Here is a 70,618-nt window from a genome sequence, read left to right as displayed (position 1 = left end):
CTGGCTGCGAGGGGAGGGGGGCAGTGGGGCACTGCACCAACCTTGCCCCATGGTGACACAGCACAGGTTGCTTCTGCTGCTGCCCCCAGTGCAAGGAAGTGCTGACAACGGACCGACGGCAAGAAAACCTCCAGCAAGGCCTTGGCAGTCAGCAAAGTCCTGGCTCAGTGACAAAGGAGAAGTTTCTTCTTGCCAGGCGTGGGCAGCTGGTGCATCCTGCACAGCCAGGGAATGTCCCCCAGAGCCCCCAGCTGATGCCACATGCGGGTCTGTGTCTCTCCGCATTGCCCAGGGAGAGCTCGCAGGCACTTGCACACGCCCTGGATCACCTCTGGCACCTCCAGTGTCACCCAGTGTTTCCACAGCAGCAGCTGACTCCCACCTTCCACCACCTTGGACTGGAATGGGAGGGGGGACAAGGAGCTCGCACACTTCTGTGCACCTCTTTTGGGCACACAACAGCTTAGGCAGGATGAATCCCACAATCGTCCTGTGGGTTGGTGGGGTGCGTGGGATGGAGGTGTCTGTCCTGCCAGCTGGAGGGCTTCTCCCCAAAGAGATCAGCCTTCCCTCCACAGCAGACTGGCAGCGCTTCCCTGGGTTTCTCCAGCTGCCTGTGCTGTTCTCAGCCCTGCTCTGCCCTGGCAGCCGGGACCAAGCCATGGGGCAGCTCTCCAGGCTTGGGAGAAGCTGCTGCACCCTCAGTTGCTGCTGCCGTCTGTGGTGCCGGAAGCCCGGAGTGACACTGCCAGATGCTGCCTCCTGGTGTGCATGGGAGATGCTGTCTGCGGTTTGGCAAAGCTGGTGGGCAGCAAGAGGGGCTGACGCCAGGGATAGCCCTGGGGGTGCGGAAGTTGTGCTACGGGCGAGCGTCCCTTGGCACCGCTGCTGCCTGGGAGCTGCTGAGGTCTGGAGCTCTGAGATCTGCAGTTCCCGAGTCAAAAGCAAGGCAGCAGCTGTGGAGGAGTGCAAGCATGTTGTGGTCTCGTGGGAGAACGGCAGGGTCCTGGTCAGGAACAGGGCCTGAAATTATTTACATCCAAGTCATGTTGTAGCACTTTTCTGAGAGCTTCCTCTTTTCGTGCCATTGCTGTGGAGGGAAGGGAAAGGATGGGCATGAATGGGCACAGCCTCCTCTAGACAAGGGCAACACCTCCTTCCCTGGGGAGTAATTTCAGGTGACGTGCATTTCTTCTTTCCAAAAGAGAGGTGTGGGCATAGGGCAGCAAGACCCCCTTGGAGGATCGGCCCAGTGCAGGGAGCAGGGGCAGGGCTTCTGTCCCATCAGCATGACCAGGACACAAAAGGTATCTCCAGCAGTCACCATGTCCTTTGCTTTCTCCCTCCTGGGTTCTGGAGAGCCAGCAGAGCTCCCCCAAGCCCTCCCTGCAGACCCCCTTCCCCCTCAGCAATCTGGGTGATGTGTAGCACAAAGGTCTTGTGGCTGTGGGCAAGGGTGGGAGCTGCTGGCACCTGGCTCCGGCTCTGAGGAAGAGGCCCAGGGCTCACGGGAAGCTGCTGGTAGCAGTGCAGCCCCAGGCTGGCGCTCCCCCGGGGAGGTGTGCTGGTGGGAAGGGCCTGGCCAAGAGGGAGCGAGGCAAGAAGCAGTGTTGCCGAGCTGACTCCAGGATGGCTCCACATTGTCTCTTGTCATGCCTCCATGGATGCACTCACTGGTGCTCTACAGGCTGGCTAAGGGCCTGGGGGGTGGACTGAAAGCCGACGGAGTTGCTGGGCTCCGAGGGTTGTGCTCAGTGGCACAAAGTCTGAGTGGAGGCCAGTCACTCGTGGTGTGCAAGGATGATAAGAGCCCTGTGGGGAAGCGATGGAGGCGGGTGGGGACAGGTGCAGAATGCTGGAAGATGTAGCGGTGCCGGACATATGCCAGCACTGTTGGCCATGCCTGGCTGGGAACGGGGTTCCAGGGATGTTGGTGTGGCCACTCCCGACTGTATGCTGTGTGCCAGGCTCTCAGGCTACAGTGCAGGCACAACAGCTGCTTGCTACCGCATCCAGCTGAGTTTGGAGTATCTGCCAAAGGGAGACTCCGCCAGCTCTCTGGGCACTGCAGAGCCAGCACTGGCCCCACTGCTCCAGGTGGGACCTCACCAGCACTGAGCAGAGGGGAAGGATCACCTGCCTCCACCTGCTGGCAGTGCTCTTCCTGATGCAGCCCAGGATACCATGGCTGCTCTTTGCCACCAGAGCACATTGCTGGTTCATGGTCAGCTTGGTGCCCACCACAACCCCCAGGTCCTTCTCTGAAAAGCTCCTTTCCTGCACAGACAAGTATCAGCACCCCTCCTTGTGTTGTCCCAAAATGTGGGTTCTATTACCCGGTGTGCAAGCAACCAATAGACACACAGGGTCGAGATATTTATTTCTGCGCAGAGATAGGTGCTAGGTGGTAAATCCACAAAGCTAGCATACCTTCTCCCCCTCTCATTCTTGATTTATACACACTTTTCAGGGAGTATTTTATACAAATCTTTCTAATGGTTACAATTTAATTACCTCAGGTAATGGCTCTGCGCTTGCGCTTTCACATTCTTGTTAATTAGCATAGGAAACGAAGAAGAGGCAGTAACATCATTATCATGTCATTTCCATCTCATTATTCATTTAGGGGTGTGAAATTTAATATGTTAATAAGCCTTAATGAACCTAAGGTCACTTCTGGGTTATTCTGCTGGTTTTGTCTTACCTACCCGTCGCAATCTTCAAAGCGCTGTGGTTTCATCAAGGTTGTTTAGCCGGAGCTGGTTATCCTTTGCAGTACTGTTTTTCTCTCCCCCTTCTCCTTGAGTCTTGTTAACTATTTGCAAGGTTTTTCTCACAGTACTTCTCTAACAATTCCCCCCTTTGAGACTTGTCAATATCACTTATCTAGCAAGTCTCATTTAAATAGCTTCAATTATTCTTACATGGATGTTAAGTTAATTCTAAGTATTTCCCATGGCATGGGTAATCCGGGAGATTTGAGGAACAGAGAAGCAAGCAGTAATCTGAGTCCCTTTTTCTGAAGGCCCATATAAGCTACCAAATCAGGTTAGTTGTACCAATGAGCATGCATAAGAAAATTAATAGTGTCCTCATTTTCCATCTTAACTCTATAGCAAACTAATTAAATTAAATCAAAAATCAAAATCAATATTCTTATAAATCAGCTTTATCTATAATTAACAATACTATCAGAATGCAAAATAACACCTAATAACACTAAGAGCACTCTATTTCCATATAAAAGAGTTCAATTTTCCAAGTGCAATTCATCACTTCTGTAACTTCTGTATTCTTATCTTGAGAGATATCTTGTGGGTGTGGCAGTCCACGAGTCATTCAAAGGTGCCTTCTTTATTTGGGAATAGTGGGTCCAGGAACTTATTCCCTCCACCTTTACTGCAGTGTGAGTTGTCAGAAGCACCAGGTAAGGTCCTTTCCACTTTTCTCTTAGTGGTTCTTCTTTCCACGTCCGAACATAAACCAGATCCCCAGGCTTGAGGTCATGCACAGGGGAATCCAATGGAAGGGGGGTACGTTGATTAAGGTACCTATGTAAAGATGTTAGTACCCGAGACAAAGACAATAAAAACTCTCTCAACGTTTCTTCCCCTCTTACATGCATTTGATCTCTTCGTCCCCCTATTTCATTAATTGGGTAAGGTTTCCCGTAAAGTATTTCAAAAGGGCTTACTCCCTCTTTTATTCTTGGGGTTATTCTTATTCTCATCAAGTCCATTCTATATACATATATATATACATCTATATACATCTACCCATTTAGGATGGGTTTCCTGACACAGTTTTGAAATATGTCTTTTAAGTGTTTGGGTCATTCTTTCTACCTTACTGCTAGACTGGGGTCTCCATGGAGTGTGTAATTCCCATTTCATCTTTAAAAAACTGGATGTTCCTTGAACCACCTCTGAAATCAAATGAGGTCCATTATCTGAGGATATACCTTCAGGAATCCCAAATCAAGGAATTATCTCTTTTAGTAAAATTTTAATTACTTCTTTTGCACGATTGGTGGAGCATGGGAAGGCTTCCGGCCAACCAGAAAATGTATCTACCAAAAAAAGTAAATATTTAAACCAACCACATTTAGGCAATTCAGAGAAATCTATCTGCCAGTGTTCCCCTGGGATTAATCCTCTTCTTCTCCCATAGGTGGTTTCTTCTGAATTTTGGGGTTATTTGCACAACAGGTGGGGCATCTCCTTACAATAAGGTCAGCATTTGATAGCATCTTTGATCCCACAGCATATCTTTTTACGCTGCTTATCATAGCATCTGCTCCCATGTGAGTTTCTTCATGCAGTCCCTTGAGGAGCACTTCCATCATTTTGGCTATGGTTAAAACTTGTCCATTTGGGGTGACCCATCCCCCTTCAGCATTTTTTGCACATTTTAGCCTTTCTGCCAATTGATTTTCTTTGTCTGAATATTCAGGAGGTCTCATTTGTATTTTTCTACTGGGTATTAAAGCCCCAATCACCTGTCCTGCTAGTGCTGCCTTTTTGGCTGCCGTATCTGCTCTCCTGTTTCCTTGTGCCACTTCGCTATTTCCCTTCTGGTGGGCTTTGCAATGCATTATAGCTACTTCTTTGGGTTCCATTATTCCTTGTAACAATCTTAATATCTCTTGTCCATACTTGATATTACTTCCTTGAGAATTTAAGAGCCCTTGTTCTTTCCAAATTGCTCCATGAGCAAAAAAAGTCCCAAAAAATTTAACAGACTCACTGTCACCTCTAAACATATTTGCTCTGAATCCGCTCCAATCAAGATGTCATCCACATACTGTAAAAAAGAGTGACATTTTTGTTACCTTCCTGCCATTGGGCTAGTTCTTTGGCCAAGATCTCACCAAACAGGGTAGGACTGTTCTTGAATCCTTGAGGAAGAACCGTCCAGCATAACTGCTCCTTCCTCCTCGTAGTGGGACTTTCCCATTCAAAGGCGAAAATTGTCTGGCTTTGTTCTATAGGAATACAGAAAAAAGCATCTTTGAAATCTAGCACTGTAAAACAATTGTTAGTCTCAGGCACCGAGGCTAAAAGAGTATATGGGTTTGGCACGGTTGGATCGATATCTTTTGTTATTTGGTTTACTGCCCTTAGTCCTGGACCAGTCGATATTCTTGGGAGTACAGTTTCCTTACCAGCAGGATAGGTGTATTGAATTCAGACTGACACTCTCTAGGCAAGCCATACTGCAAGAAGGCATTAATTAGGGGTTCCAATCCTCTACGTGCTTCCAGCTTGATAGGGTACTGATGCACCCTAACTGGCTTCGCTCCTGGTTGTAGCTGTGTTTTGACCAGAGTCACGTTTTTTGCTTTACCTGGCTTTGTTGAGGCCCAAACCAAGGGAATCACCACATCCAATACACTTGAAGGGATACTTGCACTGTTATCGTCTGGAGCTGATCCCATCAAAAGGCAGATTTGTGCTCTCCATGCCGATTCTGGAGGGCTGTGGAGCTGCACGGAACTCTCAGAAAAGGTCACCTGTGCATTCAGTTTGCATAGTAAATCCCGTCCTAATAAAGGGAGGGGACACTCTGGCATATAGAGAAACTCATGAGTCAATTTAGTACCTCCAGTCGTACACTCCATTGGTTGCAAAAATGGCCTCAAAGCTTTCCTTCCCATAGCCCCAACGATAGTGGTAGCAGTCTTACCTAAGGGTCCTTTACAACTAGTTATCACTGAATGAGTGGCTCCACTATCTAATAAAAAATCTATAGTTTCATTCCCCAGCTTTACTGGAACCAGGGGATCAGCTGAGGAAATTCTAATTTTCTCCCCCGGTCCCCTTCATTCCATATTTGACTCCTCTAACATAATTAGGTCGGTGTTTGCTGGGCTCTGTAGCTTTGTTATCCTTCTTCGATTTGGACCTTCATCTTTCCAGTGCCCTGCCTGTCTACAAACTGCACATTGATTTGGACCCAAAGCGGGTCTAGGGAGGCCTCCTCCTGGCCTCCCTCCCCTTCCACTTCTTCCTCCTCTGTTACCTCTTCTGCTTCCCCTGCCCCTGCCTTGGAATTCATTCCTCTGGACAGCTGCCAGGATAGCAGCCTGTAGTTTCATTCGATTTTGTGTTTCTCTTTTTCTCTTTTCATCTCGATTATTATATACCTTATACGCTATTTCTATCAGCTGTGAAATAGACGTTCCCCCAGCTCCATCTACCTTCTGCAGCTTCTTTCTAATATCCTGAGCTGACTGGCCAATGAATAGCGTATTAAACAGTCTCTGCTTCGTTTCCTCATTTGGATCCAGGTCTGTCCATTTTCTGACTGTTTTGCATAATCTTTCGTAAAAGGCCGAGGGATTTTCTTCAGGCCCTTGCTTTACTTCATACAACTTTGACACATTCTTTGGTTTCGGAACCCCGTACCGAACCCCGTATAAAATTAGCTGTTGATACTGCCTCAATAGCTCCCTACCCCCGCTCCTATTTGGATCCCACTCTGGATCCTTTCTGGTGGGTAAATAGCCCTCAGGATCCCCCTTTCTGTCCCTTCTCTCACCCTCTTCTTTTGCCTTATCAATTACCAGCCTCTTTTCTTCTCCTGTCAGGAAAGTATTCAGCAGCACCTGCACATCTCCCCAGTTAGGATTATGAGTTATCATAATAGTCTCCAAAAGTTGATGCAGCTTCTCAGGATTTTCCCTATATGATCCAACAGACTGCTTCCAGTTTAGTAAATCCGAGGTTGTAAAAGGAACATGTACAAATACTGGCAGCCCTTCTGATCCCACTGCTTGTCTCAAAGGAGCCTATATAACAGGTTGTTTCCGTGTCCTAGTTCGGCCAGAAACAGGGCTGGACTCTTTGCTTTCTAGCGGGGGGGGGGGGGGGGGGGGGAATGCTTCGACTGAGGTGGAATCGTTTCCACAAGAAGGGGGGCACTGTCAGTAGTTGTACATCCTCCTGCTCCTCTCCATTCAGAATTTGTCTTTTAGCACAATACCCACCCTCTTCCTTCTTTTCTACTGCAACCATTACAGATTCCTCTTCACTTATAAGTTCACATTCCCTTGGAATTTCTGGTTCCCTATATAGTGACACAAAAGCCTCCACATAGGGTATCTCATCCCACTTCCCCTTCCGGCAACAAAACAGCAGTAACTGTAACTGTAATATAGTATTATGGTTCAAGGTCCCATTTTTTGGCCATTGCTCATCACATTCCAGCTTATACATTGGCCACCATTGATTACAACATCTTTTCATTCTTTTTTTTTGTCAGCCGATCTCCTCCAAAAATATTCCAGTGTTTCAAAATACAACCCAAAGGGCTAAAGGGAGGAATAATGGATTGGCTTGATCCTATGTTATCCTATCCTATCCAACCTTATTACCTAGAAATACATTTTTTCCCGTACCTTTGTGCACACTCGGCTCTGATCCCTCTGGTCAATTTAAGGCAACCCTTGCCAAGCATCTACGTGCAACTTTATTCCTTTATGCACACTCAGCTCTGACCCCCTCTGGTCAATTTAAAGCAACCTTTGCCGAGCGTCTACGTGCGACATAATCCAACATAACCTTCTGTGGAAGTAAGTAAATTTTATACTCACCAATCCAAAGATTCACTCCCCTTTCGCCCTGGCACAAATATATCTGGTTGGCGTTGCACCTTTGAGTTTATTGTCATCCCAACTTTGGAGGGTGGTCGGAGGACTCTCCGATCAACAGGTCGGTGCACGCTGGAGCTCAATCGGATCCAGTCCGCTGTCAGGAACGGCAAGATGATCCGAGCAAGGCCTTCTGGCAAGTCCCATCTGAATCGCCAAACCGTTGTCCCAAAATCTGGGTTCTGTTACCCGGTGTGCAAGCAACCAATAGACACACAGGGTCGAGATATTTGTTTATTTCATTTCTGTGCAGAGATGGGTGCTAGGTGGTAAATCCACAAAGGTAGCACACCTTCTCCCCCTCTCATTCTTGATTTATACACACTTTTCAGGGAGTATTTTATACAAATCTTTCTATTGGTTACAGTTTCATTACCTCAGGTAATTGCTCTGCGATTGTCATTTCCATCTCATTATTCATTTAGGGGTGTGAAGTTCAATATGTTAATAAGCCTTAAGGAACCTAAGGTCACTTCTCGGTTATTCTGCTGGTTTTGTCTTACCTACCCCTCGCAATCTTCAAAGAGCTGTGGTTTCATCAAGGTTATTTAGCCGGAGCTGGTTATCCTTTGCAGTACTATTTTTCTCTCTCCCTTGTCCTTGAGTCTTGTTAACTATTTGGAAGGGTTTTCCCACAGTATTTCTCTAACAACGGAGCACTGGAACAGGTTGCCCAGAGAGGTTGTGGAGTCTCCTTCTCTGGAGATATTCAAGGCCTGCCTGGAAGCAACCCACTCTAACATGCTCTAGGTGACCCTGCTGCATGGGGAGGTTGGACTAGATGATCTCCAGAGGTCCCTTCCAACCTTACTGATTCTATGATTCTATGAGTGAGGTGAGACTCTTGTGGGCATGGCTTTGTGTCACCTAGGCATGTGCGAGGCAGCCCTTTCACTGGTGATGTTGTCTGTATCAATGCTGGGAGGTTATGAGCACATGCTCCAAGGATGTGAGTTGTCTTCGGTGTGCCAGGAAGTGTGCAGCAGTTTTTCGTAAGACTCTCCCATGAGGCTTCATGTGTGTGTCCTTCTGATTTGCAGGTTTGCAGATGAGCAGTGCCTGAACAAAGCCAAGCAAGAGGCTGCCAGCCAATCCGTTGAGCCCGCCCAGAAAGAGAAGGCAAGAGAAGGCAGCTCTGGGGAGCAGAGGGGCCGAAGTGGTAAGGTAACAGCTGTCATGCTTTTGAGAATGTGGCCCTGGGAAAGCAGTGGGACAAGGCAATCCCCTTGTGCAATGTGTCGATTTAGGAAAGGGATGGGGGGTGGGGAGCAAAATGGGGAATCGGAAAGGTCCAAGGGCCTCCTTGGAAGTGTGCGCTCAGGTTACAGTCACCCAGGAATGGACAGGGTTGCCTGTCCTTCCTGTGGGATCCATCCCAGAGAGGCGGTTGAGAAGACCTTCCTTGTCTTGTACTTCCAGAAGGTCTTGCTGGTGAGTGGGTCCTCTGCTGAGGCTCTCTTGTCCACTCCAAACAAATGACAGGGAGGTAACAGGAGAGAAGAGAACGAAGGTGTGTGCTGGAGTGTATGGAGTGAGATGAGACTCTTGGGAAGTGGCTTTGGGTGCACCCTGTGTTCTTGCATGTGTGTGAGGGAGCTGTTTCCTTTTGCCCTGTTGCCTGTAGTAGTGCTGAGAGGTTGTGATCAGGTGGCCAAGGACTCAAGGTCTCCTGGCTGGATTGGCAGCATGTGTCAGTTTTTGGAGAGACTCCTGTGGGAGGTTTCATTTCTGAGTCTTGGTTTTCAGGATCGCAGATGAACAGTGCGTGGGCAAGGCTGAGGCACAATGAGCTGCCAAATCGGTAGAGCTGATGCAGAGAAAGAAAGGAGAAGAAGGCAGAGTGCTGGACACAGTGAGGACTGTGCGAGGGCCAAAGAGCAGACGGAAAAGGGGACTCCAAGGTTGGAGGAGTCTATGCTCAGTCTGCAGTAGCCAATGCGTGAGCAGACCAGTACATGCTTCTTGTGGCAACCGTCCCAGCGATGCAGGTGTGCAGAGCTTCCGTGTTTTGTACTTCCAGAGGGGGTTACTGGCAAGCGCCTCCTTTCCCGAGGACATGTTCAGGCAAAGCTAATCTGTGAGATGGAGTTGATGGGAGAGGAGAGGAGAAAGGCCCAGGCTGGAGTGCCTGGAATGAAGGGAGACTCCTGGAGAACTGGCTTTGGGTAACTCTGTGCTCCAGGATGACTGTGAGGCAGCCATTTCCTTTGGCAGAGTTGTGTGTCCTTCTTGAGGGATCCATCCTCGGGAGGCAATTGTGAAGAGCTTCCTGAGAGATTATGCTCATGTGCCCCCTGGGTGTAAGTCTTCTGACTCGGTGGGAAGTGTGTAGCAGCTTGTGGTGAGTGTGCCACCTGACGTCTCCTTCTGGTTGTCAGGCTTTTAAATGAGCAAGACCTGGGCAAAGCCGCAAAGGAGGGTGTCCCCAAATCAGAAGAGCTTGCACAGCAAAAGAAGGGAGAAGGCAGCTCTGAGGGGCTGAGGGATGTAAGAGAGGATGTATAAGGTGACTCTGCCTTTGAGACTTTTGAAGTAGGGAGAAAGTATGACAAGAAGTGCCACGGGAGGAAGGTGGTGTGGGAGAAGGGGAGGGTTGGACAAGCTCCGTGAGCGATGTATTTGCATTGAGCATGGTTTTGTAAGTCTAGGCTTTAATCTGAAGGATTAGGATTGACTCCCAAGCACACTAGTGTAAAAAATGAAGAAAGGAAGAAGTCTCTTGGCTCCATTGGCAGAGGCATGGAGCCATTGATGTGGACTTGTTTGGAAAAAGCAGGCCTTGGAGTTGAATGTTGTGCAATTGACTGTCCAATCAGGTGATGCCTCCTGGTCTGCTGAGCGGTGTTTCCTCTGATCTCCGGTCCTTCTGAAATGCTTCCTCCCTGTTTGCCTTGCAGCATGGTTGCTCCTTGAGGCAGAAGAGCATCAGAAAAAAATGGTGGCTTCTGCCCAGAGAAGCTCAAAACAAAGAGAAGAAAGATTTAAGAGCTGTCGGCAAAAACTACAGCTTCCTCTCCCTGCCTCGAGCAGAGAAGCAGAAGAAAGTGACCCAGGGACTGGAGATGCCACAACAAGAGTTAAGTTTATGCCATCTCCTGCCAAGGCCCAGGGGAGTGTAGAAGCATGGAGCACTGTGCTGCAGGGTCACGGATTCTGAGCCCTGGGGTGGATGCAGCACCCACTGCTTTCCCCTGTTTTGGGGGTGCCCTGGGTCAGCCCCCAATGCCCTGTGTCTCCGGGCAGCCCCAGGGAGGGCCTGATGCTGGTGCTGCATTGGAGGGGGTGGAGATCTGCAGTGGCAGCATCTGTGCAGGATCTGGGAGCAGGCAGGGACAGGAAGGGACGCAGCCAGCGTGCGAGAGGGAATCTGTCCTTTGCATTGCAGCATCCTGCCAAGATGAGGAAGCTGGCATCTGCAAAGGCTGGAGGCATCTGAAGCCTGCCTGGCAGAATGGAGGAGGTTGGAGGCCAATGGAGAGTGGAGAATGGGCCAGAGCCTTTGCTCTGGTAGAGGTCTCCAAATTTGAGTGGCGTTTCCTCTCTGGTGAGCCGCAGGGCCAGAGCGGGGCTGGGCTGCTTCCAGCAGCTGGGCAGGGTTGGGCAGCGGCAGCCCCACAGCATGGCCCAGCCCCTAGGCCCAAGATACCTTGGGGGTTGCACAGAGTCCCATCCACACTGGACCTGCCCTGCTCTTGGGGACCCTGTTGCACCCTGGGGTGCTGGTATTTCCTGCTGTGACATTGCCCTGGGCGTGACTTGCAGCACACAGCCAGAGGCATGGATGGAGCCCCCAGACTGTTAGAGCTTGGCGGGCACCTGTCCCTGTGCAAGCTGGGGCTGGGTAGAGCCCTGCTCCACGATCCACCACAGGACACACAAAGCCTACATCTCTCATGATGTGGCTGTTTTGTAAGTGACACCCACCGCACAGCCCCAAAAGCCCTCACAAGTGAAGAAACACACAGCTTGCACCTCTTTGGCAGCTGCAGCCTGCTGTTTTGGAAAGAGCAAGCAAATATGGACTTCCAGAGATGTTTAACACGTCAGAGAAGGCTCTAGGACTGCGTTTGCTCATGAGATAGTGGGTGACCTAAACAGAGCAGCCTGCAGTGATTCACCCCCACCAACGGTGGCACCAGGAAAAAGGGTCCCCTAGCTCAGCGTGTTGTCCAAAATCTGGGTTCTGTTACCCGGTGTGCAAGCAACCAATAGACACACAGGGTCGAAATATTTATTTATTTCATTTCTGTGCAGAGATGAGTGCTAGGTAGTAAATCCACAAAGCTAGCATACCTTCTCCCCCTCTCAATCTTGATTTATACACACTTTTCAGGGAGTATTTTATACAAATCTTTCTATTGGTTATAGTTTCATTACATCAGGTAATTGCTCTGCGCTTGCGCTTTTACATTCTTGTTAATTAGCATAGGAAGCAAAGAAGAGGCAGTAACATCATTATCATGTCATTTCCATCTCATTATTCATTTAGGGGTGTGAAGTTCAATATGTTAATAAGCCTTAAGGAACCTAAGGTCACTTCTGGGTTATTCTGCTGTTTTTGTCTTACCTACCTGTCGCAATCTTCAAAGCGCTGTGGTTTCATCAAGGTTATTTAGCCGGAGCTGGTTATCCTTTGCAGTACTGTTTTTCTCTCCCGCTTCTCCTTGAGTCTTGTTAACTCTTTGCAAGGTTTTTTCTCACAGTATTTCTCTAACAAGCAGACAGGAACAAGGTTTTGTTTTGCTCATGGATATGTGGTGTGAAATGACAGCTGCTTTGCAGCCACCTGAAAGCAAACAAACCTTTGCGCTGTGTAGGGCAGTCCAAACTTCCAGAGCAAGTTGTGGGCTGCAGTGAACTGTGAGCAAGTGGGAAGGAAGTGTTTTCCTTCAAGTAGCGTGCAGCTACGGAAGGTCTAAGTAGCTCCTGTTGCTTCCAAGCGTTACAGGAGGCTCTAGTTCTGAAAATGAACTGCATTTGGGACTTGGGCTAAGGCCAGTGGGGCTGTGACAGGGCAGAGCCCCAGGCCACTGGGAGCCCAAGGCCCCTGGAGCCAAAGGGAGCTGGGGACAAAACCCTCTGGGGCTGTAGTAGTAAATACATATCCTGCGTGACAAAGGAGTCGATGTGCTTTGGCATATAGTCGGGTGTTCCCAGGGAGGGGAGGGAGGGTGCAGAAGACTTTAGGGATCCCTGGGCATTTGGTGCTGTCCCAGGGTGTCCCAGAAGACATGGCAGGAGAGGGACCCCAGGGGACATGGGGCTCCCAGAGGTGTCCCGGGGGGGATATAAGGTTCCCATGGTGTCCTGGAGGAGATGGGAGAGAAGGGAGGTGTAGGAGTTTCCCGCGGTGCCCTGAGAGACACAGGGAGTCCCAGAGGACTCCTGTGAGGGAGTCCCAGGTCTGGGGAAAGGGATCAGAGGTGTTCCAAGAGATGCGGGGGAGGGGTTGCGGGAGTGGGAGGAGGAGACATGAGGATTAGGGAGGATTATGGAGGCATGAGGGTTCCAAGTTGGTGACAGGGAATTCGAGGACCTGGAGAGTGTGCTAAGGGCTGTAAGGGGGTGCAGGGGACATGTGGGCAGCAGAGGTGCCCCAGAGAATATTGTGGGAGTCCCAGGGCTGTCCCAGAGCACATGGGAGTGGGTCCTGGAGAGGACGGCAGCGTCCAAGGCCTTTATTGCCATGGCTGTAGGGGCACTCAAGGCTTTCCCTGCCCAGAAGGAGGCCTGGGGTGTCTCAGGTGGGATCCTCAGCCCTGTGGCTTCTCCAGGGAGCCCAGGGAAGCCTCAAGCCGGTCTTGACCATGCTGAATGCCTGTATGCATCTCCTGGCACAGCCCCTGAACCACCTGGGCCAACTCAGCCACCGCTGCCTCCTGCAGTTGGGAGCCTGGGGAAAAGGGGACACAGGGTACACCATGAGAGCAGGGAGGAGATGGACAAGGGAAAGGCAGAGACAAGGTTCAGGGCCTGGCACCAGGGAGACAGGGGCCATAAGGCCCTGACTGGGGCCAAGGAGGGCATATGAGGGAACAGAGCTCAGGGCCTGGAGCTGGAGACATACAGGGGATACAGGGCAACAGAAGTCAGGGGTTCGGGCTTGTCTTCAGGGCTGGGGAGATATGGGCACACAGGGAGATGCAAGAGGTAGAGCAGAGGCCTGGCACAGGGGACAGGGGGGACACAGTACACAAAGGGAGGGGTCAGGGCCTGGCGCAAGGGAAAAAGTGGAGCCTGGGGATTTCCAGGGGCCACCCACAGTCCCAGTCCCCTGATCCGAGGTTGACCGCAGCCCTCCTATAGGATGTGAGGCTGCCCTCCAGAGCCCTTGCAACATCTCATGATACCAAGGGCCCCCTTTGATCCCACCAGACCACAAAGCATTCCTTATGACCCTCCCCACAATGCCAAGGTTCCCCTTGGACAGCATTAGACCCCTGTGTGCCCAAATGAACCCTGGGTGCCTCCCATCAGCCTCCCCATCACCTTCCAGCCCTCCAAGATCCCAGGATGCCCCCAGGACCCCATAGGCCCCCCATGACTCCATGTTCCCTCTAGCCCCCTGAGACACCAGGCCATCCCCCATGACCCTGAGCCAGGGAGAGTCCACCTGTGTTGGGCTTCCCAGGGGGGTTCCCCTCCTTCCTCCTGGGTGAAGGCAGGCTCAGGGCCTCCCAGGTAGACCAGGGTCAGCTCAAGGCAGGCCTGCTGACAAGGACATAAGCCAATGGGACAGGGGCATGCTAAAATTCGCATCACACATCTCACCGCACACCTACCTCTGACAGTGCCAAGGTCACCTGGGGTGTGAGGACGTACACATAGAGCTTTGCATGTTGAAGGACCATGTTGAGGATGTAGGCTGGCAGAGGGGCCGCCTGCCTTGGCCCAAACATGTCCACACTGGCTGGGGTGCACTGCAGGGGTGGCATCAGAGGCAGGGGAAAGCGAAGGATGGGCGGGGGCTGGGCAGGCAGCAGGCAGTGTGCAAGGGGAGGGGAGCATACAAGGAGCCTGCGGGCATAGGGCAGAAGGAGAGCAGCATGCCGGTAGCGTGGAGGAAAGAGTCCAAGGAGCGTGTGGGCAGTGTTTGGGTTCTGGTAAGTCTGTCGCAGGCAGGCAGGGAGTGTGCGGGAGCATAGAGCTGCATGGGGATAGTCCCAGGGCCATGTAGGCAGCGATAAAGCATGCAGGGATTGTTGAGGCACTAAGCATGTGGGCAGCGTGCAAAGAGCACATGGGCCCCTCTAAGTGTGCAGGGAGCATGGGAGGACCATGTAGGTGACAGTAAACCTCCAACAGGCATGCAAGGACTCACATGCATGGTGTGGCACAGCAGCAGCTGACTGAAGCAGCTGTAGCACTCATCCTGGTCAGGCAGAGGGGTCTCTGAGGTCCCTGGAGGACCAACAGTGAGCACTACTCTGTGCCAGCATTTCTCCTGCCCTTCTCCAGCCCTGCACTCACCTGCGTGTGTGGCAATGGTGTGATATACAACGCACAGCAAGGCCGAGAGCGGCCCTGAGGTGAGGCCCAGCTCTTGGCTCAACTCTCGGGCCAGCTCCAGAGCCCCCTCATAAGCATCCAGGGAGACAAGGACAGGGGGCCCTGGCAGAACCTCTGCCAGCACCCTGTAGGAAGAGGGACACCCTGGGAGGACATGACAGGGACACTGGGGCACAGGGACAGCCTGGGAGACATGATGGGGACACCCTGGGGAGACCCAAGAGAGAAACTAAGAGGAAGGATACCCTTGGGGGACACAACGAGGACGCTAGGTGGAGGGGAAGAAGGGCTCTGTGGGGACACCTTGGGAGAAGATGACAAGGACACTATGGGGATGGGACATGAGGAGGATATGGACACCCAGAGTGCTGCTGAGGCAAGAATGGGGTCACTGTTGGGAAATACGGGGGTGTCCTGGGAGGGGATTTAGGCACCCAGCAGTGCTCCTAGGGTGTCCTGGGAGGGACAGGGATGCTGGGGGTGACGGAGGGAATGGGAGTACAACGTGAAGGAGAGGGACCCGAGGGAAGTGCTGGGGGTGGGGGGAGCATGACCATCGAAGAAGACCTCCAAGGCATCCCAGGGACATGCCAAGGGGTTGTGCGGTGGTGTTGAAAGGGTCCTGAGGGGGTGCCAGGGATGTCCTACAGATTTATGGGAGTCCTAGAGGTCCCGGGAACTGTTCCTGAGAAGTCCCAGGGTGTCCCAGGTTCCCAAAGGTTGCCACGCCCCTAGTGCTCCATGTGTCCACAAGGGTTCTCTCAAGAGGTCTCAGAGTCCCCAGGGTGTCCCAGGCATTTCAGCCCCCCCGCCCCCGGGGTGCCTCAGTGTTGTCTCACTCTCACCCACCAGTCCTGGGAGGTTGGGGCTGCCTGGAGCCTCCAAATCCAGGTCCATCCTGAGGGGCCAGGATGAAGCAGAAGGATAGGTGAGGGGACAGAGGGGACCACTGGGATTGGGGGAATCTAGGAGAGGTCAGGGACCAGTTGTGGATGGGAAGCACCTGGTGAGACAGCTGGGGACAGGAGGATCTGGGCAGTGCTGGGAGGGGCAGTAGGGGAGAGGAAAGATGCAGGGGCCAAGGAGCAATACTTGAAGGTAGAGTAAAGGGGAGATCTGGGAGGCATTTGGGGACAAGAGGGGAAAGGGGAGCCTGTCGTGACCCAGGCAGGACATTTCAGAAAGAGCTTGGGGCCATACTCACCACACACAAGTCTCAGCAACCAGCAGCACCACTGCCTGTGCCCAAGCCTGGGAAGAGGGATGTGCCCAACCCCACACCCTGCTGGGGCTGCACCAGTGGAGCAGGAACATGAATGGGATGTTGCCACCTGCAGGGTCACATCCATCACTGTCACAACCCCCAGGGTAGCCCTGTCCCTAACCTCCCCAGCAGTGCCATCACTGTCCCCATCCTCGGCAACAGGGACTGGGTGCTCGCAACCCCACAGCAGGGCCACTGGCACTCCCAGCTCTGGCACAAGGGCATCATCACCACAGCCTCAGCAGGGCCACGTCTCTGCCCAACCCTGAGGAGAAGGACAAGGTGTTCCGAAGCCCTGCTGGGACCTTGCATGGCCTGTCCCTCCTGGGGCTGGGGATGCTAATGACATCCCTGCTGCTCATAACCTCATCAGCACTGGTGACAGAGGCAGGAATTACACTGTCAGTGGCAAAGGTGTCATTGCTAGTGATGACTTTGCCCTGGTTTGTGCTGGCATTTAGAGTGACATTCTTGTGCATGGTGGCATTTATTTACACCCGTGACATGACTGCTGCCTGTTTTACGGGTGCTGACGTCAGTGCATGTGACATGGTCAAAGCGTTGTTGCTGGTTACGCCACCCTTGTCCATAAGATCACCGAAACCCACGCTGTCACTAACACAAGGTCAACAACAGTGCATCGCTGTTGCGCAGGCTCCCTGGGCCCCGCTGTGGACAAGGAGCCCGGCTAGCCCCCCAGCACTTGTTGCTTTCAGGGTCGGATCCTGTTTCTTCAGTCTCCGGCTGTCTGGAGCTGCAGGGAGAGGAGAAGGAAGCACAGAGGTGCATCCAAGGCCTTCTCACAGGCAAAGGAAAGGTAACTGCAGGCGTTGCAGCCTGCCTGGGGCTCTCGTTGTCTGCTCTGGGTTGCAGGGCTCTCTGAGGGCTGCTGGCTGTGCAGAGCTGCGCCCTGCCCATGCCCCACAGGCAGCTGCATCCCCGTGATGCCTCGGTCGTGCTGGCCGTGCTTCGTCCCTGTCCTCACGTGTTGGTCTCTCTCCTCCCTGCCTGGCAGGGTGAGGTGCAAAAACTGAGGTTTCTGCCTTCCATCTGAATGCTCTGCTGAGTTGCGCACACCAAGACAGTGGCATGGTCCCTGGCTCTTTTCTGCAGCACCCGGGAGCTGGCAGAGGAGATCAAGGTAAGGGGCAGGCAGCAGGGCTGGGGAAGGTGGTAGGGCCAGGCAGGCAGTGGCAGCGTTCTGAGGAGAGCCCTTGGCTGCTGGGTGCCAGGAGGGATGGGATAGGCCCTAGTGACCCTAGACCTCTGTGCCACAGGGCTGTGGGGTCCGTGGGAAGTGCTTGGGGCTGAGCGCTAGATAGGGGTCTCACCAGAGCCAAGCTGATTGTGGAGGGGGAAGGAAAGCAGAGGCTCCTGTAGGCCTGCTTCTGCAGTGACTTCTTCCTTCACGAGAGCACATGCAGAGCCTGGATGCGTCCCTCTACTTGGAGGTATGTGCTGGGGGAGCCCTGGGGAGGGAGGCACTCCATCCCAGTGGGCTTGCTGCTGGGCCACCCTGTGCTGAGAGATGCCTGTAACAGCCCAAGTAGGACAGGATCTCAGCTGTGTTTCCCCACCCTTCTCCTTTCTTCTTCCCTTTCCCCTGTGCTGGGCCACAGGCAGTGCCTATAGGCTGTTCTGTGTGCAGGAAGCAGCTCTCCTGCCCTGAGGCCTCTGCCAGGGCACTGCAGGGTGGTGGGTGTGGTGCGACAGCAGCAGCAGTTCCATCCAGTCTGCTGTGAGGGAGGGGTCTCCTAAAGGAGTACCGCCACCCTCTGCCTCCTTGCAGACCCTGGGTGCCATGGACCACATGCTGCAGGTGTTGGTGCTCACTTCTACCACCTCCAGGCTCCTGGAGCTGCAGAGCCTCCTGCAGGTCTTGTAGTGTCAAAGAGTGGGGTTCCTGGGGGCTGCTCCTGGCTGTGCAGCAAAGCAACCCAATCCATGGGACAAGGTCAGCTGCAAGGGAAGGCCGGCCCAGCAGCTTTGTTGCTCGGGCCCCAAACCCTGTCCCCTAGCCAGGAGGGACAGCGGGCTCTGTTCTGGAATGGGTGCAGGGAGGGGCAGAGGCTGCAGTGCGGCCGGCTCCCTGCCTGCACACAGCTGGTCAGTGTGGGGCATTTTTGGCCACGGCTGGGAGGGACTCTAGGGGCAGGAGGCCCACCACAGCCGTTGCTCATGCTCCGAGGAAGCTCTGCTGGACTGCAAAGCCAGCCAGGCCCCTAGCAGAGCTGCCTCTCCTGGAGCAGGCATCAGAGCGCAGGGCAGAGGAGCAGCTTTTTTCCTCCCAGGTGCTGCTGGCCTTCACAGAGTCCCAGAGAAGGGCTGTGTGCAAGCAGGCTGTGGGCAGGATTGCAAGGCTCAGTGATTTCCTGAGTAGCTACTCGTCGCTGGAGGTAAGGTACCCATGGGGCACGCCAGATCCAGGCAGCCCATGACCCCTTCCCCAAGTGCCAGAGCTCCCTGCAGCTCCGGGCTCTCTTGGGAGGAAGGCGGGGCAGCGGTGAGGGGGCTCAGCAAGGGCTATGCCCCTCTTTCCATGGGCTTCCCTCTGCAGGCCCTTTTCCTTTTGGGAGCCAGTTGGGCCCCCAGGCCTTTGCTGGCAGCACTGCCCAGGCATCATGACACGAGCCCAGGTGCTCTGGGAGGCAGGCCCTGCAGGGCCCTGCAGAGCACTGCCTCTGCTGTGATCCAGCCCGGCGAGGACTGTGGAGCTGAGGGCTTTGGCCTCAACTGGCGGCCCTCTGCCTTGCTACCCCAGGGACTGCCTCCCTCCCTCAGGTCTGTTCCACTTCTGGAGAAGTCAGTGCCAGCCCTGCCCACAGCAGAAGGACACCTTTGCAAATCCTGGCTTGTCTGGTGGGGCATCTCATCCTGTGCTGTGCTGACTGGGACCAAGGCAGCAGCCGTGGCACTGTGGAGGCTCTTTGTTGCCTCTACCACTTCCTGCTGCAGCAAAGGAGTAAGAGCAGCTGCATGGGGCTGGGTCCTTCCACACAGAGGCATCCAGGCAGCCTCCTTGCTCTGCCCTCAACTCTTCTGTCCTCTTTGCTCTGTGGGAGCAATACCCCTTGAAGAACCTGGAAAAGCTTCAGCAGCCTCTACTCGATGCTAGGGCTCTGGTCTGCTTCTGAGCAGAAATCCAAGCAAAGGCCTCTGTCTTTCTGTATTCCTACAAGTGATTTGCCCTTCTGCCCCTTGGAAAAGGCCCAGAGGCTCCCTGGGAATCCTGCTGCCCACAGCTGACTGCCAGGCCCTCTTCCTCTGTCAGCCACAGGGTTTTATTCCCAAAGCCCTTTGCCTGCCCCCTCCAGCTCTCTCGCGCTCTTGCTAACTGCTCTGGGGTTGCCCTCGTGTGCAGGCAGGGAGCTGTTGAAGGACAGTCCAGAGAGTCGGCAGCTCCAGAGGGCCTGGGAAGCGAGGCACACCTTGTGGTGCAGCAGCATCACAGAGACCACCAAGGTCAGGAGTGCCTCCCTGGCTGGTAATGTTGTCCGGAGGACCAGCAAAGGACATGAGTGAACAAAGGGATCCACCGCCTGTGGGGTGAGGGATGCTGTGGTCATCAGATAGAGGGCTCTCATTAACCCTGAACAAGGACTCACTGAGGGTTTGCTGCATGGCACAACAGTGGCTCCGGCCTGACCAGGCTCCTGCAAGCTCTGCTTCCCTGCAATGCTGCCATCTTGACCCCAGCCATCCTCCCTGGCTCCACAGCACCACTCCAAGCCCTTCTGCAAGCGCTGCTTCTCTCCTCTTCTTGTTCCTGTAGATGTTTGTAAGATACCTGCAGCCCTGCGAGCAGCAGATGTTGTCCTCACAGCCATCGTGGGCATGAGAAGCTCCATCGCCTGTGACCCAGAAGCAGCTGCCCACGTGCTGGACGTGCTCGTGACAGAGCACGTAAGCAGCCTGCAGCTGGCACAGTTGCGGCTTGAGGCCTCTGAGGGGCTTTTCCCTGGAGGTGCTGGGCTCCTGGGCACCGACAGCCCTTCAGGCCAGGAGGGAGCCGTGAGGAGGGAAGCAGGTCTCAGGGCAGCGGGAGCCGTGGTAGCTGTCGGGTAGCAGCCCACCCTCAGCTGTCTGCCCTGCAGGTGCCTCTCACCTCCCTGGCCACTCACAGGTGGTGACCGCCATGTCAGGGTGGCCCACATCCATGGCTGAGGCAGCTGCCCATGCTGCCCTGGTCCTGCATCTCCCTGCCTCGCTCAGCAGGCAGGGAAGTTGGAGCAAGGGCAGGGGCTGTAGCAGGCTGTGGTGCCTGTAGAGGAGCTGAGCCCAAAGAGGCTGTGGGACTTGGCTGTGGCCAGGCTTGCAGTCTGGGCGCTCCTTGTCCCTCTCCAGAGGGCCAAGACAGCCCCCAATCCTCACCACTCCAACACACCCTGCGAGCTCAGGAAGTGTGTCAGGCAGGTGTCGGCAGCGAGAGTTCTCTGTGGGTGTTTTCTGCAAGAAACCAGGGCCCTGCACAAGATCCTCTGGCAACCTACGTGCCCGCAAGAGGTGAAGGCATTTTTCCCACAGCTCTTCCTGGTGCTGCTCTTCCAGATTGCCTTCGCTGCAGAGTTCATGCCCCAGGGTATTGGTATTTTCTGGACTGAATGCCAGCAGGATCAGTCCAGCTGTGGCAGCCCCGCCAGGTGCTTCAAGCCAGTCCTTCCAGTCCTCCCATGTACCTGAAGCCAAGGCCAGGCTGCAGCTCTGACCTGTGCTCTGCATGCAGGTCCACTGCACAGGCCATGCAAGAGCTGCTGCACTGTGCAGGCTGTGAGAGTCAAGTGCTAGGTTTTGAGAGAAAGGGTATCTGGGATCTGCTGCTCAGCGCATAGACTTACCACAGGGGAGAGGGGTTGCTGGCTAGGTGAGACCACTCTTTGCCTGGCTTTTGCTCGGCATCTCTTCCCTGGGGACGGAGCACCCCACACAATGCTCTTCCTGGTGGGTCAGAGAGGTTCCACCATTCTGCAAGAAAGAGGCTGCAGCCTCAGCACTTGTGACAGGGCACTGCACCAGGAAACTCCACTGGGAGATGCCTGCTCCCCAGCAGCCACGTGGCCATGTGTAGCAGAGCATCATTCACAGGCATGGTCCACTCCCAAAGCCCTGGAGTGCCAGCCCCCACGCCTGCGCTGAGCCTCCAGGGAGCCCTGGGGCTCTGTCGACTCGCAGCCCCTCCGAGGGCAGACCACCAGGACAGGTACAAGATGCACAGAGGAACTTGGGATGCAAGTTGGAGATGCATCCAAAAAGGGCAGAAGACTGAAAATGGTGGATAGTCCTGACTGCAGGGTTACAAGGGTGTTTTTGCAGTCATCCAAGTAAATTAAGCAACCGATAATGCTGTCTTTCTCTTGGTGAAGTGGGATGGGGAAAGAGCAGCCCTCCACCAGCAAACGCCACTGGCTGCTGGAGCTCCATGCCAGCGTTAGCTTGGCCTGCTTTGCCCTGGCCTGTTGGCTCATGGCTAGCCTGGGCAGAGCAAAGCCAGCAGAGGTTTGCATGCTGAGCTGCGAAGCAACAGTGCTTCCTTGCACGCACCAGGCAGATGAGGAAGAGCCCGAGTCCCCTGCGTTCCTGGCTCTTCCACCAGCTTGCGGCGCTGCTCAGCAGGGAGGAGCTGTTTTGGGGAGATCCCAGCATTTTCTTTCTTCACTGAGGTGGGCTTGATAGCAAGCAGTGTCCCTGCACGGTGCCCTTAAACACTCTTCTCTCTTGTGCCTGTGGCTGTGGGGTGGGCTGCTGGGTCAGCGGGTGCACTCCTCTAAGTAGCCTTGGCCCATTTCTGCCAGGGTTTGTGTCCCAACCAGTGGTGTCTTGAGCCAGCTCTCCTGCTCTCGCCATGCACTTGTTCCTACACGGGAGGAGAACCAGAGCTTGCAGCTGGTTCAGAGGCCAGGAGGAGCAGGAGAGCAATGTGTGCAGTGTGCCGTGAGGCAGAGGCCTGAGGCCTGGGAGCAGGGCTCGGTGTCTCTCCACAGTCAGGGCTGCCTCCCGACGGGGCTGTGCCTGGGCCTGGTGCCCTTGCACTGTGCTGTCAGAGGGATCCAGCCCTGCACAGTGCAGAGAGTCCTGCAGGCTCTGCTGGGCTCTCCCTGCTGGGTGCGGTTCAACTCCTGGTGCACCCTGACCTTATTGGAGCAGAGGACCATGCCCTGAAGCTCTTGCCAAGACACATCAGCATTCAGTCCCTGGAGATGCACAGGCTGGTTCTCAGAGGCCGCCTCACACTCTCAGAGAGACCTGAGACAGTGAGCAGGGATCAGGCAGGCAAGGTGGTGTGGGCAGCCTGGAACTGGCCAGGAGGCTTGGACATGCAGGGAATCCGGTGGGAGCTGCTGCCAGCTCCCCCTGCTGCCGCCTTCCTCTGACCCGAGTCCTTTGTGCCAGGCTCTTGGCTGTGCCGCACAGGGAGAAGGGCACTTAGGTGTGCCTGGAAGAGTTCCCACTGCCAGCGAGTGCTGTCTCTGCCAGGCAGAGCTCCCAGCCCAGCACTAGCAAGTCAGCTCCAAACAGCCTCCGTTGTGGGAGCGCTGCGCCCACAGGGAGGAATGGTCCTGCTGCGAGAGGGATGATGAGCCACATCCCAAGTGCAGGCTAGTGCTGCCAGGTGCTTGTGGGTGCCAAGGCAGCAATGCTTGGCCACCAAGGGGCTGCAGCGTGCTCAGGGCCGCCTTGGAGAGCTTTGCCTTGTGCAAGCCGTGGGTGCCACAGAGCCCTGGCCCTGCACCCTGAGCCACCCAGAGGAAAGGAACCTGCCTGAGCAGGGGTTACTTGTGGCCCTGGGAGCTTTCCCCACTGAGATGGCTGCAGTAACTATTGGGCCAGCTAGTTAGAAGCCATGGGAAGGCTGTTATTTCATCAGAGCCTTTTGCCAGGGGGCCTTGTGTATGCTTGAGCACAAGGAAGTCGTGTCTTTCTTGCAGGCAGGGAAAATGCAGAGGCTGCTGCCAGACATCATGCAGTGGTTGCAGGATGCTGCCAAGGACATTAGTGTGAAAACTTTGGTGGTGCTGAGAAACGTCCTGTGCTCCATGGATGAGCAGAAGGCCAAGCACACGGCTGTGCAGATGACTGAGGAGCTGCTGCCACATTTTGATGACATAAGGCGAGAGGGAGGGCCGAGGACCCTTCTGGTGTGCCCATGGGTCTTTGTGCATGGGCGCGGGTGTCCTTTGTCCTTCTTCATGGAAATCCAGATGTCCCCTCTGGAGGGAGAGGGAGGTAGAGCCCAGGAAGCCTGTCCTGCTGCTGCCAGAGAGCCCTCCATCTCCAGTGACCTCTCCCGCCAAGGTTGGGGGCGGTGGTGCCGGCAGATCATGAGGCCTTGCAGTGGAAACTGCCTGCTCATGCCCTGTCCCTGGAGCCAATACTGAGGTCTCCCCTCCCCTCCTTCCTCCTGCAGGAGGCCAGCTGTGTGCGAGACCTCTCCGTCCTCCTTTTTTAAAGACCTCTTGGAGATTGTGGCAGGGAAGAGCAACCGGTGGATGATGCAGCAAGTGCAGAGGAGCCTGCTCCAGCTCTTCTTCCGCATGTGTGACTTGATGCGGAGCGTGGCCCAGGTGTGGATTTCAGATGTGACCAATGGTTTGTGGAGAGCAATGGTGACAGTCGTTGGGTGGGCCTGAGCACCAGGGCAAGGGTGGCTCACAGTCATCCTGCCTGTGGCGACATCTCCCGGTCTCTGCTGCTCTGCAGGCCTCTCGGTAATCCCGGCTCGGAGCAGCGCAGCTGCTGCACTGGGAGCAGTTCAGGGACCTCACCACAACCATGCAGCTGTGGAGGACTGGCGAGTGCCTGGTAAGAAACCTGCAAAGCCCCAGGGGCCAAGCTGCACAAGGCTTTCTCCCTGTGCCCAGGGCATGCATCTCTGCCCTTCACCTGCGGCTGCAGCCCAGAGCCCAAAGCCCAAGCCTGGAGCCGCTCACACACATGCTCGCTCTCCTCCAGCTCCAGCCCCGCTGCCTTTTCTGCCCCTGGCATGTGGAAGGGACTTTTGGCCCAGTGGGGCCTCGTAAGCAGCTTGGAACGGGAGGGTCTCATCATGCCCCAGCCATGCTGTGCCCTCTGCTCCCTCCAAAATGTGGCACTCTACTGCTCCTGACTGGCAGTCAAGAGCATCCTGGCATGGGAAGGAAGGGGAGGGCGGCCCTGGGAGGGGGAAAAGGCCCGGCTCACTGGGAAGGGAAGGCTCCATCCCAAGCCTGGGCCCTTGTGCTCTCTCCAGCTGCAGTGGGACAGGAGGCAAGTGGAGCAATACCTGTGCCAGAGCCTATCCTACTTTGAGGACCCTCAGCCCTCTGTGCAAGAGACAGCCGTGAGGTTCATTGGTGAGCTGCAGCCCCCCAAGGGCCCTCTCAGTTCCAGCACAATCAGATCCCAGCCCTTGCTGCTGCGCCCACAAGAACAAGACCAGCCACTGCCCAAGCAGCCACTGCCCTGGGCAGGGCCTGGGCTTCCAGGGGCTCCTTGTCTCCCTGCCCCATCCCTGCACACGCAGGCAAGCTAACGGGAGGCTCAAGTAGCCCTTCACGCACTCCAGGGCTGTTGCAGCCCAAGGACTGTGCTGGCCTTGGCCATGCCTGTGGCAGGAGGGTGCCTGGCCAGGCCAGGAAGGCGAGGCAGGAGGTGTGCTGCTGGCAGTATGCTGGGCCACCTGAGGGGTGAAAAGCGGTATGTGCTTAGGGCTTGCCAGGAGACATATGAAGACCTGGAGGAAGGAGAAGCTGCAGAATGGTGAGCGTGTGCAGTGCTGCATCAGCTGGGGCTGGCAGGGAGGAGGAAGGAGCCTGGGCAGAGAGCTCCAAATCCTCTTGTGCCACAAACCAGGAAAGCTCGGTCTCCCCAGGGGGAGGCAGAGGGGAGGCAATGGGGCATTTAGGGCATTCCAGACCAGCCATCTCCAGCTGATCCATGTGTCCCAGCTGCTTCCTGTTCCCTATGGGAAGAGCTGGCTGGCGCTGACCCTGTCAGCAATGATCCTGATGCCCTTGTGCTGCCCGCTGGGGCACGCTGGCTCCTGCCTGGCATCTCCCCCTGCCTGCAGGACAGCAACACTCCACAGGCACATCCTACCCATTACTGAAATCCCCGGGCACTCTTTGCTGTGCTTTCCACAAAGAAGCAGCCCTATTTATTCACCACATGGATGTGTCATTTCTTAAGGGAGACAAAAGCAAGGGGGACATGTATTTGGAGAAACTTAGGAATCCTGTGTCACTGAGCAATATATGCCATAGTCCTGCTGCTTTTCTGCAGAGGGAAAGAGTACGGTTTGGGGGCCCAGTCCTACAACGAGTTGTGCACCAGTTGGGGGGCCCAGTCCTACAACCAGAGGACAGTTCGTCCTCTTGGGCCCCTGAGGCTGGGTGCTACAGTGTAGGGCTGGCTGCTCCTGCAGCTTGTCCACCTCCAGGGCCTCCTTCTCCTCAGCGGAGTCTACCTCCATGGACTGTGGGGCAGATACAGCCATCCCAGATGGCTCTGCACACCTTCCTCTTGGTCCACAGTGCTGCCTTCCCCCTCTCCCACAGCTGCTCTGCCTGGATCATGGCTGGAGCCCCTGTTGTGGGCAGGAGCAGGCAGCTTGATCCCACACTCTCACCCACTGCTGGCCACATTAACAGCTCTGGAACAGCAGTGCTGAGGTCACTGCCTACACGGGAGGGCCATGGAGATGGCATGCCTGGCTCGGTCCTCCCCAACAGTGGCCCTGCCTGGCTGTGCCCTGCGGAGGGATTCTGGCGCCTGGAGGGTGACCAATGGGGAGGGAGCTGCACGGCTCGGGGGTGCTCTCCTTGGCACCCTTCCTGTGGGACATCGTGCTTGCTCAAGGGAACAGCCATTCCAGAAGTAACAGGAGAATGGGAGGATGGGAAAGCTGAGTGACTGCCTTGAAGGAGTTAGTAAGAGAAACAGCAAAGACAGTTTGTTTGGAGAGGTGGAAGAGCTGCCTGGCAGGGCCTGGCTTTCCTCAACACGAGCTGGTAGGAGAAGGGCAAGGAAAGCCTCCAAGCAGTGGTGGGAAGTCGTACCCCAAGTTCTCCCAAACCAGAAAAGGCCGTCTCTGGGAAGAGGGGAGTTTTGTAACACACTGGGACGATCCCATGCCATGGAAGAGCCAGGGCAGTTTGGCAGTCTGTTCCATCTCAGGATGGGAACCAGTCCCAGAACACCTTCCTGGGCCCCAACACGGACATGCTGATTGCTGACTGCTGACAACCTCTGTGTTAAATATGCTCTGAGTGTGTGCTGAGGAGGAGGGAGACTGTGTGCCACGACCTCCCCCTGCTTGGAGTGGAGATGTTGGGGAAAATGTCACCTGCAGCTTCCTGCAAAACTGCGGGGAAGGGAGCTCGCAAAGGGACCCAGTGGCAAAAGGGGCATCCAAAAATCTTGGGGGATTGGGGTGAGGCTGGAGGGCTGCAGTGTGTAAGTGCCCCACAGGTGGGGGCATGCAGCCCCCAGTGTGTAACTGCCCTCCCCACACACAGCGGGAGCAGGGGCGATGGGAGAACTTCCTTTTCCCAGGGACAGAACAGCTGACCTCACAGCCAAGCCAACTTGCCCTCATTTTCCAGAGTTTTGAACTCTGGCAAAAGCCCAGCCTCAAAGGTCGGTAACCTGGACTGTTTAGCCGGCCCAACTGCCAGCCCAGTATGCCAGAACTGCTCTTGTGCTGCTCGGACCGCCAGAGAGAGGCATGCGGAAGGCTGACAATATCTACTAGGGCGTGGGTATGCAAGAGATGATCCCCATTTCTGACTTTCTACCTTCAAGAGGCAGGCTCTGGATCTGCAGCCCTGGGAGAGTGAAAGCAGCACACTATCATAAAGGGTAAACACGGCCTGTAAATAATCTTCCTTGTGATTGACCCAAACAGCAGCTAATAAACAAGTTTCACAGACAAAGTCGATAGGCCTGCAAAGGGCTGGGGGCTGTGAATTCTTTGACTTCCTCAAGCATTAACCACTTTACTGACACCTGCCCCTGTTGCAGACCTTCAGTCTCACATTGCCGTAAGGGCCAGAGTATGGCAGAAGGGCCATAGATGCCCTTCTCACGTCCCCTGGGAACCCAGGAGCCACCCTTGCGTTCGTCACGCTGTCCCCTCATCTGCTCTTGCCTCTGGCCTTCAGCATCACTTACAGCCATTCGTCCAAGGACTTCTTCCTTTTCTTCTGCCTTTTCCTTTAATACATTCAGAGTCATTACTCAGGCCTCTGCTTGCGGTATGCCTCGTTCCATCCTTTCACGCAACAATTTGCCACAACATAAGGTGACTGCACCAGCGCATACACAATTCCCCCATCAATTATCCTAATAAAACAGCCTTGAACGTCCCTTTAAGCAGATTTCCTGACCATCCTGTCCATTACAGCACAGATACCAAACAAGGTATAAGCAAGGCTATGAGGAATTTGTTACACTAACTCCTTCTTGGGTGAGATTTCCATAGAGGTTTGCAGCTGAAGCATCAAAGTTACAATAGGGTATGAGACTTGCCAAAGAGGGTCTGAGAATTTAGAACTCTTAAAATGTAGGCTTCCACCAAATGAGTTCCAGGATATACACGGCGCAAAACGTTACAAAAAGGGTTCTGCTCTGGAAAATTTCTAAGCACCAACAGTTTTCCAGTTTGTGCCATGGACTAGTAGTCTTCATCCTTCACGCTCTGGTGACATAACAGTTCTTTCACAGGTTAGCCCCGGCCTGGTAATACACACCTAGGTGTAGAGCCCCTCAGGAAAGTGATTATTTTAGAAACAAAGAAAGTAGCAGGAAGTTCAGGTGGTAACAACTGGGTCAGCAAAGGCCCCTTGTGGGGCCGTAGATGATGCTTCTGTTGGCGCTTGGAGGAAGGAAGTTCACCTGGGCCAGGCAGCTCTCCTGTGGCAGCAGGAGTTGTCTGCGCTAGTATGCCTGTGCTGTGATCTTTTTCCAGCGGGAAGTGCGGACCCAGCAGGACAGCCCTTACACTCGACCACAGTGTTGGGAAGCAACAGCACAGGATGAGGTCCTCTCCAGCACAGCTGGAGTGCGTTTCACTGCTGTCCCTTCATGCAGACCCAGTCTCCTGGTTCCAAGCAGTGACAGACCTTAGAGGTGGGCTCAGGTGAGCCTTCCCTTCCCGGTGTGAGGAAAAGACCTGGCATAGCTCATTAATGCCTGACACCGATTCAGAAGAGTGTCAGCTGCCAACGGAAAGGCTGCCAGTGCGGCAATTAAGGGTGTTGGGCAAGGCAGATGCATGGGGCTTCCCATCTAGGTCTCCGGATGTGACAACCCATGTTTCCTGGTCATCAGATTTCTTAGAGGTTTTTACACGAGAGGTAACACATCCGGCCAGTTCAGGCCTCTCCTTCTGGCCAATTTGGTGATCAAATCAGAGGTTTTCCTTTCTACAGCCCCACTGGAATGGCACGATAGGCACAGTGCAACTTGTGTTCTATTTGAAGCATTGCACAAATTTTCTGTGTCACTTTTGCTAAAAATGGTCCCACTACTGCCATCTAATTCTAGGAGATTATCAAACCAAGGGATTTGTTCTAGGATCAGGCAGCTCATACAGCACCCAGGCCATGCCTGGCAGCAGGAGCTCATGCCAAGGCTGGCATAGTGTCTCTGCCCCTGGGAGGGCTGGGTGCACCGCTCTGGCCGCCCTGGCCCTGGGGCCATGGGGCTGTGCTGCTGCCCCTCCCGCCTCCCCTGACACCCTCCAGCACACAGTCGGAGCTGGCCAGACCCACCACCACCTGCCCGGCAGAATCAGTCTTGTCCCACTGCTCCTGACTCCTGAAAGCAGCAGCCCGTCAGGTCAAGCAGGCCAGACCAAAGGCAAGGCTGCTCAAGGTAACTACGCCAGTCACAAAATCCTTATAGTCGGCCCTGCACACCCCACAGCATGGGCCGCGTGCCAGCCCCAAGCAATCCCACCAATACCCAGCCCCCAGGAGAATCAAACAGGCAGCTGAGCTCAACTGCACTGGCAGAGCACACATTTATTCACGGGTTTCTCCGACTTTGCCTCTCTGGGGGGACTGTGTTGCAGATGGGTGCAGGAGGGGAGTCTTCTCTCCAGCTGCTGCCAAGACCTCCCCCAGACCTGTCTTGCTTTGTGCTAACCTTGGACAGCTGGCGAGTGGCTTGGATGAGCAGCTTGGCTTCTGCCACGAGCCAGATAAGCTCCCTCTCTGGCTCTCAACCGGAAGGCATCGCCTTGGCCTTGCCATCAAGGAGTTGCGTCTCCACTGCGCACCAGGGCATCGAGCGTTGGCTCCTGCTAGCATCTCCTGAGCTCTGTGAAAAAGCCAGAAGCACTCAAAATCTGCCCTTCTTCATACTTTCAGGATTAGCCTCCAAGTCTTACACTGTCTTAGCAGACTTCTCAACATAGACTACCGAGTTACCAAAGTTTAGGCCTTCTCAGGATTCGATCTTCAAAGCAATCTACGTTACCTACTTATATGACTCTTCCGGGAACCTAGTCATCTGTCCAAGAAGTCAGGGCCGTCTCCTTCCACACAAACTAAACTCACACGTAAGATGCACTGCTACAATGAAAAGCCAAATGGACTATTTTTGCCTCACAGTCTCATGGACTCTTCTCTAGCTCTTTTCAAGTGCATTTCTATGTGTTGCTAGGTCGAACCCAACAGCTTCAGAAATGAACGCCCTCTTTTCCACCACCCAGACAGCAAGAGCAGGGGATTACAGAGCTGACAAAAAGCAGAGTCGTTCAAACAACACGAACTTCAAAAATACTCTGTAGAGGCATGCATCTCGTCGTTTCTTCCAAGACAGTAAAGACAAATGAGAACAGTCCTCCAAACAGTCCTCCATCACAGCAGGGATCTCACTCTACTCTTCTCTTAAGCATGCTGCCTTATACTTGCATGTGTCCTGCTGACCAGATCTCAAGCAGGCATTTTGGACACAAAATCAGAGCTTAAAACAAGGTAATACTTCATTACTCACTAAAAACAAAACTCAACAAAAAATAAACTTACCTTGCCAGTTTCTTTGCTAGGTACTTTCTCATTTCCGTATTCACCCGAGAGAGTTTCTCATACCGTTTCATTTCTCCCTGAGCGAATGCTACTTGCAGAGCACTGTCTTGCTGCGCATTTTGTAGTCTTGCCACTTCCGATTCGAGATCGCCAATTCGCCGCTCCAGCTGGTTTCTCACGGCTGCGTTATTGGCATTTATTTCCTCTAATCTGCCTTGAGTGGCTGCCTGTGTCTGAAGCAGAACACGTAACTTCAAGGAACAGAAAGGAAGAAACAATGCTGCCCCACAACCCCATTTCATATCCCCAGTTTGAAAAACAGCCTTACTCAACCAGGGTATCCTGCCTGCTTCCTCACGACCAGCAACAATCAAGGCACAAACCTGAAACCACCCAACGCGTTTGACTTGGTTCTCTATTTGTTTGGTTTTGCCTTTCCCTCAGGAGGGGAGGAACCTTAGGGAGTTGTTCTCTGAACACTCTGGTCCGGAGAATGACACAGCACGTCTGGTGCGTCTGGCCCCGCAGACTCTCAGCAATAACAGCCAGGAGAGGACAAACACATCCCTTTGTGATTCAACCACCTCCTGGAGGGATAAGAGTCTGTCCCCCTCTCCATGCTTTGCCTTTCTCCTTGACTTCTCCCGCTACTCAATACAGAGGCCAAAGTGATCATGATGCCCACAAATGCCAACTCCTCACAATGCATCCTGAGGACAAAAAGGCAAAATGGCAATTCCCTCTGCAGACTGACAACCCAAAGCCTGCCTAGCGCAGGCTTATAGGACTGAAGGATCAGCAGGTGCTCCTGGAAGGCAATCGAAGAGTACATCTTTTCCCATACATCCGTATCACACACCACTCCTGGAAGCATTTTCACACAGCCAGTTTCAGCTCTACAGTTGCCCTACAACAGCCCAGCCCTCTTCTCCCTCTGTCCCCCCACAAAAAGGCAACAAAAGAGAACTAGACACCTACAGCAAGACACCTAAAAGACAACAACAACAACAATTGAAAGCACTGTGGACCGCAGGCGCAAATGGTGAAGAAGTTTACCTGCAAAAAGTGACTGAGCTCTTCCACTTTTTGCCTTAACTCTTTTTGGGCTCTTTCTGCAGTCTCTCTTTGATACTGCTCTATTTTGCAGTGATCCACCATATTACGCTGCAAGCAGTGCTGGAGGCAGACCACTTCTCCTTGCAGCTCCTGATTTCTAGCTTCTCGCTGCACTGATTTTGTGGATTCCATCGCCAGCTGCTGGGACAGTTCAACAACCTGTGCACAGGGGGAAAACAAGCACAGTTCATCAGAGAGCTCTAGAAAGCCTCCATTCGGTGGGGAAAAAAAAAAAAAAAAAAAAAAAAAAGCAGCTATCCAGACTATCAGTCAAGATTATAGCTCAGGCCCATGGACTTGGTACTTCAACCAAGGAAAAGACACCCTGCTTCCTTAAAGGAAGTACATCTTTCCCACGAGTTCTGACAGGCTTGCTTCAGCTCCCATCCTTCCTTAGGTCTCCGGCAAGACTTCACAAACCACACCACAGCTCATGTGAACGGCACAGACTCCAAACTAGCAGTGTTTCAGCCACGTGCTTGGGCTGAAAAGCACAAGGGCTCTTCTTCAGTCAGGCTCCTCAGCCCTGAAAGCGGCTCCCTGAAGAGTACATCTTTCCCATGAGATCTGACAGGCTTGCTTCAGCTCCCATCCTTCCTCAAGTCTCCGGCAAGACTTCACAAACCAAACCACAGCTCACTGCAGTCCCACCCAAGAGCCTAAACCCAAGAGCTCTTGCTCACACTGTCTGTCTGAAGCGCGACATCATCTCTCACTGCAACCCAGACCAGATGTTTGTGTGATATTGCTAGCTTTCCACAGTTGACATACCTTGGCTTTCATCCTGCCCAAGTCCTCTTGCAAGTGCGCTCTTTCTGCCTTCAGGTCAATGCACACACCGGTAGAAACTCTCAGGGAAGTTTCCGACAGCCGCTGCTTCATGAGAGCCTCACTAAGTTCTCGCTGCAGCTGCCGGACCGTTCTCTAACAATGGATTGTTACCCAGGCACAAAGGAAAAGGTAAGAATGTGAAATCTGCATTTTTACTTCCATTCACTAGGTCATGTACTTAGGAGGGTTTCCAGAATGAGCTACAAAGGTCTGAAATCTTGTCCACCAGAAGACAGTCTCTCACAGCTGGGGACCTTCTTGAACCCCCCAGAAATACATACATAAAGTAGCCCCTGGACAACATTCAGACTTCTCGATTGCAGTAACACTTCATGCTGAAGGCATTCCTTCCCTTTAGGAACAGGAAAGAAAACTACTCTTTTCTTTGATCAGCACTCAGCAACTCCTCCTCGGTCACTCTTCTCTCCTCAGGCCTCCTCCTTTCCTTCTTTCCCACTCATCTCCACACACCTTCCCCTCCCTCCCCTCCTCTCTCTCTGCCCATCCTCACTATTTTCTGAAACATTCTCTTGCCTCCTTCCCACAGCACTGCACTTCTTCCTGCATCTCCATTCCTCCACTTTTCCCTACAGGGTGGTTCTCGTTTTAAATCACTCATTGTGCTGGGGTCGGTGCCATGGACAGACAAAACAAAGCCACTCTACAGGGCACTACAGGGATTAAGTAATAGAGATGAAAAAGCCAGCACAGAAGAATCACCTGATCCTGGTCAGAGCTGACGCTCCTCATGACGCTTTCTGCTCTCTGCTCAGATCCAAGCAGGGATATCCTGCTTGCCAAAACCTTCCCAGGAAAATCCCAGGAAAAACAGGACAAACCAGAAGAATGTATTCCCATGCACATAATTATACCCAGTGAATTTCAGAAGGGTAAAATATTTTCAAGAACAGTCCTATGTAAAGGCATTCCTTGCCAGTGTGCATCTTACCTCTCTTTCTACTCTCTCTGTCTCGTGCATCAAGACTTGGTCTCTCAACTGAATGCACTTGGCATTCAACTCCTTGTTTCTGGCCTGCAGCAGGTAAACTTCCTCTTCTGCCTCTTTGCTGCTTTTACTGAGCGTGTTATGCAGTGCCGCCTGGACAGCACTCACGAGCTTTTCTTGGGTGGTCTGATTCTGCAGATCTCCCAGCTGCCGACGCAGCAGGAGATTCTCGCTTTGCAGCTGGGCCAGCTGGGCCCGCAGAGACTCCTCTTCCACAACGTGTCTGCGGACTTGATCTTTTTCACGCTCCAGAGCACGACCACGTTCCTCGACCTGACACTGGGCTTGACGTAGTGCCCTCCTTGTCACTTCCAAGAATGACGTTTTTCTCCTCAGAGACTGCTTCAGTTGCTGAACTTTCTTCTCTAGGCCGGTAGCTCGACTTTCAGCTTCACTCAGCTGCTGAGACAAGCTCTTGCTGGTTTCCCGCAAATCAGAGAGCTCCTGATTGAGCTTGTCTTGCAAACTAAGACACTGGGCACACTCCCTCTGAAACCTCTGCTCAGCCTCATCTTCTGCTGTCTGACGACTTTCAAGGGCCTCAACTTGAGCGGAGATCTGCTGGGAAGTGCAGGAGCCCACCTGTGCCTCCAGTCGCTCTTTGCTCTCATTTGTCTGTTCAAACGTAAGGAAGGAAATGGGACCAAACTGAAGCAAATCCTCAGAAAACAGGAGAGAATGGCAAGCATTCCCTAGATCCATACAAAGACTGTAGCCAGCTGCACTTCAGATTAGAATACAGTTCTCACCTGCACAACTCCTCTTTCACCATTACCAGTTGCACAGTGGTATTTTACATTGGTACACACCACCAGCTCTAAATTCCATTAAATTAGGTGAGTTTACATACCTGCCTCCCAGAGCTTTCCCTGCCGTCCTGGAGGCCTTCTTCTCCATTTGACCAAGACTTAGGAAGAATGGCTGACTCGGAGTACCCATCTGTATTAAAACCACATCTTGTGGTGAGCAGTGTGAGCTAATACAACTTCCTGATGCCTAGACGGCTTCCAGAATCATCACGCAGAAGTGAAAAATCTGAATGCTAACGCAGACCCACCCCCCAAACTCATCCAATTTGAAAGAGAGCCTCTCAGCAAGCACATTTAACATGCAGCTGCTTTCTTCCTCAGCCATTTCCTCTAGTGCATATTCCTTACTCACGTACCAAGCAAATCACTGCAAGGTGTGCAACGCAAGCCAGCAAGCACTCACAGCCTACACAACACCTGCCTGGTTGGCTGAAAAAGGCAATGTTTGGAGAAGCCCACAGACACTAAAATAAGCATGATCCAATTTCCTCCAAATGCCCATTTGCTCTAAACGCTTAGAAATCTTCTAACAAGACAGTCAGAAACAAGGCCAAGGAAGCAGGGGCCAGTGGAGGAGACCACAAAAAGAACACGGGCCTCCTTTCTGGTCTCCCCAAAGCTCTTCCAAGTTCCTCCTCCCCCAAGGACTTCAAAGCCTCTTCCTGCTGCCTCTCAGAGGGAACCAGAGGCAGGGGCTATGCTTTGCACATGCCATCCAGCAACTACAGAATTTCCTTCAAGAAGCTTCCCAAGAAGCTATCAAGTTCCCTCTCAACACACCCACGCCATCTCTGAGGAGAGTCTGCGCCGGGGGACAAAAGGATCCAGAGGGAAGAGGAAAGCCTCCGACAAAGACACTCCAAAGACACAGCACACCCCTTCCCCAAGTCCCTGTCCCACACCACCTACTGCCTGCTCTAGTCATTTGACACCGACTGTACTTCTATGTTCAGCAGTCTTCCTCCCCCCACTCCCCCAAAAATATAGGCAAAGGCACAACCACGCTCCAGAGCCGTCCCGGAGGCAGCTGCTCCCCTGGTGCTGCCTCGCTGCAGCAAGGCGGCTCGGACACTGACCTGCGGCCTTGGGGACCGGGTTTGCACCAGCAGAGGCAGAGCGCAGCCGGCCGCAGTCCCGCAGTGCTGTGTCACCCCCTGCCCCCCCCGGGGGCCCTCGCAGCCCCCAGATGCACGTCCCGGCCCCCACACACATGCCCAGGGCCCTCGTCCCCCGGGGCCGCCCCACGCAGCTGCAGCAGGACACCCCGCCGCCAGCAAAGGCGGCAGCACTTCCCCCCGGCCCCGCCGGCGGCCGAGGCTCCCACTTCCTGCCTCCGCAGCAGCCGCCCTCGGCAGAAATCCCGCGGCTCCTGCCTGCTGTGGGGCGCCGGGCCCCGACTCTCCTGCGGCGCTGCCGGGAACAGGTTCCCCCGCCGGGAGAACTGCTCTGCCAGCGCGCAGCTGGCCCAGGCCCTCCGCCCGCAGCTCAGCGCCGCTGCCACTCCCGGGGGCGCTGGACGCCGGCGGCTCCTTCCTCCTCCGCAGGAGCCGGCGGATCTTCTCCATCCTGCGGCGGGGCGGGACACTGCACCACCTCGCCTCGGGGAGAGCTGAGGACGGGTGGGAAAAGCGCCGGCAGCGCCGGCAGCGCCGGCAGCGCCAGCAGCACCAGCAGCACCAGCAGTACCAGTACCAGCACCAGCATCACCAGCAGTAGCACCAGCACCACCAGCACCACCAGCACCAGCACCGACACCAGCCACCACCACCAGCACCAGCACCACCAGCACCAGCAGCAGCAGCACCACCAGCACCGGCACCGGCACCAGCCACCGCCAGAGGCCGCACTCGCACCACGCAGCTGCCCCCGGCCACACAAGGACGCCCGGGACGTCACAAAGGGCTGGGGGCGGGGCGGGCTGGGCGGGGGCGGGGCCTCGCCGCCATCTTCCCCAGCCCAGGCCGCAGTGCGGCAGGTGCTGGGCTTGGCTCTGCGGCACCCGAGGACGGCTCGGGAATTGCTTTCTCTGCCAGCTCCTGCTGCTCTGTCGTGCTGGGCCACCCGCCCCCCTGCCACTGTCCCCTAGTTGGAGAGTCTCGACTCATTTAAAAGTCACCCCTGGCTGCAGGAAATACTGATCTCTTCTCCATTGCCTACAAGCCAGGGAAGGCCGCCCACGCAAGAACTTCACCGGTGCTAAGAAGGCGTAAAAACAAAGCCTTCCAGTTGCACGAACCAGCTCTGCCTGCACACCCCAATTAAAGGGTGTAGAGCTAGTGCGAGGAGGCTCTGAAAGCAGCAGGTCTGCAATGCACTGGTGACCTCATTCCCGTGCTTTCCTCTACAATACCAACATAAGGCCAAAAATGCTGCAGAAATCTCCTCTCCTGGCAGGTTTTGCTCGGTTACCTTCATCCAAACTGCCTTCACAAATGCTCCTGCTCTGCTCCTGTTTTCAAAGCAGCTCCCCTTTTACCGCTCCCTTCTCAGAGGCAAAAGGTTCAGGCTCAACACCCCTCATCCACTCCTTGGGTAAAAATGCCTTTTACTTGTCCTGACAGCTAGAACTACTTGAGCAGCCTCAGCCCAGCCTGTCACCTGCCCTTGTCTGCTCATTCCAGCGCTAAAGTCATCAAAGCAGCCTGGGCAGTGACCGGGCAGCCAGTGCTGGCAATACCTGCCAGCAACATGCACCTTCCCCTGCTTTGCCCACTTGTAAGTGCCGAGAAATGTACTGCAAAGTGGAGCGTTTCATCAGTTTTCTCAGTCTGGTGTTCAGGCGTCTGGCCACACTAGTACAACAAATGTAAAACCAATGTCAGGCCTGAGCCAATCAACAAGGGGGTACATTTTTTCATGCCATGTCCTTTTCACCCCGGTGCTGTAGTCAGGAGGACGAGGAGCACAAATGCAGAAAATAGGTTTCTCTAAGCACCTTGGGACATTGTGTCCTTTGCAGGTAGATGCCGCTGCTGAAATTAATGCAAAATCTGCACAGCCACCTCCGGAAGGGCTCCTTCGCCCTAGTTGTGCCAGGGAGCTGAGGCATAAGGAAATAGGCATTGGGATTCATATTGTCAGCATTTTACTCAGAATTTTACTGTCTCTTTTCTCTGGAAATGGGTATTTTACCAGGAGACAAAACAAGGACTAAACCCAAGCTAGGCTCCAATAGATCCCATGCTCCCCATGGTGGGGTGGGCCCTGGGGTGCTGTGTGGGCCCTGGCTTGTCCCCACCTTGGTGTGGGCAGAGGGTAGCTGCTGGGCTTGGGGGTTCCTGATCCCAGTGCCTTTACTCTGGGGTGGCCGGGCCTGCAGGAGCACTGAGGAGCAGCACCACATGGGCCGGGCCCTGTCGCCTCGGTGCCTGCTCTCGCCTGCTGGGCTGGGCCAGGGCTGGGGCTGGATCTGGAGCTTTGCCCCAGGCTCCCTGTTGGGCACCACCACCCCGCAGCCACTGTTTTATCATAACAAGTGGCTTTTGTGAGTGGAAGGATCATAGCTTTGCAAGCCCTGGGCCAGTGAGAGACTGCTGTCAGATGAATCCATTGTCCTTAAAGAGGAAAGATGCCCCCAAAGGTGGAAAGGGGCCCGAGGGATCAGTGGTGGCCTGAATGCCCGCATTCCCTTCCTGCAGCTGGAGATGCCTGGCCTTGTGACAGGGAGACTGGCACCATTTCAGAGAAGGTTCTTCCGTGGTAGCTAACATTAGGATACCAATATAATGAATGCTGTTAGAGCTGTCATTAAAGGAAGCTTTTGCTGTGTTGTAAGAGTGTTGCTCAGAAGGGCCCTCGGTAGCTGGGTGGGAGATGACACCTGTGAGAAGGTGTGAAGTATGCTGGCCTTTCCCTCCTTTGCCTTTTCCCCATCAGGAGCCACTTTCTAAAAGGTACAGCTGAGTTGGCAACAGCAGATGCCAAGTTGCATTCTCTTGCTGAAGCTGTCCAGGACATGCTGCAATTGCGACCTGAAATCTGCAAAATGAGGCTGCTGCTTTGAGTGAGGCAGGAGGAAAAGTGAGAAATAGCAGGGCTGGGAGCTTGTCAGAGCAGGCAAGGCACAAGAGTGTATGTGCACTTGCCCCTACATTCCCTGCCTCTGGCCCCAAGGTTGCTAACGGCTTCCCCCAGCTTGTCTTTCTTCAGGAAGCGGCAGTTGCTCCTTAAGTGTGGATGTGCAAGCAGTTCTAGTTTTTGGTCTGCCAGAGAGCTGCTCTTGTTGTTGCGACTTGTACTGTGTGAGGCGTTTGTGTTGAGTTGCGCTCTTTAGTGGCAGATCTGTGAGTACTACGATGGCCAGTGTGCCAGGGAGAGGGGGAGGCTTTGCATAAGCACATCTGGAGGGCAAGGAGTGATACCTGAAGAAGACTAAGGTGTCCTGGTGCTCCTGCTGGGCTCGAGAGAGGCTGCTGGAAATGCCCGTATTAGAGCTGGATTGTTTACTTTGCAAAACCTTGTAATTCCTTCGAATGAATCAGACATTGCCTCAGGTTCCTCTGGTTTCTTCCACCTAGATCTGCTTGTGCCTCTGGAGCAGGGGGCAGCAAGCTCTAACATGGGAGATGCCTTCCCATAGCGGATGGGAGGATGCCCTTCTCCAAGGCCCTTCCCGTGGTTTCATTTCAGCTACAGCCCTCTGGTGGGGTCAGTGGAGGGCTTCTAGTTGGAGGTCCGTTAAAATGTCAGCTCTGCAGCCCCCTGATGCACAGGTGCTTGTGGGGATGGTGGTGGTGGTGCTGGATGATGCCTGTGTCTGCTTGGTTTAGACTGGGCAGGATGGTGTTGAACTAGTTGACTTCAAGCATGGCATGACTTTCTCTTGCTCCTCAGGTATTGCTAGAGCTTGGGATTGTGTTGTTTCCTCATCCTCTCTCTGACCCCAGGGAGGGCCGAGCAGCTCCATTGTGGGCGAGGAGCGAATTTCCTGGGGACGGCCTGACCTGTTACTATTGGCTAGAGACAGGGTGTAGCTGCCAGGGTTGGTCTCCTCGTGAAGCTAGTGGGGAATAACTCTGCCAAATGCAGGTTTCTCAGTGAAGTCCATGATCACTCTTGTGTCTTGGGAATCCTTGGGAAGTCTTTAGGTGGCATCACATGGAGGAGGGCCTACTTTCCCTTCCCCCAGTGTGTGAGAGAGGAAGTTAGGTACCACTTTGCTCCCATCCAGCTTCTTCTGCTCCTTCCCTTTCTTGCAGGTGAGACTACAAAAGACAGCCTCCAAGCTCAAAATGTGATTCTTTCTTGCATGGGTTTTTTCCCCCTGAGAAGCATCCCTGGAAAGGTGACTCACCTCCAGATCTTGACAAGCCCTCTGACTGGAGGCTCTTGTGCCCATCCAGCACTGGAGTTACATGCACTCAGGCTCCTAAGCTATATTGCCAACGTGTGCTGTGTTCTGCTTTGTCAAAGAGGAGAGCTGACAGTAGCTCTCTGCTCTCCCTCTTTGCAGCTGCTTGGTGGAGGCTGCCAGGGGCCGTGTTGCTCTTTACGGAAAGCACTGTCGCCTTCTTGTTTCCAGGTTTGTGCATAAAGATGCAGCTTGAGGAAAGGCCTTTGCTGAGCAGGCCGAAAGAAAAGGTACTGTAACACCACACAGAGCAATTGCAGGGAGCCACGTGACTCTGTATGTATGTCTTCCCCTCATAGGCCTGTGTGTCTCCCATGCCAGAGAGACCCTCTCCAGTGGCCAGGCTGTCCCAGCTGGCCCCCATTTCAGAATGCAGATCCAAGAAAAGAATGACCCCAGAAGACGCCAGGGAGCAACAAGGTCCTTCAGGAAGGGAAGACCGAACAAGATGAGGAGTGTGAGAGGGCCGAAAACCTCATAGGAAAGCAGACTGGAAAGCACGAGGAGTCCATGCTCTGTCCACAGAGGCCCATGCATGAGCAGGCCAGCACGTCCTTCCTGTGCAAACCACCCAAGTGGTGCAGATGTGAAGAGCTTTGCCATTTTGTCATTCGAGAGGAGCGCCTTGCTGTCAAGGGCATAATTTCCTGCGGACATCTTCCTTCAATGAAGATGAGTTGATGTGGAGGGGACAGGCAAAAAGACCAAGGCACATGCCGGAGTACATCAAATAGGTGGCCTGGCTAGCTCAGTTGGTAGAGCATGAGACTCTTAATCTCAGGGTTGTGGGTTCGAGCCCCACGTTGGGCACTTGAGGTTTTCTCCAAGCTCAAGAGCGGTGCATCCCTATGAGTAAGAAGTGCAGCAAAAGGACCAGGAGACCTGCATGGGTGAGCAAGGATTTCTTGGCCAAATTCAGACAGAAGAAGAAAATACACAGAATGTGCAAGGGGGGACAGGCTCCTTGGGAGAATTATAGGAATGTAGTCAGAGTATGTAGAGATGCTGCGAGGAAGGCTAAGGCCCATTTGGAGTTGAGCCTTGCAAGGGATGTCAAGGACAACAGGAAGGGCTTCTTCAAATATATCAGCAGCGAGAGGAGAACTAGGGAAAATGTGGGCCTGCCACTGAATGGGGCATGGGCCCTGGTGACAAGGGATACAGAGAAGGCAGAATTACTGAATGACTTCTTTGCTTCAGTCTTCACTGCTAAGGGCAGCCCTCATTAATCCTGTAGCCTGGACGTGAGGGAGAAAGTCCGGAGAAGGTGTTCTGGTTAGATTCCCGGGGGCCAAACATCAGGTTTGGCAATTCAGCACAAACACACACACACACACACACACACACAAACACTCTTCAGTAGCAAAAAGTTTATTAGTAGATACTTACAAACAGACCGAGCCAATGGTAATCTTGAGAAGGACCACCTCAATGCTTGTCCCGATCGTCTGCATGGTGAGAGAGAGAGTCGGCAGGCATAATCTTTTCGGGCGTCCCCGAGGAGGCAACGTGGTCCTCTGTTGTGTAGCAGACTCTCCCTCCTTCGGAAAACTCCGGCATTTATGATTACTTGCAGTAGGTGAGAGTCCCGGCACCTGGGGCCAGCGAGTGCAGGGAGTCTAGCCCAACTCCGCCCCGGTTGCATAACCAGGCTATGATACTGCACACGTGTGCAGACTTATTTCGGGGGCCACATTTGACTTTGGGGGTTGCTATTTCACTATTCTTCAGCTTCTGACCTTCATGTTGACTGCTTCTCATGGTGATTCTGTGGCTTCCAGCCACAGAATCTATATGTGACCAACCGCTGTTCTTTCTCACAGATTTCCAAGACCTTGTTAGTTACTTATTTGTATCCCGCTTAACACAGCAGTGTTGTTCTAGGCACTAAAAAGTTACAGCACTAGACTATTCTCACCAAACAGCAGGTGGTACAGATAAAAAAAGTTACAACACAGACCATTCCCATCAAGTATCACGTAGTACAGATACATGCCACCGCGTGGTCCGTTGTTGGAACACGTCTATATTCCACCACACGAACAACGTGGTGTTGTAAAAGGGAGTCCGTAATAGAACGTAATAACGATAGCATACAAGGGATACAACAGGAAATACGAAGGAAAATTACAAATAGTAAGCAGCAAAAAAGCAATAATTTCTGTAGCCAAGGCCATCTCCATGTCCACGTCCCAAAAGGATTCCACTCATCACTAACTTGCAGTTGCTTTGTTAAGTGTTGTAGTTCTTGAATCTTTGCATAAATGGATTGCGAATGATCACTTAAATTCATACAACACATGCCTTTAACATCTTGACAGCCATGACCATGGACTAGCAATAGAAAATCAATGGCAGCACGATTCTGCAATGTAGCTTATCGTACGGAATCAACATCAGTCAGCAAACCAGCTAAAGCACTACTGGTAGCATTACTAAATTTACTTAACCAACAGACAAGTTTAGTTAATGTAGCTAATGCTTGAGCACTTGCGGTTTTAAAGGACGTTTTCCACTTGGTAGTAGTGATGTTACACCAAGCAGTGGCATTTTGGTAAATTGCCTTGGTACTGCTCACCCACCAGGTTGCAGACTGATTTTTCCCCGTATAGGTAAACATAGTAGAATAAGTAGTGGACAAAGACCCTAGAAACTGCATTTCTTGAGGTGGTAATGCAGACGATATGCCTGCTTGCGATAGCCAGCCATCCCAGGAGCTGTTCCACTGTGTACCATGAGACTGGCCGCTGCTGAGTGTGGTGTTACACAGTGCTGTTAATTATTCTGCCATCAACGGTGCGCCAACTAAGCAGGTAGAGAGCGGGTTCTGCGGAGTAGCAGTACTTAAGCACAGGTGATCTTGTCCCGTGACGTTGGCTAGAGTCACCCAGACATTCTGTTGTGGCTGAGGTACAGTCCAGGCTTGTAGAGAATTGGCTGGACCAGCATGGATATCAGGCCGTGCAAATGAGCAACCCTGACTTGCTGATATGGAGTAACCTTGGAGACACCTTGAAGGACAAGTAATGAGGGAGTAAGAATGAATGCTATGTAAAAACAGAATGAAGGGGTTGGCGAGACGGGACAGTGAATATGTGGATAGCCAATAGCACAGAGCTTTGCGGCGTGAACTATAGTAGTAAGCCAATTAGATACAGCCAGCTGGATGCTTGAGCGTGTGAACAGCATACGATGGTATATAAGCAGGTTAAGTTGCTGAAATAAACGGATCATATTGCTAGCTCATATTGGGTCGTCTTATGATTCCGCAAGCCCGCCTCCGACAAGTGGCGCCCGAACAGGGACCCCGAAGATATAAGTGAACCTGCTTTCTATGAGAGCTGGAGGAAAGGCCGTGTGCGCACTAAAGAGGAATTCGTGCAGCTGCCTTCCGAGTGCCGGTAAGACCGCTGATCCTTGCCATAGAAATGGAACGAGAAGCGGCAATACAGTTATTGACGGAATTCCTCGCTAAGCGAGAGGCGCCTGTCTCTACTAAGAAGTTACTTGCCCTCTGTGAGTGGGCTAGGGGGCATGGACATTTAAGTGACCCCACCTTGGTATTTCGTGTTGGCGAATGGCGGGAGGTGATCAATGCCCTGCAGAAATATCAGGCAGAAAAAAGGGTCGCATGTGCCGCATCGGCAATGCTGGGGGATTGCCCCTCGGAAACCTCTCCCGCAGTTACTCCCTCACAGCTTTTTGCGAGCCCGTCCTCTGCAGGAGGAATGGAGGTTCCTGTGGCTGAGAGCGCAGCGGAGATAAGGGCAAAAGCAGCTCAGAGCCAGGCAGAGCAGGAGGGGCAGACTTCTCGTTTGGACGAAGGCCAAGGGGGCCCTTGTTGCCGTCCCTCTGCAACGCCTCTGCCAGAGAACGAGAATAGTGATAATGAAGGGAAAACAGCTGGGGCAAGGAGTGCGCATGCGGAAACTGAGGAGGAGGACCGCTTCCTTGACCCCCCTCCTTCACCGCGGTCGCGCCGCTCAGGGCCTCGGCCTTCAGACCATCTGTTGGAGGAAGTTACTCGGCGCATGAGCAATTTGTGAGCCGGAGAAGTGGGTGATGTGCTTGTTATCTCTTCTGGCGGAGTGCAATTAAAGCCCTTGAATACACAACATCGGTGGTCAGGGGTGATCCACGATGCCTTTTTGGAGGGTGAGTGGCAGGCCACCGCTGCCTGTCCTTCCTCCGCCTTCCCTGTGACTATTACGAATGGAGGTGGTCAAGCCATTGCTAGGTATCACCACTTCGAGTGGAAGTTGATGCAGCAAATTCGCAATACAGTTGCTACCTATGGATTACACGGAGAGCTGTCACAACAAATGATTACGTATTTGTTTGCATCAAATGTCATGACACCGGATGACTGTGTTTCGGTGGCAAAACTGGTGTTGACCCCGGCGCAGTTTCTCCTGTGGGAACGATATTGGGAGGAGGGCTGTCGCAAGGTGGTCAACACGCCGAGGCCACAAACTGATCCCCTGCGAGATGTCACCTTGGATATGCTGATGGGCAAAGGAATTTATGCTGCCGCTGCTCAACAACTGCAGTTTCCGGCGGATTTCCACAACGCCTCTGCCGAAGCAGCTAAAAACGCGCTGTGGAGGGTGCCGATGGAAAAGAGGCCACCCAGTTGGGCTACATTGCGTCAAGGAGTCCAGGAGCCCTTTGACTCCTTTATCAACAAGCTTGTGGCGTCTATTGAGGTGTCTCACAAGATCGGGGAGGGGGTCAAGGATCAGTTGTTGCGTGCTTTTGCGTTTGAGAATGCGAATGCGAAAACGAAAATGTTGCTAAGCACCTTGCCTAGGAGTGCCACACTCTCTGAGATGCTGGAGAGAGTGGCTGATTCTGGCCTCCAGCAGCAAGCTGCGTTTGTGTCTGAGGCGGTCGCCGCTGCTGTTAAACAGCAGAGCAAATCGCTTGCAGAAGCAGTGGCGCAGCAGACACAGGCGCTTGCCGCTGCCTTACAGGGCCCGGCCCAGCAGAAGAGGCCTCTGAACTTAGGGGCTTGCTTCTGCTGTGGGAAACCGGGCCACACCCGGAAACAGTGCAGGGAGGCACAAGTGTGGTGTGAGAACTGTCAAAGCGACACTCACGCCTCTGCTGCATGCCGGCGCCTGGGAAACGGCTTGCGGAGCGCGAAAGGGGGTCGCGCGCAGACAACAATAACCCCTCCTCCGGCTCCGGAGGTTGGGGGACTCCAGCCACTGCCGGGAGCTTGGGGTGCGACCTGGCAACAGCAGTAGGAATCACCCTGATTGACACCAGGCCACAGAAAATTCTAACAGGGTGGCACAAGCCGCCCGATCGAGTGGAGAGCCTTTCGTTAGGCCGCTCCTCGGCCGGCTTGAAGGGCATCATTGTATGCCCTGGGGTTCTTGATGCTGATTATACGGGTCAGGTTTGGATAGTAGCATATACTCTAACTCCTCCCATTTTTATACCAAGGGGAAGTAAAATTGCCCAAATAGTCCCATTTCCGCAGTTATTAGCAGAATTGACCAATCCTGCTCAACTTCGAGAGTTGCCCCAGCGGGGAAATGCTGGGTTTGGAAGTACTGACCCACTAGCTTGTCTAACTCTAAACATGAACCGTAGACCGACGGTCTCGGTGCAGGTAAATTATGCCGGTGAGCAGCGGTACTTTTGCCTGCTGTTGGACACAGGAGCTGATGTTACGATCATGTCGGCCACGGTTTGGCCCACACTCTGGCCAGTTCGTCCGTCTCCGGATGCAATTGCGGGTGTGGGGGGATCAGCTCAAGCCATGGTAACTTTGCAGCCTGCGGAGCTGATCCTTGAACAACGCAGGGCCCGCATACTCCTTACTGTCCTGCCACTACCTGAAGGGGTCAATGAGTTGGTGGGACGGGAGTGCCTCACACAATGGGGAGTTGTTTGTAGCGGCCGCCTTGCAGCCCATCCGTCAAGCATGGCCGCAAGCAATCATTTATCATTATGTGGATGACATTTTAGTAGCCCAGGCTGCTCCCTTTTCACACCATCAAAGCAAATATTTGCATGATACGTTACTGGTCAGAGGATTACAGGTTGCTCCAGAAAAGATACAGGTTACCAGCCCATGGAAATATTTGGGATGGCACATTAGTGATACTATGGTCAGACCACAAAAGGTTACACTGACGACTGCCGTCCACACCCTACGGGATGCACAGAAACTTATGGGAGATTTACAATGGGTCAGGGCCGTAGTAGGCATTCGAAATGAGGAGCTGGAGCCTCTTCGCCCATTATTAAAGGGCTTGGATCCAGCTACCCCTGTCCGTTTGTCTACGGCACAACAGGCTTGTTTACAGCACTTAACGGATTTAGTCACATCACGATGGGCATCTCGTCGGTTTGAAGATGAGCCATATAGGCTTGTTGTATTGTTATCTGCGACCTCAGTGTGTGCAGTCATCATGCAGTGGCCAAAAAAAAAAGGGGGGGGGGAGATGTGATAGTGGTTTTGGAATGGGTATTTCTCCCTCTCCAGCCGAAGCGTAGTATTGTTACGTGCCTGGAGCAAGTAGGGGAAGTGATTAGAAAAGGACGGGATAGGCAGGTGGCCATCACCGGACAGGAGCCCGATACAATTCACATACCAATGGCACAAGCAGATTTGGAATGGGTGCTGCGCCACTCCACGGCACTGCAACTATCACTCCTAGGCTGACCAGGATTACTGTCTACCCATGTGCCTAATGGGAAGGATAGCGGATTTTTACAGTCACAAACATGGGCGGGCAAGCCGCTATTTTCGGAGCGGCCACTTCAAAATGCCGTTACCGCCTTCACAGATGCAGGAAAAGCCAACAGAAAGGCTGCCGTTGCGTGGCAGGACAAGGGGCGTTGGCAGCATCAGGTCCTCCCGGCAGTGGTGGGAGACAGTTTGCAGACATTGGAGTTAGCAGCAGTTTGTTGGGCAGTGACTCACTGGATGCACGTACCACTGAATGTGGTTACGGATTCATTGTACGTAGCTGGTGTTGTTCAGCGGATTGAAGATGCTGTGCTCAGGCAGGTACATAACGCTAGGTTGCTTGCCCTATTTATGCAGTTGCAACAAGCCTTACGGCAAAGATCGCAACCGTATTGTATTATTCATGTACGGAGTCATCAAACAATGGAAGGTTTAGGGTTAGGTAATCACCTGGCAGATCAATTGGTTAGCATGGCTATTCAACCCCTAAATCAGTTTGAGGTGGCGCGGGCCTCACACAATCGGTTTCATCAGAATGCCAAAGGCCTTAGTAGACAATTCTCTCTCACGATTACCGAGGCACAGGGCATTGTGCGTACCTGTCCACAATGCAGCCATCATGGACCGGGGTTAGGGATAGGAGTCAATCCAAGAGGTTTGAAAGCCCTGGAGCTTTGGCAAATGGATATTACCCATATTGTTAGCTTTGGGAGATTGAAATATGTGCATGTTACGGTAGATACATTTTCGAGATTCATTTGGGCCACAGCACAGCCAGGAGAAAAAACCTTACATGTCCGTAAACACCTGACACAGTGCATGGCGATCATGGGGGTCCCACAACATATAAAGACTGATAATGGCCCTGCCTACACTAGTAATAGCACGCGTCAATTTATGATGCACTGGGGAATTAGGCATACGACAGGGCTACCAAATTCACCAACAGGCCAAGCTATCATTGAACGGGCTAATAGAACCCTGAAAACCTATCTGGAAAAGTATTCTGACATAACAGATGCTAAAGAGCGGTTGGATAAGACCTTGTTTGTGTTGAATCACTTGTGCGTTTTTGGGGATTCCGAGGTTCCTCCTGTGGTGGTTCACAATCAGCATGTACAACAAGCGGTGACACCACAGGTGGCCAAGGTGTTGTATCGGAATCCACGAACTGGAATTTGGGAAGGACCTGCAGAGGCTGTGTATGTTGGAAGAGGTTACATGTGTGTTTCTACCCCCTCAGGTCCACTGTGGGTGCCCAGCAAATGGACTAAGGCCTCCACCACTGAAAGGCATCAAGCGGACGTCTCCGACCACGATGGACTGGGTCAATCCGTTGATACTCTGGCTCATCTGCTTGGAGGCCCAGACGCTGCTTGTTGAGGCACTAACAAACATTGATGTGAGACAGAATCTGTGCATTACTTGGGCTAATCATACTGGACAGTCCACTTTTTGCCTTTTCATGGCATCTGCTACAGATCCCTTTAGAACGTGTCTGGTAGGAGTTCCCACTTTTAGGATCTAGTATTTTAAGCCATTCAGCGTTCACAATTGTAGTCAATCCCTAAATGTAAGCCATTGTGCAGCAATTGATTTTTTACTATTGGCACAAGGACATGGATGTGAGGACTTTGAGGGAATGTGTTGCTTGAACCTGTCAGATCACAGTGACTCTATCCACAAGAAGATTCGGTGGCTACAAGATCATACGAAGAAAATACAACAAGAGCATGGACTTTTGGACGGGTGGCTACAGGGTTTGTTTGGCCCTTTGCCTCAATGGTTGTTAAGTTTGATCAAAGAACTATTGTGGATAGCAGTTGTGCTGTGCTTGCTGGGTGTATTCCTCCGTATTACTTTTATTTGTGTTAAGCGGATGTTCTCCAAGGCTCTTCAACAAGTTTGGGTTGCTCAAAAGAAAAACGGGGGAACTGTAGAGAATTGGCTGGACGAGCATGGATATCAGGCTGTGCAAATGAGCAACCCTGACTTGCTGATATGGAGTAACCTTGGAGACACCTTGAAGGACAAGTAATGAGGGAGTAAGAATGAATGCTATGTAAAAACAGAATGAAGGGGTTGGCGAGACAGGACAGTGAATATGTGGATAGCCAATAGCACAGAGCTTTGCGGCGTGAACTATAGTAGTAAGCCAATTAGATACAGCCAGCTGGATGCTTGAGCGTGTGAACAGCATACGATGGTATATAAGCAGGTTAAGTTGCTGAAATAAACGGATCATATTGCTAGCTCATATTGGGTCGTCTTATGATTCCGCAAGCCCGCCTCCGACACAGGCTTACCTGGGAAAATAAGAGGGGGGAGGGGAAGACAACATTCTTCTGTCCCTGACAACTCTCTTCACCTAAGGTGCTCAGTTGCTGCTCGCTTCCACTGTTGCTCGCCCTGAATGACAATGGTTACTGCATGCGAATCATCAGCTGCAAGTATTTCGGCTGGAAACGGCACTGGCTGTAAAGGGGGTTGGTACCAGACGCGAGCTGCTGTAAACCAAGTTGATGGTGGCTGACTTGGTGTTACGCTGTGGACATAATACACATGAACCCATGAAGCAGGTGGTACCAAGACTGGGAAGATACGAACAGCCTCTGGAAGGTGGTCTACCCAACCCTGAAAGGAGCCTCCTCCTAATCTCCAGAGCTGCTCCTCTCACAGTCCATTTATCCGTTCTACCAAGCCAGCTCCCTGGGGATGATAAGGGAGGTGCCATGTCCACGTAATTCCCTGCTCTTCTGCCCACTGCTGCACTGCTTTATTTTTGAAATGTGAACCATTATCTGACTGTATTTCAATCTGATTGTATTTCAATATCAGTGTATTTCAATGCCATCTCAATGGCATTCAAACATTGAATAGTTATAAAAGCATTACTATAGCGGCTAGGAATGACGACAGCAAGCCCAGAACAGGTATCTACTGCTACACAGGCATATCGCTGTCGTCGATGTTGCTTCAATGGACCCATATAATCAAGTTGCCAGACTTCCCCCCACCGTGGTTCCTCGCTTGATCTGTCCCAATGGTTGAGATAACACTTTCCGTTCCTTCAGCATCTGGCAAACGGAGCACTGATCAATGACTTGCTGTGCTAATGCTTGGCTCAATAGCAGACCCCGCGCTTTTCCCCATGCAATGGTAGCATCTCGCCCTGCATGGCCAGCTTTATCACGAGCCCGCTTTGCTAACGCCTCTTCCTCAGGGGCTGTGATGGTGAGGCGGTGGATGCGAGCCAATTGGTCTACATGCGCATTCCATTTTGCTGTTTCTGTGGACTCTTTAGTGTGGGTTGTTGCCGTCGCAACAATACCCAGAGTTAGGGTGAGGTCAGGAGCCCGCAACCCCGCCCGCCCCTGGGCCACACCACACTGACTCCCTAGGGAGGATGCGGCAAATGGCGTTTATTGCGTCGTTACAATTCTTTATATACGCGCTCGCACTGTCTTTTCCTGTCTTAGCCCTGCCTCGTCAGGACGTCACATCCCGTGATCTTCCGCAGCGCCCCGTGTCGCCTACCACAAGTCCCCCTCTCCATGCTACAATACAGTCGTTGTTTCTTGAATCATCAGGAGACGTTGATACCCAGAGTGAGGACGCCGTAACTCATTAATTGTACGCCTCAAGCTGCGTACACATGCGGCAAAGCCAGGGATGCCAGTGCTGTAAGCGGGCTGCAGCCTTGTAATTCTCAAGCCAGTGTGAAAGCCCTAAAGCAAAGCTAAGCGTGCATAGCAACTCCCAATCCTTGTGAACTTGGCATCATTCTCTTTCCCGCGACGCTGCTCTCATGATATCAGCTGGTCACAAGAACGTATTTCCTCCTTACGGAACCTGCAAAAGACACTTGAGAACTAAGGTGAGTATTATTTATGGACATCAGGACGTGCTGGTACCCAGCGTATTGCCTCTCCCTTGCGGATCGCCGCATATCCTCTTCCTCCTGTTATAAAGGTCCAACCATCCTCCCAGACCCCTGACTCAGGATCTCGAACCCTGACTGGAGGGCCGTCTTCCACCGCTGCTTTGGCCCAATGTTTGTCGACCGGAGCATTTCGATTTTCCCCGCGCACAAAATGATTCAGGCCAAATAGTGCGCAAGCTAAAAGGTTGGCCTGGAGGGGTAAGGGGACACGCTTCCCACCTATGCCCAATCCGTCCCCCTCCCCAAGCGCCCGTAAGCGTTGCTTCAGAACTTGATGGGTACGTTCGACTATGGCCTGACCTTGGCTGTTATATGGAATTCCCTGTTTTAATTGGATGCCCCATTTGTTGGCCCACTCCCGGGAACTATGAGCAACAAATGCGGCTCCATTGTCTGTTTTGATGACCTCAGGAAGTCCCAAGACAGCGATTGTTGTTTCCCAATGAGATTGTGCGGCTTTGGCGGTTGCTTTACGGTGACAGGTAGCCACAAGGTACGTGCTGGCCATATCAATGGTGACGGCAAGCCACGCTTGCGGTTGAAAGGGTGCATACCAGGTAAAGTCAGTCTGCCAGATCTGGTTAGGCTCTAGACCTCGAGGGTTAACTCCCGCCCCCCACAAAGGGCTATGTTGACAGTATGGGCAGGTGGCTACCACTGCTCTTGCGTCTGAGATGGAAATGTTGCACGATTTGGCTAGTCCACGTGCACCTATGTGAAAGTGGTCATGGAGTGCGCGCGCATCCTGAAGGGTGTACACCCGCGTCGCGGCTTGGTCTGCCACTGCGTTACCCCTTTGGTAGTATCCAGGGACATTGGAATGGCTCTTTACATGTAATATGGACACAGTACTTCCGCGATCCTGTAGATGGCTCTCAAGCATACAGGCAATATCCGTGCCCGCCCAGCCGGGCGTGGCCATGGAGGCCAGGAGCTTAAAGACAAACATAGAATCTGTGACAATGTTTACATGGCCCTCATACGGTAAGTCGAGAGCCAGGCACATGGCTTTTGCCTCCAAAAATTGTACTGATTGAGCGGTATCTTGGGCAGAAGCAGACTGCCATTCACCCTTGTCTTGCCATACTACTACCGCTCGGCCCGTTTGTGACGAGGCGTCTGTAAAGACTGTCAGGCCTGGTTGAGGTCACGTCAGTACTCGGACTGACGCGGATGGGTGAATAATGCGCAAGTGAGTCCAACCTTGGAGCGTTGGCCCACATCGTATCTTCCCAGGGTAGCCTTCTAAAGCTAGCACTATTTTTTTTTTTTTTTGGTTGCATAATTTTATATGGGAGCCAGAGAGTGGAGGGTTCAGTACCAAACATACGCAGAGCGGCCGTCCGCATCTTCGTTATCATGGCCGCTAGCACACTAGAGTGGGGCACAAATGCACTATGCATTTGCGAGGAAAAGTTACTCCGGACGGCACATTCTGGGCATGCTCCAAGACATGCTTTATGGTTGCCCCTATCGACGCTCCTTTTGGCGCCGTGAGCAGTGCGCTCTTAGTCTGCTCATTGCCCTGCTGACGAATACACTCCAGCATAACTGCGTTCTTGGCCTCCCCCGGCAAGGTTGCTGCCGATTCTAGGGAGGCCTGCAAACGGTTGCAAAAATCGGCAAAATTTTCCGTTAATCCTTGCTTCACCTGTGTCCATGGTTCGGGGGGTTTCACATAACGCTGCAGATCATTGAACGCTTCACGGGCTGCCCGCGCTGTGGCGTTCAATTCTGCAGTCCGTAGACCGGCCGCTTGCTGTTGGGCGGTTAGCCCTGCATCAGACCCTTTCAGGCGCCCCAAAGTGGAGTGCCTGAGGGGGCTCTGCGGATCTTGCGTCGCCTGTATCAACGTTTGATGTAGCCTACTCGCCCACTGCTCTTTCCACAGGACATTCTCAGTCGGTGTTAAAATCATCTGCGCTAATTGGCGACAGTCCGCCGGGGTGGCCGGGCCTGCACCCAACAGGTTATCAAGCATTGCCTGCATGAGCGGGTGATTCAGGCCGTGTTCTGCCTTTGTTTTAATCAATTGTGTAATCACTTTAGCATCCCAAGGCCGCCACTCCGTTCCCGCTGCGGTTATAGTCACAGGAAACACCTGTACCGCTGCTCCCGGGCGGACGGCCAAACCAGATAGCAACACATCTTTAGCAACAAGGTCCCAATTAGGCAGCTGGATTGTGTCACTGCTTCGCTTCCCACCCCCTTGCTGCACTATACGTTTCTGCCTCCCAACTTCTTCCTCCAATCGTTGCAGCACCTCGAGCACCTTGCGCAAGTCTGAGCTAAGTTCTGAGTGGCCTTGACTGTCTGGGTTGTCTTGACTACCACCTCTCCCCACGTCCTGTTGTTCTTTCCATTCTCCTTCACCCCCCGCCCTCGTTGTGCCCACATCTTGTCGCTCAGACGAGTGCGCAGCCGCTGATGGACCGCGCATATGCTGCAACTGCTCCGTAACTTCTGCATGTCTGCATCAGCTTCTGTCCTGCTCCTCTCTCCCCCCGGTGCTCCCTCGGCTCCCCAATTAGGTTTAATCAAGCACCCCGGTAGCCATTCGTCAGCAGACACTACCGGACGCCTGTCGATGGGCGCCGATGGACGCGAGGCGTCTGTGTCAATTCTTGTCCTATCTCCCTCTCCTCCCGCTGTCTCCGTGTCTCTCCACGTTCGTTTAATCAAGCACCCTGGTAGCCATTCGTCGGCAGACACCACCGGACGCCTGTCGATGGGGGCCGATGAACGCGAGGCGTCTGTGTCAGTTCTTGTCCTATCTCCCTCTCCTCCCGCTGTCTCCGTGTCTTTCCACGTTCGTTTAATCAAGCACCCCGGTAGCCATTCGTCAGCAGACACTACCGGACGCCTGTCGATGGGCGCCGATGGACGCGAGGCGTCTGTGTCAGTTCTTGTCCTATCTCCCTCTCCTCCCGCTGTCTCCGTGTCTCTCCACGTTCGTTTAATCAAGCACCCCGGTAGCCATTCGTCGGCAGACACCACCGGACGCCTGTCGATGGGGGCTGATGGAAGCAAGGCGTCTGCCTCACTCTCAGGCTCTTCCTGGACAGGAGGCAATCCTCCCTCGCCCGGAGTGTAATGGGCAGCTCGCAACTCCTCCCAAGGATAACTAGGAGGTGTAGGGTTACACGTTTGCGGCGCTGCAGCTGACACGGGCTGCACTGGCAGAACTTGCGGCTCCAATGGGGACAAATGGTCCTCATCGGCGCTATCAGCCGCTCGCGTCACCGATTTGGATACCCCCGGCGAGTTCGAGGGGTCCCCCGTTTGGGTGCCCTGCGGCTGCGAGTCATAAAGCAAGCCCCGTGCTGCCTGCCAAGCCTCCTGCTCCTCCCGGGCTTGGCGAAGCAGGGTAAGCACAACACCCCAAGCCTTAAGGTCTTTTCCCGAGTGGCCGGACATAGTCCGCTCTGCTAACACCTCGGAGCACCGAGGCCAATTTGATGAGATAAGAATGTCAGCAGGACGCTGCACAGCACCCTCCTGGATTAGGCGTTCAACACACGCCGAAATTGCGCTCGACTTCACAGAAGTTCCCCATTCCTTCGCGCACATGTGAATTACCTTAATCACTGCTTCCATCGTCTGTCTGGCGCCACCCCCGTCGCCCCGGCGACCACCCTCACCCTATCATGTCGGGGTCACCACTTTGTTGCCGTCGTAACAATACCCAGAGTTAGGGTGAGGTCAGGAGCCCGCAACCCCGCCCGCCCCTGGGCCACACCACACTGACTCCCTAGGGAGGATGCGGCAAATGGCGTTTATTGCGTCGTTACAATTCTTTATATACGCGCTCGCACTGTCTTTTCCTGTCTTAGCCCTGCCTCGTCAGGACGTCACATCCCGTGATCTTCCGCAGCGCCCCGTGTCGCCTACCACAGTGGGTGTCCACGTGAAACACTCGAACATCTTGTCCTTGTAATAAGTGCCATATGTATTCCCAATACTGCTTTCCCCACACTTCTTTGGCACCAATAAGCCATTGGTCTTGCTGCCACTTACCTAGCCAATTGACCAGACCTTGTGCCACTGCCCATGAGTCAGTGTATAAGTAACAAATGTGATTTATGGGCGTAGCATCAATAGCTTGCCACGCGGCCACCAGTTCAGCTAACTGACTATTACCTTCCTGCCCTTCTACGACCAGCCATGCATTACTTACTTACAGAATTAAATACTGCAGCACGCCAGCGTCCCTTTCTGGTACAACTACCATCAGTGAAGCACGCCTGTTGTTGCTGTGTGTTAGACAATTCGTCATAAGGTTTGGCCCATTTGCCAATTTGATAATTGACTAAATTCATGGAGTTTCCTGGTTCTCCTTGTACCCCTTGGCTGATTGCTTCATGTCCTAAATGTTTGACACTCTGTGCTGGGCCTTGTATTTTCTTTGGACTGACTTCCCATCCAGCTTCCTGTAAGCACGAAACAGTCATGTCCAGGACTGTTTGCACTTCTTCGTGTTTTAACCCCTGTATTAGTATATCATCAATTGCAGTATTGCAACAGTTGTACTTGGGCAGGTACATCTGTTTTCACGAGTGTGCGGTGGATGGCTTGGTGACAATAGGTAGAACTATGTTTGTAGCCTTGAGGCAATCCGGTGAAAGTATACTGATTACCATTCCAGGTAAAGGCAAACTGCTCCTGAGTTTCCCTTGGAATGGAGATGGTAAAGAAAGCTTTGGCCGCATCTGTGACTGCATACCATGTGCCAGCATGCTGGTGGATCTGCTGTATTAAGGCAGCCACTTCAGGAACAGCAGCAGATAGTGGTGGTGTGACTGCATTCACACCTCGATAGTCCACTGTCATTCTGCAACTGCCATCTGGTTTCTTTACCAGCCAGTTAGGACTATTGAACGGAGAATGTGCGTATCGCACTACTCCTGCCTGTAGTAAGTCGTTAATTGTGGCTTGAATAGCTTCATCACCCCCTGGAACTTGATATTGTTGCTGATTAACAACAGTGGTAGCAATTGGAATTTGTGCTTCTTCCATGACCTTTCCCACTTGGACAGCACGGATGTGCAGCCACCGCGTGGTACCAAATGCCCAGAGGGATCCATCTATTTCTAATGTTTGGCCTCGCAAGATATCCATCCCTATTATATATTCATCTACCGCAGCAATCATGATGCGGTATTCACGAGGTAGTCAATCACCAATTTGCATTCTTAGTAAGTCATTTTTTCTCATAATTGATTGGTCACCCAGACCCCATACAGGGGTCCGTGTCCCTTTGTGTTTATCAGGATTGATGTGCATAATAGTGACCTCCGCCCCAGTGTCCACGAATGCCCAAATCTGTTGTGAATTTGTTTTTGACCACCAAACAGTGCACAAGACAAAGGGATGCAGGTCATGTTGTAGTACACGGCAGTCTGGACCTGAGGCTTGGTCTAATCCCTGCTCAGTTTCAGATTTGTTATGGTTAACAAAGCTTGTTGCTGCATGAGATTTGCAGTTTTCTGCTCTTACATCTGTTGTTCTAGCTGTCCTACCTTTTCAGCTAATTCATGAGCTTGTCCCTCCAGTACCTTATAGGCAAACAGGAAGGCTCCCCCCCCATTCACCTTGCATGCTTTAATCACTCCTTGTCTTTGATGTGTTGGGGGGGTTCTACAAATTTTTCCCTGTACTTTTAACACTTCCATGGGGTTTGTCCCAGTCCATGGCTCCGGAGAAGCACCCATATACGTTTCCCACTTATCACATAGCGCAGTCCATGGCTCTTGCGTCCACCCAGGACGCTCAAGGAATGGGGCTGCCCTTTCCCCCCTTTTGTTCCTACAGCCTGAACCAGCAGGCTCAAGTCTAATCCTATGCTCGGTACGATATACTTTGCAATGACTACGGTGACAAAGATAAGCAGTAGGCGCCTTGCTCCAAAGCAATATTATGTCCACAACGCACACACCAAAATGTCAAGCCCGGGCAAAATACAAGAAAACACACTGACTGAATCCCACCAATGCAGGTGGCGCAGCCTCAGTATAGCTGTGCACCCCACTGACCGAGTCCCACCAATGCAGGTGGCGCGGCCTCGGTACAGCTGCGCGCTCCACTGACTGACTCCCACCAATGCAGGTGGCATGGCCTCAGTGCAGCTGTGCACTTCACCAATCTCACTATGCTGCAAACCCCGGGAATCCCATCCTCGTCGCCAATTTATGTTCTAGTTAGATTCCCGGGGGCCAAACATCAGGTTTGGCAAGCCAGCAAAAACACACACACACACACGCACACAAACACTCTTCAGTAGCAAGCAGTTTATTAGTAGATACTTACAAACAGACCGAGCCAATGGTAATCTTGAGAAGGACCACCTCAATGCTTGTCCCAATCATCTGCATGGTGAGAGAGAGAGTCGGCAGGCATAATCTTTTCGGGCGTCCCCGAGGAGGCAACGTGGTCCTCTGTTGTGTAGCAGACTCTCCCTCCTTCGGAAAACTCCGGCATTCATGATTAATTGCGGTAGGCGGGAGTCCCGGCACCTGGGGCAGCGAGTGCAGGGAGTCCAGCCCAACTCCGCCCCCGTCGCATAACCAGGCTATGATACTGCACACGTGTGCAGACTTATTTCGGGGGCCACATTTGACTTTGGGGGTTGCTATTTCACTATTCTTCAGCTTCTGACCTTCATGTTGACTGCTTCTCATGGTGATTCTGTGGCTTCCAGCCACAGAATCTATATGTGACCAACCGCTGTTCTTTCTCACAGATTTCCATGACCTTGTTCGTTACTTATTTGTATCCCGCTTAACACAGCGGTATTGTTCTAGGCACTAAAAAGATACAGCACTAGACTATTCCCACAAATAGCAGGTGGTACAGATAAAAAAAGTTACAACACGGACCATTCCCATCAAGCATCACATAGTACGGATACAGAAGGGAAGACTTTCCTTTGGTTGAGGAGGAAAGGATTAGAGACCTTCTGGGCATGCTGGACATCCACAGATCTATGGGCCCAGATGGGAGGCACCCACGGGAACTGAGGGAGCTGGCGGATGTTGTTGCCAAGCCACCTAGCTGCTCTGCATCATCTTGGAAAGGTCCTGGAGAACTGGAGAGGTGCCTGAGGACTGGAAGAAAGCCAGTGTCACCCCAGTCTTCAAGAAGGGCAAGAAGGAGGACCCAGGCAACTATAGGCCAGTCAGCCTCACCTCCATCCCTGCAAAGGGCATGGAAGAGCTCATTCTGGATGTCATCTCCAGAGAGATGGAGGAAAAGAAGGTGATCAGGAGTATCCAGCATGGATTCACCAAGGGGAAATCCTACTTAACCAACCTGATAGCCTTCTATGATGGACTGACTGGCTGGGTAGATGAGGGGAGAGTAGTGGACATTGTATACCTTGACTTCAGCAAGGCTTTTGACACTGTCTCCCATAACATCCTCCTAGAGAAGCTCAGCAAGTGTGGGTTAGATGAGTGGAGAGTGAGGTGGATTGAGAACTCACTGAAAAGCAGAGCTCAGAGGGTCGTCATCAGTGGCGTGGATTCTAGTTGGAGGCCTGTGGCTAGTGGAATCCCCAAGGGCTCAGTACTGGCTCCCATCCTGTTCAACTTTTTCATCAATGACCTGGATGAGGGGACAGAGTGCCGCCTCAACAAGTTTCCTGATGACACCAAGCTGGGAGGAGTGGCTGACACAGCAGAGGGCTGTGCTGCCATTCAGAGAGACCTGGACAGGCTGGAGAGCTGGGCGGAGAGGAACCTCCTGAAGTTCAACAAGGGCAAGTAAGGAGTCCTGCAGCTAGGGAGAAATAACCCTGGGCACCAGTAGAAGGTGGGGGCTGACATTCTGTAGAGCAGCTCTGCAGAGAAAACCTGGGAGAGCTGGTGGATGACAGGTTGACCATGACCCAGCAATGCGCCCTTGTGGCCAAGAAGGCCAATGGTCTCCTGGGGTGCATTAGGAAGAGTGTTGCCAGCAGGTCGAGGGAGGTGATCCTGCCCCTCTACTCAGCCCTGGGGTGGCCTCATCTGGAGGACTGTGTCCAGTTGTGGGCTCCCCAGTACAGGAGACACATGGAGCTACGCTGGACAGAGTCCAGTGTAGGACTATGAAGATGATCAGAGGGCTGGAGCACCTGCCCTACGAGTAAAGGCTGTGAGAGCTGGGCCTCTTCAGCCTGGGGAAGAGAAGACTGAGGGGAGAACTTATCAATGTGTATAAGTACGTGAAGGGAGGATGTCAAGGGGATGGGGACAAACTCTTTTCAGTTGCCCCATGTGACAGGACAAGAGGCAATGGGCAGAAATTGAAGCACAGGAAGTTCCACCTGAAGGTGAGGGGGAATTTCTTCCCTGTGAGAATGACAGAGCACTGGAACAGGTTGCCCAGAGAGGTTGTGGAGTCTCCTTCTCTGCAGATATTCAAGGCCCACCTGGATTTAACCCTATCTAGCATGTTCTGGTGACCCCGCTGAGTGGGGAGGTTGGTCTAGATGATCTCCAGAGGTCCCTTCCAACCTTACTGATTCTATGATTCTATGAGTGAGGTGAGACTCTTGTGGGCATGGCTTTGTGTCACCTGGGCATGTGCGAGGCAGCCCTTTCACTGGTGATGTTGTCTGTATCAATGCTGGGAGGTTATGAGCACATGCTCCAAGGATGTGAGTCGTCTTTGGTGTGCCGGGAAGTGTGCAGCAGTTTTTGGTAAGACTCTCCCATGAGGCTTTATTTCTGTGTCCTTTTAATTTGCAGGTTTGCAGATGAGCAGTGCCTGAGCAAAGCCAAGCAAGAGGCATCCAGCCAATCCGTTGAGCCCACCCAGAAAAAGAAGGCAAGAGAAGGCAGCTCAGAGGAGCAGAGGGGCCGAAGAGGTAAGGTAACAGCTGTCATGCTTTTGAGAATGTGGCCCTGGGAAAGCAGTGGGACAAGGCAATCCCCTTGTGCAATGTGTCGATTTAGGAAAGGGATGGGGGGTGGGGAGCAAAATGGGGAATCGGAAAGGTCCAAGGGCCTCCTTGGAAGTGTGCGCTCAGGTTACAGTCACCCAGGAATGGACAGGGTTGCCTGTCCTTCCTGTGGTCTCCATCTCAGAGAGGCGATTGAGAAGATCTTCCTTGTCCTGTACTTCCAGAAGGTCTTGCTGGTGAGTGGGTCCTCTGCTGAGGCTCTCTTGTCCACTCCAAACAAGTGAGGGGGAGGTAACAGGAGAGAAGAGAATGAAGGTGTGTGCTGGAGTGCATGGAGTGAGATGAGACTCTTGGAAGTGGCTTTGGGTGCACCCTGTGTTCTTGCATGTGTGTGAGGGAGCTGTTTCCTTTTGCCCTGTTGCCTGTAGTAGTGCTGAGAGGTTGTGATCAGGTGGCCAAGGACTCAAGGTCTCCTGGCTGGATTGGCAGCATGTGTCAGTTTTTGGAGAGACTCATGTGGGAGGTTTCATTTCTGTGTCTTGGTTTACAGAATCACAGATGAGCAGTGCGTGGGCAAGGCTGAGGCACAGTGAGCTACCAAATCGGTAGAGCTGACACAGAGAAAGAAGGGAGAAGAAAGCACAGTGCTGGACACAGTGAGGAGTGTTTGAGGGCCAAGGAGCACATGGAAAAGGGGACTCCAAGGTTGGAGGAGTCTTTGCTCAGTCTGCAGTAGCCAATGCATCAGCAGGACAGCACGTGTTCCTTGTGGCAACCGTCCCACCAATGCAGGTGTGCAGATCTTCCTTGTTTTGTACTTCCAGAGGGTGTTGCTGGCAAGCGCCTCCTTTCCTGAGGACATGTTCTGGCAAAACTGATCTGTGAGATGGAGTCGATGGGAGAGGAGAGGAGAAAGGCCCAGGCTGGAGTGCCTGGAATGAAGGGAGACTCCTGGAGAACTGGCTTTGTGTAACTCTGTGCTCCAGGATGAGTGTGAGGCAGCCATTTCCCTTGGCAGTGTTGCGTGTCCTTCCTGAGGGATCCATCCTCGGGAGGCAATTGTGAAGAGCTTCCTGAGAGATTATGCTCATGTGCCCCCTGGGCATAAGTCTTCTGACTCGGTGGGAAGAGTGTAGCAGCTTGTGGTGAGTGTGCCACCTGACATCTCCTCCTGGTTGCCAAGCTTTTAAATGAGCAAGGCCTGGGCAAAGCCGCAAAGGAGGGTGTCCCCAAATCAGAAGAGCTTGCACAGCAAAAGAAGGGAGAAGGCAGGTCTGAGGGGCTGAAGAATATGAGAGGATGTATAAGGTGACTCTGCCTTTGAGACTTGTGAAGCAGGGGAAAAGTATGACAAGAAGTGCCACGGGAGGAAGGTGGTGCTGTAGAAGGGGAGGGTTGGACAAGCTCCGTGGGTGATGTATTTGCATTGAGCATGGTTTTGTAAGTCTAGGCTTTAATCTGAAGGATTCGGATTGACTCCTAAGCACACTGGTGTAAAAAATGAAGAAAGGAAGAAGTCTCTTGGCTCCATTGGCAGAGGTATGGCGCCATTGATGTGGACTTGTTTGGAAAAAGCAGGCCTTGGAGTTGAATGTTGTGTGATTGGCTGTCCAATCAGGAGATGCCTCCTGGTCTGCTGAGCGGTGTTTCCTCTGATCTGCGGTCCATCTGAAATGCCTCCTCCCTGTTTGCCTTGCAGCATGGTTGCTCCTTGAGGCAGAAGAGCATCAGAGAAAAATGGTGGCTTCTGTCCAGAGAAGCTCAAAACAAAGAGAAGAAAGATTTAAGAGCTGTCGGCCAAAACTACAGCTTCCTCTCCCTGCCTCGAGCAGAGAAGCAGAAGAAAGTGACCCAAGGGCTGGAGATGCCACAACAAGAGTAAGTTTATGCCACCTCCTTTTAAGGCCCAGGGGAGTGTAGCAGCATGGAGCACTGTGCTGCAGGGTCACAGATTCTGAGCCCTGGGGTGGATGCAGCAGCCACTGCTTTCCCCTGTTTTGGGAGTGCCCTGGGTCAGCCCATTGTAATTAAGAAGAGCCATCCTTCTGTGTCTATTAAGGAAAGCAGGTGGGAATTGGAGCGTATGAGCTGTAACATTCAGTTGGAGATTCCAGTGGAATAAAGTTAGCTTGAAACAGGAGTGACCTGAGTCCCAGGTACCTGATGGGAGAAATGGCAGAGTTGAGGAGATGAAATGGAAGACTGTCCATACAGTGTCTGACCTCTGGGACACTGCTTTTCCTGTATGTCCAGACTTCATTAGGAGACGCTCTGGATCAATATCCGTTGGAGAATGTTGCTGTTGCTTATTCTGAAAGATGAAATAACAATAATAAAAATAAAATTTTCAAAAGCAGAAATATTTGTATATTATTGAAGACTCCACCTTGCATCTACACAACAGAAATCTCCTAAATTAGCAATTCAAGACTCAAAGAAAATGATAGGGAGGTGTGGTTCACCAGGGCTTTTTGCATTTCGCTGACCCTCTTGGTGTTCTTGGTGCTGAGTCCATGAATCGCACCTATTGAGTGGAGAGTGAACAAAACATTAAAGTCAGCAGCAGATCCCAAAGTTTCATAGAGTGGATCCCTCTGAGGGCCATTTTAGCAACAATGACTCACCGAGGGATGATTAGAGCAGAGAATTGTGATCACTGAGTACAGGTAGGCAAAGGAAATGTGCAGGGGGCTCTGGTACCATATAAACCCTTCCTGTGTTTTTTAAAGTAAAAAAGCCAGGCATGGCCATGGAGTCCCTGGGAAGGGAGAGCCTTTCCCCCCTTTTGTTCCTACAGCCTGAACCAGCAGGCTCAAGTCTAATCCTATGCTCGGTACGATATACTTTGCAATGACTACGGTGACAAAGATAAGCAGTAGGCGCCTTGCTCCAAAGCAATATTATGTCCACAACGCACACACCAAAATGTCAAGCCCGGGCAAAATACAAGAAAACACACTGACTGAATCCCACCAATGCAGGTGGCGCAGCCTCAGTATAGCTGTGCACCCCACTGACCGAGTCCCACCAATGCAGGTGGCGCGGCCTCGGTACAGCTGCGCGCTCCACTGACTGACTCCCACCAATGCAGGTGGCATGGCCTCAGTGCAGCTGTGCACTTCACCAATCTCACTATGCTGCAAACCCCGGGAATCCCATCCTCGTCGCCAATTTATGTTCTAGTTAGATTCCCGGGGGCCAAACATCAGGTTTGGCAAGCCAGCAAAAACACACACACACACACGCACACAAACACTCTTCAGTAGCAAGCAGTTTATTAGTAGATACTTACAAACAGACCGAGCCAATGGTAATCTTGAGAAGGACCACCTCAATGCTTGTCCCAATCGTCTGCATGGTGAGAGAGAGAGTCGGCAGGCATAATCTTTTCGGGCGTCCCCGAGGAGGCAACGTGGTCCTCTGTTGTGTAGCAGACTCTCCCTCCTTCGGAAAACTCCGGCATTCATGATTAATTGCGGTAGGCGGGAGTCCCGGCACCTGGGGCAGCGAGTGCAGGGAGTCCAGCCCAACTCCGCCCCCGTCGCATAACCAGGCTATGATACTGCACACGTGTGCAGACTTATTTCGGGGGCCACATTTGACTTTGGGGGTTGCTATTTCACTATTCTTCAGCTTCTGACCTTCATGTTGACTGCTTCTCATGGTGATTCTGTGGCTTCCAGCCACAGAATCTATATGTGACCAACCGCTGTTCTTTCTCACAGATTTCCATGACCTTGTTCGTTACTTATTTGTATCCCGCTTAACACAGCGGTATTGTTCTAGGCACTAAAAAGATACAGCACTAGACTATTCCCACAAATAGCAGGTGGTACAGATAAAAAAAGTTACAACACGGACCATTCCCATCAAGCATCACATAGTACGGATACAGAAGGGAAGACTTTCCTTTGGTTGAGGAGGAAAGGATTAGAGACCTTCTGGGCATGCTGGACATCCACAGATCTATGGGCCCAGATGGGAGGCACCCACGGGAACTGAGGGAGCTGGCGGATGTTGTTGCCAAGCCACCTAGCTGCTCTGCATCATCTTGGAAAGGTCCTGGAGAACTGGAGAGGTGCCTGAGGACTGGAAGAAAGCCAGTGTCACCCCAGTCTTCAAGAAGGGCAAGAAGGAGGACCCAGGCAACTATAGGCCAGTCAGCCTCACCTCCATCCCTGCAAAGGGCATGGAAGAGCTCATTCTGGATGTCATCTCCAGAGAGATGGAGGAAAAGAAGGTGATCAGGAGTATCCAGCATGGATTCACCAAGGGGAAATCCTACTTAACCAACCTGATAGCCTTCTATGATGGACTGACTGGCTGGGTAGATGAGGGGAGAGTAGTGGACATTGTATACCTTGACTTCAGCAAGGCTTTTGACACTGTCTCCCATAACATCCTCCTAGAGAAGCTCAGCAAGTGTGGGTTAGATGAGTGGAGAGTGAGGTGGATTGAGAACTCACTGAAAAGCAGAGCTCAGAGGGTCGTCATCAGTGGCGTGGATTCTAGTTGGAGGCCTGTGGCTAGTGGAATCCCCAAGGGCTCAGTACTGGCTCCCATCCTGTTCAACTTTTTCATCAATGACCTGGATGAGGGGACAGAGTGCCGCCTCAACAAGTTTCCTGATGACACCAAGCTGGGAGGAGTGGCTGACACAGCAGAGGGCTGTGCTGCCATTCAGAGAGACCTGGACAGGCTGGAGAGCTGGGCGGAGAGGAACCTCCTGAAGTTCAACAAGGGCAAGTAAGGAGTCCTGCAGCTAGGGAGAAATAACCCTGGGCACCAGTAGAAGGTGGGAGCTGACATTCTGTAGAGCAGCTCTGCAGAGAAAACCTGGGAGAGCTGGTGGATGACAGGTTGACCATGACCCAGCAATGCGCCCTTGTGGCCAAGAAGGCCAATGGTCTCCTGGGGTGCATTAGGAAGAGTGTTGCCAGCAGGTCGAGGGAGGTGATCCTGCCCCTCTACTCAGCCCTGGGGTGGCCTCATCTGGAGGACTGTGTCCAGTTGTGGGCTCCCCAGTACAGGAGACACATGGAGCTACGCTGGACAGAGTCCAGTGTAGGACTATGAAGATGATCAGAGGGCTGGAGCACCTGCCCTACGAGTAAAGGCTGTGAGAGCTGGGCCTCTTCAGCCTGGGGAAGAGAAGACTGAGGGGAGAACTTATCAATGTGTATAAGTACGTGAAGGGAGGATGTCAAGGGGATGGGGACAAACTCTTTTCAGTTGCCCCATGTGACAGGACAAGAGGCAATGGGCAGAAATTGAAGCACAGGAAGTTCCACCTGAAGGTGAGGGGGAATTTCTTCCCTGTGAGAATGACAGAGCACTGGAACAGGTTGCCCAGAGAGGTTGTGGAGTCTCCTTCTCTGCAGATATTCAAGGCCCACCTGGATTTAACCCTATCTAGCATGTTCTGGTGACCCCGCTGAGTGGGGAGGTTGGTCTAGATGATCTCCAGAGGTCCCTTCCAACCTTACTGATTCTATGATTCTATGAGTGAGGTGAGACTCTTGTGGGCATGGCTTTGTGTCACCTGGGCATGTGCGAGGCAGCCCTTTCACTGGTGATGTTGTCTGTATCAATGCTGGGAGGTTATGAGCACATGCTCCAAGGATGTGAGTCGTCTTTGGTGTGCCGGGAAGTGTGCAGCAGTTTTTGGTAAGACTCTCCCATGAGGCTTTATTTCTGTGTCCTTTTAATTTGCAGGTTTGCAGATGAGCAGTGCCTGAGCAAAGCCAAGCAAGAGGCATCCAGCCAATCCATTGAGCCCACCCAGAAAAAGAAGGCAAGAGAAGGCAGCTCAGAGGAGCAGAGGGGCCGAAGAGGTAAGGTAACAGCTGTCATGCTTTTGAGAATGTGGCCCTGGGAAAGCAGTGGGACAAGGCAATCCCCTTGTGCAATGTGTCGATTTAGGAAAGGGATGGGGGGTGGGGAGCAAAATGGGGAATCGGAAAGGTCCAAGGGCCTCCTTGGAAGTGTGCGCTCAGGTTACAGTCACCCAGGAATGGACAGGGTTGCCTGTCCTTCCTGTGGTCTCCATCTCAGAGAGGCGATTGAGAAGATCTTCCTTGTCCTGTACTTCCAGAAGGTCTTGCTGGTGAGTGGGTCCTCTGCTGAGGCTCTCTTGTCCACTCCAAACAAGTGAGGGGGAGGTAACAGGAGAGAAGAGAATGAAGGTGTGTGCTGGAGTGCATGGAGTGAGATGAGACTCTTGGAAGTGGCTTTGGGTGCACCCTGTGTTCTTGCATGTGTGTGAGGGAGCTGTTTCCTTTTGCCCTGTTGCCTGTAGTAGTGCTGAGAGGTTGTGATCAGGTGGCCAAGGACTCAAGGTCTCCTGGCTGGATTGGCAGCATGTGTCAGTTTTTGGAGAGACTCATGTGGGAGGTTTCATTTCTGTGTCTTGGTTTACAGAATCGCAGATGAGCAGTGCGTGGGCAAGGCTGAGGCACAGTGAGCTACCAAATCGGTAGAGCTGACACAGAGAAAGAAGGGAGAAGAAAGCACAGTGCTGGACACAGTGAGGAGTGTTTGAGGGCCAAGGAGCACATGGAAAAGGGGACTCCAAGGTTGGAGGAGTCTTTGCTCAGTCTGCAGTAGCCAATGCATCAGCAGGACAGCACGTGTTCCTTGTGGCAACCGTCCCACCAATGCAGGTGTGCAGATCTTCCTTGTTTTGTACTTCCAGAGGGTGTTGCTGGCAAGCGCCTCCTTTCCTGAGGACATGTTCTGGCAAAACTGATCTGTGAGATGGAGTCGATGGGAGAGGAGAGGAGAAAGGCCCAGGCTGGAGTGCCTGGAATGAAGGGAGACTCCTGGAGAACTGGCTTTGTGTAACTCTGTGCTCCAGGATGAGTGTGAGGCAGCCATTTCCCTTGGCAGTGTTGCGTGTCCTTCCTGAGGGATCCATCCTCGGGAGGCAATTGTGAAGAGCTTCCTGAGAGATTATGCTCATGTGCCCCCTGGGCATAAGTCTTCTGACTCGGTGGGAAGAGTGTAGCAGCTTGTGGTGAGTGTGCCACCTGACATCTCCTCCTGGTTGCCAAGCTTTTAAATGAGCAAGGCCTGGGCAAAGCCGCAAAGGAGGGTGTCCCCAAATCAGAAGAGCTTGCACAGCAAAAGAAGGGAGAAGGCAGGTCTGAGGGGCTGAAGAATATGAGAGGATGTATAAGGTGACTCTGCCTTTGAGACTTGTGAAGCAGGGGAAAAGTATGACAAGAAGTGCCACGGGAGGAAGGTGGTGCTGTAGAAGGGGAGGGTTGGACAAGCTCCGTGGGTGATGTATTTGCATTGAGCATGGTTTTGTAAGTCTAGGCTTTAATCTGAAGGATTCGGATTGACTCCTAAGCACACTGGTGTAAAAAATGAAGAAAGGAAGAAGTCTCTTGGCTCCATTGGCAGAGGTATGGCGCCATTGATGTGGACTTGTTTGGAAAAAGCAGGCCTTGGAGTTGAATGTTGTGTGATTGGCTGTCCAATCAGGAGATGCCTCCTGGTCTGCTGAGCGGTGTTTCCTCTGATCTGCGGTCCATCTGAAATGCCTCCTCCCTGTTTGCCTTGCAGCATGGTTGCTCCTTGAGGCAGAAGAGCATCAGAGAAAAATGGTGGCTTCTGTCCAGAGAAGCTCAAAACAAAGAGAAGAAAGATTTAAGAGCTGTCGGCCAAAACTACAGCTTCCTCTCCCTGCCTCGAGCAGAGAAGCAGAAGAAAGTGACCCAAGGGCTGGAGATGCCACAACAAGAGTAATTTTATGCCACCTCCTTTTAAGGCCCAGGGGAGTGTAGCAGCATGGAGCACTGTGCTGCAGGGTCACAGATTCTGAGCCCTGGGGTGGATGCAGCAGCCACTGCTTTCCCCTGTTTTGGGAGTGCCCTGGGTCAGCCCATTGTAATTAAGAAGAGCCATCCTTCTGTGTCTATTAAGGAAAGCAGGTGGGAATTGGAGCGTATGAGCTGTAACATTCAGTTGGAGATTCCAGTGGAATAAAGTTAGCTTGAAACAGGAGTGACCTGAGTCCCAGGTACCTGATGGGAGAAATGGCAGAGTTGAGGAGATGAAATGGAAGACTGTCCATACAGTGTCTGACCTCTGGGACACTGCTTTTCCTGTATGTCCAGACTTCATTAGGAGACGCTCTGGATCAATATCCGTTGGAGAATGTTGCTGTTGCTTATTCTGAAAGATGAAATAACAATAATAAAAATAAAATTTTCAAAAGCAGAAATATTTGTATATTATTGAAGACTCCACCTTGCATCTACACAACAGAAATCTCCTAAATTAGCAATTCAAGACTCAAAGAAAATGATAGGGAGGTGTGGTTCACCAGGGCTTTTTGCATTTCGCTGACCCTCTTGGTGTTCTTGGTGCTGAGTCTATGAATCGCACCTATTGAGTGGAGAGTGAACAAAACATTAAAGTCAGCAGCAGATCCCAAAGTTTCATAGAGTGGATCCCTCTGAGGGCCATTTTAGCAACAATGACTCACCGAGGGATGATTAGAGCAGAGAATTGTGATCACTGAGTACAGGTAGGCAAAGGAAATGTGCAGGGGGCTCTGGTACCATATAAACCCTTCCTGTGTTTTTTAAAGTAAAAAAGCCAGGCATGGCCATGGAGTCCCTGGGAAGGGAGAGCCTTTCCCCCCTTTTGTTCCTACAGCCTGAACCAGCAGGCTCAAGTCTAATCCTATGCTCGGTACGATATACTTTGCAATGACTACGGTGACAAAGATAAGCAGTAGGCGCCTTGCTCCAAAGCAATATTATGTCCACAACGCACACACCAAAATGTCAAGCCCGGGCAAAATACAAGAAAACACACTGACTGAATCCCACCAATGCAGGTGGCGCAGCCTCAGTATAGCTGTGCACCCCACTGACCGAGTCCCACCAATGCAGGTGGCGCGGCCTCGGTACAGCTGCGCGCTCCACTGACTGACTCCCACCAATGCAGGTGGCATGGCCTCAGTGCAGCTGTGCACTTCACCAATCTCACTATGCTGCAAACCCCGGGAATCCCATCCTCGTCGCCAATTTATGTTCTAGTTAGATTCCCGGGGGCCAAACATCAGGTTTGGCAAGCCAGCAAAAACACACACACACACACGCACACAAACACTCTTCAGTAGCAAGCAGTTTATTAGTAGATACTTACAAACAGACCGAGCCAATGGTAATCTTGAGAAGGACCACCTCAATGCTTGTCCCAATCGTCTGCATGGTGAGAGAGAGAGTCGGCAGGCATAATCTTTTCGGGCGTCCCCGAGGAGGCAACGTGGTCCTCTGTTGTGTAGCAGACTCTCCCTCCTTCGGAAAACTCCGGCATTTATGATTAATTGCGGTAGGCGGGAGTCCCGGCACCTGGGGCAGCGAGTGCAGGGAGTCCAGCCCAACTCCGCCCCCGTCGCATAACCAGGCTATGATACTGCACACGTGTGCAGACTTATTTCGGGGGCCACATTTGACTTTGGGGGTTGCTATTTCACTATTCTTCAGCTTCTGACCTTCATGTTGACTGCTTCTCATGGTGATTCTGTGGCTTCCAGCCACAGAATCTATATGTGACCAACCGCTGTTCTTTCTCACAGATTTCCATGACCTTGTTCGTTACTTATTTGTATCCCGCTTAACACAGCGGTATTGTTCTAGGCACTAAAAAGATACAGCACTAGACTATTCCCACAAATAGCAGGTGGTACAGATAAAAAAAGTTACAACACGGACCATTCCCATCAAGCATCACATAGTACGGATACAGAAGGGAAGACTTTCCTTTGGTTGAGGAGGAAAGGATTAGAGACCTTCTGGGCATGCTGGACATCCACAGATCTATGGGCCCAGATGGGAGGCACCCACGGGAACTGAGGGAGCTGGCGGATGTTGTTGCCAAGCCACCTAGCTGCTCTGCATCATCTTGGAAAGGTCCTGGAGAACTGGAGAGGTGCCTGAGGACTGGAAGAAAGCCAGTGTCACCCCAGTCTTCAAGAAGGGCAAGAAGGAGGACCCAGGCAACTATAGGCCAGTCAGCCTCACCTCCATCCCTGCAAAGGGCATGGAAGAGCTCATTCTGGATGTCATCTCCAGAGAGATGGAGGAAAAGAAGGTGATCAGGAGTATCCAGCATGGATTCACCAAGGGGAAATCCTACTTAACCAACCTGATAGCCTTCTATGATGGACTGACTGGCTGGGTAGATGAGGGGAGAGTAGTGGACATTGTATACCTTGACTTCAGCAAGGCTTTTGACACTGTCTCCCATAACATCCTCCTAGAGAAGCTCAGCAAGTGTGGGTTAGATGAGTGGAGAGTGAGGTGGATTGAGAACTCACTGAAAAGCAGAGCTCAGAGGGTCGTCATCAGTGGCGTGGATTCTAGTTGGAGGCCTGTGGCTAGTGGAATCCCCAAGGGCTCAGTACTGGCTCCCATCCTGTTCAACTTTTTCATCAATGACCTGGATGAGGGGACAGAGTGCCGCCTCAACAAGTTTCCTGATGACACCAAGCTGGGAGGAGTGGCTGACACAGCAGAGGGCTGTGCTGCCATTCAGAGAGACCTGGACAGGCTGGAGAGCTGGGCGGAGAGGAACCTCCTGAAGTTCAACAAGGGCAAGTAAGGAGTCCTGCAGCTAGGGAGAAATAACCCTGGGCACCAGTAGAAGGTGGGGGCTGACATTCTGTAGAGCAGCTCTGCAGAGAAAACCTGGGAGAGCTGGTGGATGACAGGTTGACCATGACCCAGCAATGCGCCCTTGTGGCCAAGAAGGCCAATGGTCTCCTGGGGTGCATTAGGAAGAGTGTTGCCAGCAGGTCGAGGGAGGTGATCCTGCCCCTCTACTCAGCCCTGGGGTGGCCTCATCTGGAGGACTGTGTCCAGTTGTGGGCTCCCCAGTACAGGAGACACATGGAGCTACGCTGGACAGAGTCCAGTGTAGGACTATGAAGATGATCAGAGGGCTGGAGCACCTGCCCTACGAGTAAAGGCTGTGAGAGCTGGGCCTCTTCAGCCTGGGGAAGAGAAGACTGAGGGGAGAACTTATCAATGTGTATAAGTACGTGAAGGGAGGATGTCAAGGGGATGGGGACAAACTCTTTTCAGTTGCCCCATGTGACAGGACAAGAGGCAATGGGCAGAAATTGAAGCACAGGAAGTTCCACCTGAAGGTGAGGGGGAATTTCTTCCCTGTGAGAATGACAGAGCACTGGAACAGGTTGCCCAGAGAGGTTGTGGAGTCTCCTTCTCTGCAGATATTCAAGGCCCACCTGGATTTAACCCTATCTAGCATGTTCTGGTGACCCCGCTGAGTGGGGAGGTTGGTCTAGATGATCTCCAGAGGTCCCTTCCAACCTTACTGATTCTATGATTCTATGAGTGAGGTGAGACTCTTGTGGGCATGGCTTTGTGTCACCTGGGCATGTGCGAGGCAGCCCTTTCACTGGTGATGTTGTCTGTATCAATGCTGGGAGGTTATGAGCACATGCTCCAAGGATGTGAGTCGTCTTTGGTGTGCCGGGAAGTGTGCAGCAGTTTTTGGTAAGA

The 70,618-nt window shown here is 52.7% G+C and overlaps 1 long non-coding RNA gene and 1 other non-coding gene across 2 annotated transcripts; one reads left to right on the top strand and one right to left on the bottom strand.

Annotated features, from left to right (window-relative positions):
* Positions 1–40,279: 40,279 nt before the first annotated feature.
* Positions 40,280–40,352, top strand: TRNAK-CUU (transfer RNA lysine (anticodon CUU)). Its single transcript has one exon. It is a non-coding gene; the product is annotated as a tRNA-Lys (tRNA).
* Positions 40,353–49,650: 9,298 nt separating this feature from the next.
* LOC134154445 (uncharacterized) lies at positions 49,651–54,079 on the bottom strand. Its single transcript, XR_009961363.1, has 2 exons — positions 53,771–54,079; positions 49,651–50,100 (listed from the first exon to the last, which is right to left on the bottom strand). It is a non-coding gene; the product is annotated as an uncharacterized LOC134154445 (long non-coding RNA).
* Positions 54,080–70,618: the final 16,539 nt, after the last annotated feature.

Source organism: Rhea pennata, unplaced genomic scaffold (genome assembly GCF_028389875.1).
Source record: "Rhea pennata isolate bPtePen1 unplaced genomic scaffold, bPtePen1.pri scaffold_31, whole genome shotgun sequence".
Taxonomy (NCBI): domain Eukaryota; kingdom Metazoa; phylum Chordata; class Aves; order Rheiformes; family Rheidae; genus Rhea; species Rhea pennata.
This window is presented reverse-complemented; position numbering and strand designations above follow the sequence as displayed.